The 72,089-nt window shown below is 42.0% G+C and overlaps 1 protein-coding gene across 2 annotated transcripts; it reads left to right on the forward strand.

Annotated features, from left to right (window-relative positions):
• Positions 1 to 3,716: 3,716 nt before the first annotated feature.
• Positions 3,717 to 38,783, forward strand: HS3ST1 (heparan sulfate-glucosamine 3-sulfotransferase 1). Of its 2 annotated transcripts, none has more exons than XM_010357597.2 (2): positions 3,717 to 4,778; positions 34,428 to 35,741. In XM_010357597.2, the coding sequence occupies exon 2, from the start codon at positions 34,536 to 34,538 to the stop codon at positions 35,457 to 35,459; it is 924 nt and encodes a 307-aa protein (XP_010355899.2). In that variant the 5' UTR covers positions 3,717 to 4,778; positions 34,428 to 34,535; the 3' UTR covers positions 35,460 to 35,741. The 2 variants fall into 2 exon arrangements, with proteins under 2 accessions (XP_010355899.2, XP_030779607.1); XM_030923747.1 differs by having other exon boundaries at positions 3,844 to 4,053; positions 34,428 to 38,783.
• The last annotated feature ends 33,306 nt before the right edge of the window (positions 38,784 to 72,089 follow it).

Here is a 72,089-nt window from a genome sequence, read left to right on the forward strand (position 1 = left end):
CAAGGGGACCACTTCAAGCCTGCAATACTGCAATTTTTGTAGCACTGATGTGTGTAATTTTGGCTAGAGTTTAACACAGGATAACAAATAAAAACAGTATTTTATTTGTCTGTAGTTGTTTATCTAACACAATAGACTATAAGCTTTTTTCTGAAATTGTATTTAATGTGATACTTTACCTAAATTAACTAAGCATTCCTCCTCTGCAGTATCATCTGCACAGGGCCAAAGTCTCCATTAGAAGGCTTAGGCACATTGCCCAGAGCTTATGGTGCCTTGAAGGCTTCCCAAAAATGATTTAATTTATTTTAAAAATCAGAAAAATATAAACTTTTAGGTTAAAGGAGATATTTAAATAAAGAAGAAAATGTATTCACCTGTATGCTAATGCAATCATAAAATATAATCTTAACTTGGCAAGGCAGGGAGCGGGATTCATAAAGGAAAATATCATAAAAGTCATAACTGGACCTTGTAACCACATATGCCAAGATGTGTCAAAGTTGGTGTTATAAAGTAGATAATCTTGAAAATCCTGTTTTTGGAAGAAAAAAATAGTCAGTCCATTTGTCATAGATGGATGGATTGTCATTACATACACAGAGACAAAATTGGGAGTTGGGATGGAGTGGTGGGGGAGGCAGGAGATGGGTGAGCTGAGTTGGAAGGAACAATGATCCTCCGTGTTTTATGACTGTGACCCTCATTTCCTCTCTCACTAGCAGACTGCTCTAGCTAATTAGCAAATCAAAAGAAATAGAAACAATTCTAGACCTCAGCACAATCAAATTAGTGGAGTTATTTGAGGATATCATTTTCACACAGTGCAATCATGCTCTCTTTGTTTTGGTCAAACGAGTGAAAATTATCTTTCAAACCCGACGCCCTTCCCTCTACCCAACTGGCTCTGTGGATAGTGGCATTTCCTATCTGCTCTCATAAGTTTTACAGATGATCTTTTTCTATTAAGACAGGAATGTACAATGTACAATTAAACAATGCCCAACAAGCTTCCCTTTTAAAAATACATTTGACTTTTAAGGTGATTCAGCAGTAAGAGCCATTAGTACATCATCTAAATCAGGACTTGGAAAGTTTATTAAAATTGGATTTTTAACCTGATCCCAATTTCCTTTGCAGATAAAGAATCCCACTGGAGTCTTTAATATTCATGCTATTAACCTGAAAGATTCGAACAACCATGATGGGAAGAGAGGCTATACAGGGCTGCCCACTAGACTAGGGTTACAAATAAAACCCCATTGAGTCTGGGCAGGTAGACTACTGTGGATTCTGGACAGCTTCAAAAGGAGCAAATTCTCTCTTTTTCTCCTCTCCCTTTTACCTGACCTCCCCTCTCCTATTACATGTTTTGGTGGAAAGAGAAAAACTACAAAAATAGCAAACATAAGCACATTACTCAATTACATAGAGCACTGGACTAGGGGTCTAGTTTTTACCGGAAGGGTAGTTTCCTCCTCTAGTGCTCTAATGAACTCCCTCAATTATAAAATAGGTAAGTCTGGGCTAATAAACTCTAAGATTGGTTGAGAAGATGCACTTTGGAGTCAGGTGAGAACTATTTGAATATCAATTCTACCACTTATTAGTATGTCACCTTGAATGAGTCACTAAACTCTTCTAAAGCTCCGTTTCCCCATTATAAAATGAATAAAAGGTGCAGCTCATATGATTCGTTTTGCATAGTACCTGGCACTGTAAGCCTTAGATACACGTTAGCAGATGTTATTACTGATCATTGCCCAAACGCATAGGTCAGTTGCTTTTGTTTCTATTTCATGCCTTTTCACTCCTTGAGCCTTTATCTTCTTCAGAACAATTTACAACTGTATTAACTGATGCCTGTGAGTTTCTGTAAAGATAGGCTATGAATGTTAGCCTTGTTTTTCTTTGAGATAAGATTTTATGCTGTCTTAGGGCAATGTAGATGTCTTAATTTTTCATTTCTCCCTTGGTAACTGGCATAGTGTTATACACATACCAGGTGCTCAATAAAGACTTGGAGATCGTAAAATATCAGCAGTACAGAGATCTTCCATGAAAACCCTCTCATTTTTCAGTTGTTGGCACAGAGAAGAAGAATGTTGGGCCACACATCTATGACTGACAGCCACTTCGCCAGTCCACTACCACCGTGTCTTCCAGGAGCCTCTCTTCTCATGCCTCTGGCTTTGAAACAGAAATGTGTTTGACTTAAACCCTGACTCCTCGAGGGAAGTTCCATTTACAAACTTTTTTTTTTTTTTTTTTTTTGAGAGCATAGTATATTTCAGATACCATACAGGATTCTGGGATTCAGATACCATGCAGGATTCATCATTAAATCATGATACCCAAGCTCAAGGCATTTATAATCTATCAGGGAAGACAGATCCCTAAATAGGTGTTTCAATAATGGGCTTGTGTTGTTACAGGAGAGCTAAGCTCTGGTACTATATGAACTTCTGGATAGGAAACCTAACTCATGACCAGAAGACTTCAGGAAGAGCTATTTAGGAGCAGTGGCAAATGCCTGGACTCACACATAAAGCTAAGTAAGAACAAAATAGCCAGTTGATAGTTTTATTTATCTGCATGTAAGAACATTGATTATTGAACAATGAACAATTGCTCAGATTTTAAAAGAAATGAGGAAAAGTAAAATGCTAGTCCTCAAATGCCTGTCACTTCACACATGTGCCCTGCAGTCATTTCCTGCAAATGGAAACTTCTAACAAAAACTCTGGGCTGGAGACCTGGGGTTCCAGTTTCTTTCAAGGTCTTGTGGTAGGGAACTAAGTAGGTCAGTAACCTGCCTTTGGCTTCCAGGGCGCAAACAGAATCATTGCTAACCCCCTTTGTGTCTCACAATGGGTAATGAAATTCATACTATGGCACCAAAGCACTTTGAACTCTTTAGAAAAAGTAATCATATCAACTTAGAGCATCAAACCGCTCCGTATTTTGAAGGACTCATGATCTGCACTGTGCTTGGCTGCTGGTGGAAGCTTAAAGACACCAGTAATTGGTAGAGCTTTATCTTAGACTTCCATTTGACCCTCACAACCTCATACATAATGGGGGAGAAAAGCACTTCTTTTAAATCTAATGTTAGTTGAAATGCTAAGGCTTTCAAAGTGGGGCTTTAAAGTCACTTTTTAGAAATTGTATATATATTTTTTAACCTAAAATAGACATGCCAACATTATTCTGACTGAAAGAAGTAGACAAGGTCATTCAACTCCTAAAAGCTTATTTTCCAAAAGCACAGTTAGGTCTCAGCTTTCGGGGTGCTTCTGGCTTTATCAAAAAGACAGAAAATACTGGTCACTGTGTTGTTTTCTCAAAGTGCCGAGGGTAATCTGTGTATGAGTTAAGGGGCCAATTTCCTATAGGAACCTTCTCTTAGATGGGAGAACAGTTTTAAATTAAACAATGTTGGTGAAATATATTTAAAGGTAAATCACAAATTCCAAGTCTTCCAAATATTTATTTACTAATATGTAAGACACAGAAACTATAGAAATCTCATTTAAAGGAAGTTACTTTGATGTACATTTGCTTTTTGGGGGGTATGATTGCTGTTTGCCCTTGAGGGCAATTTGCTTTGGCTCAGGTAAGCAGGCAAGCCCATTTCTCCAAGGCGATTCCAACTCCACGCCCCTCAAAACCTTAAATCTTAAATTGAGTTATTTGGTGCAGGTCGGTTCTCCCACAGAACCTCCCAGCTTCCGGAACAGAGGGGCGGGGCAGAAAGACTGCTTTTTATTTCAGAGCTGACGTTTGCAATCCTAGTGCACTAGCAAAAAAAAAAAAAAAAAAAAAAAAAAAAAAAAAGCTGAATTTTCCGCGCTCTCCTGGCAAATTGGCGTCCGCTCTCTGACGCGAAACCAAAGGAGGAGTGTTCAATGGCGACAGGGCGCTCTTTGAAGCCGGCTCCTCTCGGGGATTCCGGCCCAGGCCGCCGCCGCGGTCCCAGTCCCGCTGCAGAGCGAATTGGAGAGGATGGAACCTCCTGCTTCCCGCAGGGCGGAAGGAGCGCCAGCGCCTAAGGTGGGTCACCTGCCGGGAAGGGAACACTGGTGGTGCAGACGCACGTGAGAGGACCACAGGTCCCGGGTACAAGTGCCGAGCTGGCGACTTAGGGAAGAGGTAGGCTCGATCTCAGATCAAGCAGGCGTGAGGGAGTAGACCGGACGTCCCAGGTTTGCAGTGACGGCGGAATCACCCATCCCAGTCGCCTCACCTTCCTGGAGCGCTGGTCCTTTCCCTTGGACTGAAACCCGAGGGGCCGCCGCACCGGGTGGGTGAGACCGACTACTCCGGGACCCGCCGCTGGAGCTGCGTGCCAGGCGGGGCTGTGCGGAGCAGCTGTGCACAGAGCTGTGCACCAGGCACCTAGCGGGCCGGACTCGGGGTGGCACCCAAGCGGGCCGGACAGCAGTGGGCGCTCGCGATCCTCCTCTGCCCAACGCGCTCTCCCTCCGGGCCCGGCCTCCTCAGTCCCCTCCTTCTGCTCCTGCTCCTCCTCCTGCTCCTCCCCTCCTCGGGATTGAGCACCAAAACGCCCGCCTGCAAGGTCCTAGGCGCGCTGGCATCCAGGAGTCGCTGCCACCACCACCGGGTCTCAGTGGGTGCCTGCGCCTTCTCCCCGCCCGCCTGCCCCGGGCCGTTCAGAAACTTGCTCCACCCGCCGCGGGTGCTCGGCAGTACTGCCCATGGCCCAGCCTAGGAGCCTATTTAGGGCTCGGGACGGGCTGGACAGAGGCGCGGCTCAGGTGAGTGCGGCGCGCGCGGGGTGGGAGAGTGGCAGGACGCAGGTGTGGGGTGCTCCGAGGCGCCCTAGTCTGGCGTTCTGGACTTCGGGCAAGTGCAGAACCCAAGAAGAATCCGGGCTGGAGCAGGTGGAGTGGATGCAGAGGGAACCAGGAAGAAGAGGCTGGGGATTTTCCCATCCTCCTCACCTCTTGCCCTAGCACCTCCGCTCTGGAAGTCCCGAGGGACCGGTTGATCTGTAAGGACAAGGATCCAGATTTCTGACTCTTACTGGGTTAGGTGTTTTTCCCCCCAGCAGAGTCGGGAGGTTCGCTCCTGCCAGCTGCTTGGCAACCGCAGGTTCAACATAGGACCCTGTGGGGCAGCGAGAGCGCATCACTCAACGGAGCCTGGGTACCACCTGGGGCCAGAAACTGGGGCGATGACACAGCCCGCAAAAGTAACTCGGTCGAGGGAGCGTTTGGGGGTGGAGAAGCCTTGGTCTGGTTTGCCTTTGCTTTTGGTTGGAGATAGGCATCTCCCAAGGGAGAAATTGAGGCGACAGCCCTGACAATAAGTAAACCTGTCATCCCCAATGCTAATTACGTGAGGGTCTTTTTTTTTCTTGTTACTTTTTACTGATATTTTTCCCCCTCGTGGGTTTCTATTTCCGGGCCCTTTGGCAGCGGATAGAGGTAAGGGATGGCGGGGCGCGAACCTGCGGTTGAAGCGCCTAGCCCCCAGATCCCAAGAAGGGTTTTATTCTCGGAACTTGACCTCGTCAGGTGCGCTCTACCAGCCAGGGGGCGGACCGCGCGCTGCTCCTCCTTCTGGCCCCAGCCCGTCCCGGGAAGCGGAGGACAGACCCAGAACGTAGGCGGATGATGGGAAGAAGAAGCTAGAGCCAAAGCCGGGTGCCGGCGCGGGATGGGGTGTGCTGGACTCCTGCAGTTATTTGCCGGCGCTATAGCTCTTCCATCTCTTTCCCTCCCCTGGGAGCCAGCGATTCATCGCACACTCAGGGGGCTCTCTTGGGCCGGGGGTTGCATCCTTCTCTCTTCCTCCTCCTTTGCAGAGCCAGTGGTACCCTTGCCTCGCCTTGCACGAGTCTCGCTCCTCCCTTCCCCACAACGTTATCATGAGCTATTTTTATCTACAACTTATGCCAAGATGCTTTTGGGGGGATTCTAGGGAGGCCACTCCAAATCCACTGTCTTTGCGCTGCGCTCCGAGAAGCAGTCTCTCGCTAGCATGGAGCAGCCTCAAGGAGTGGAGGGGAGGGGAGCCGAGAACGAAGGAGCCAGTCCGCCCTCTTCTCCTCCCTCAGCCCTAGCCCCGGAGGGAAACCCCGCCACCACCAGTTCGGTTGCGCCTTCCGCCACTAGCCCAGGAAGAGGGTCCCCAGACGAGTCCCCACGCTCTCGCTCTCAGGCACTGGGTGCTCGGGGACTGCTGAGGCAGCAGCCTGGCACAGGCAGGATCCTTCATTTCCACCCGTGCGTTCTCGCTTTGCAGGCAAATCTCATTTTATGTTGTTGAAATGCTTCCACCCAAGGGTTAATTCCAGGAATTCCATCTTAAAAAAAAAAAAAAAAGGAGGGAGAAATAACCCAACTTCTTCTGCCTCCCTGCATTTCTAAAGCAAAGCGCATCCTTTGGCGTTCGGATTTTTTTCTTGCTTTCTGCATTCCTGGTAATATTGGGTAACACTGGCCGCGATTAGAATACGATTTACCTACTAAAATTCCAAGAAACGCGCGCTTGGCTGCAAATCCCTGCCTTACCCTTCCCTTTGTGTATCCAGCGCTTAGATTTTCCCCCACAGGATTGCAGAAATAACATTGAAATGGACCATTGTGTTACATAAGGTTTTCTCCAGCGTTAAGCGGAGAAAGAACAGCTTCTAAAAGAGTCTCTCCAGGTTTTGGTTAGCCCAACTAACTCTTTCAGCTGAGTTTGACAGGGATGGACAACTTCATGACTAAGCACTCTTAAGTGGAAGCAGTTCATTACAGCAGCATAGATGAAGATTCCTTAGTGAGGTTTATTAAGCTGTGCTTCTAGACTGTGGATCCTCTGTGAAGCCACAGGGTGTACAATGCTCTGTAGTTTTAAGATGGGAGATTTTTGTTCTGAGAAGCTGGTGAGAAAGTGGCACCTTGAGATGGCATCGGAAAAAGCAAAGGGTTCTTTACTTTCCCGTCATTATGCCTAGGATGAAACCTCAAGTCCTCCCAGGGTTCCCCCAAAAGTTGGAGCATGTGCTTTTCTTATTAAAATAAGAAATTATTTTACTGGAAAAATCCGGGGGGTGGTGTCTCTGAAGGGAAAAGCCACATGGAAGCTTTTCTGGCCTTGAATTGAAACTTGATGTTGACTAGGAAGGGGCTGGAAAGATGGCCTGGGTGGTGTAAATTGTTTCAATCGTGCACAGTGCCTTTCGAGACCATGGCATCTACCCACGATGGCATATCCCCAACGTGGTTGCTAAATCGTGTCTGTCTATGGGAGCTAAGGTTTGGAGGAAGGAACGGTAAGATGTATTGGGTGTCCCGATGAAATTGAGCCTGTCCCCTGGGTCAGTGCTCAGGCACCAGGTTTCGGGGCCTGGATCTAAGCCTGGGTCCCTGTGTTAGAGACAGTTGTTGCAGGAGGAGTGGTAACATTTTAGCAGCTTCCAGGGAAATGCAGTAACTTTCCAGCTAGTGTTGGAAAAAATCAGTGCTAGTCCCCATTTTTTTTCCCTCAACCTGACTACTTGACCTAGTGCTTTCAATTGAGGCTACTCTTTTCTTACGGCAGAAGGCAAGAGAGTGCTAGCTGGATTTAAAGTCAACTTCTTGCCCCATGACCTTGGGCCACAATTTCTCCCTCCCTGAGCCTAAGTTTCTTCCTCTGCAAAATAGTGATGAAAAGGTTATTATAAGGTGAGAAAATGTATACGAAATGCATCTTGCCTATTATAGGACACTTGTGCAATTGTAAAAGGTAAAAAGTACAAAAAAAAAGTTTTATCGTAGATCTATTTTAATGTTCATTTTAATCATAGTTTGCATATGTCTGAGTAAATTACATATGCTAAACATTAAGTGGGAGAGATTTCATATAATTGGCCAGTCTCTTCTTGTGATCACTCCACCTGAATGCTACAAGCAGCAGGCCTCACTGTTTCTCAGAATGATTCCTTTCTTGTTTACAGGATCACAGTCAATTTTTAGAGTTTTTTTCCTTTTAACATAATACACATTACCTGTCTTAAGAAAATCTATTTGAAGAGAAGGCCCTGATGTTAATTAATCAAAAAAAGGAGAAAAGTCACAAATGGGGAGTGACTCCATTGGGGAAAAGTAAAACATGACCAGTGTCACCAGACGACCTGGGCTCCCATCGTCTGAATCTTTCATCAGTATAATGCACTGACTCCCCATCGCATTTTAGATGTTGTTCCAAACTATCTCCAGAACCTAACTCAGTGCCTGCCTGGCACTTAGAGATTCAATAAGTATGTTTGGAATAATTGAATGAATGATTGGACTGAATCTTCACAGCAACCCTGGAGAGCAGATGGTGTCATTTCTATTTTAAGGATTTGGAATCTGCCGATCGGAAAACTTAATTAATTTTCTAAAGGTACAAAGGATTCCAGACTAGAATTCAGGCCTGTCTGTTCTTATTCCACTCTGCAGTCGTGCCTGTAGTGCCCCCTCTCTTCAGACTCACTTAAAATCATTCTAAGCAGTGGGAACCAAACATCCTATTTAGGAGACACAACCTTCCCTTCATAGAAGGATTTTTTTTGGTGGGAGATGGGCCTCTTTCTCCTTGTCCATATCTCCCAGCCCTGAACTAGGGCTTAGTTGAATGATCCCACCTGGGGCCTGGAATCTTGAAAGACGAGCCAAAGGACACAGGGACACTGGAGTGTTTGTTTACCACCTTGGGTCATGGATCAAGTGGCATCGGCAGCAGTAGGCATGTCCCAAGCTGTGGTCCCAGAGGTGCCTTTTCTGCAACACCATCTTGACCTGCCCCTGGTGCCCGGGTTCCTTTCATTCCTTGTCATTTTCCAATCCTGGCTTTTCAGCTTCTCGGCAATTCCTAGAGGCAACCCACAGTCTTCAAGTGAATTCCCTTTCTCCCTGACTTAGCCAGAATTGCAACCTGCTGATGTACAGCTTCTCCCCATTCATCTTCAGGCCTGTCTCCAGCATGAAGCATCTTTAGCTTCCTCTACCCTTGGGGAATGAAGTCTATAGCTTTTTCGGATCGTTAGAATAATATCTACTGGGCCGTAGTTTGTCAATAGTTATGTGCTACTACAAGAGGTCTAGAAAAATGAATACATTATTCTTCCAAGCAATAGCCTGAACATAACAGAAATAGATCCCAGTAGGCATCTTTCTTTTTCTCTAATAGATGCTTTTTGGTAGTTTTCCAGCAGGGGTCGCAAACTCTAATGCCTTCAGCCAGGCAAGTAACAGCTTGAGTGGAACAGGACTTGGGCCCTGTGCCTGGGTAAATGGGGGTTGTAGCCCAGATCCAGCACAGGGGTTGCAGGCGGGACTTCAGGTCTGCTCTTGCCAGATCTGGTTATGTTTTTTTTTTTTTTTTTTCAAGATAGACTGTCAATTCACAGTTTTATGTGAAATCTACTCACTTTCAAGTGCCAGCAGCTAATTCAATATTCCTCAATAACACCATGTGGGCCAAACCAAACATTTCTGTGTGTAAGCCTTATATCTGTCACACAGGCCTCCAATGTATGGCCTCCCAGTTTCCAGGGATATAAGGGCAATTTGGAATATGAAATTCAGGAGAGTATGTTATTCAGAATATCGAGGCAAGAGTGTAGGGGCATGGAATGCAGACGGTGCTCTGGTTAGTTACTGTTTACATTTACAGAGTGAACCTCTGTTCAGGGATGTTCCTTCTTCCTATCTCTGTGACCGGTTACAGCAATCACATTTACTCCTTTAACACATGTTTATTGAGTTCCAGCCATGTACCGCGCATTGTTCTGCTCACTGGTGACACAGTAAGGAACAAAACAGATGGAAGTCCTAGTCCTTGTGCTTATCTTCCAGCGGAGGAGACAGACAAAAAGCAAGACAGATAAGCAGAATCTCTCCTAGTTATATAGTGATGTGCTAAGGATTAAAAAATAAATAAAAACTCGGGGAAAGTGATAGGAAATATCAGGATACAGGGGAGGAAACTTAGGCTGTTAGCCAGGGAGCTTGCAGTTCAGTCTCTGGCTCAACATAACCCAAAGTTAAGTTTGATTATTCAACATAAATATTTTCTATGTGGGAGTTTGATTGTATCCTGGGACTATCATCTGGTGCGTAGTTTTGGATATTAGGCTATACTCTCAATTTTAATAAAATTGACTATTGAGCACGTTTATTGTCTGCCATGTACCTGGCATTGCATTACGTATTAGAGTACATTGATGATCAAAACCAATCAAAGAGTACTCTGCAAGGAAATTACAGAACAGCATGAAATACATTAAACATGATCTCAAATGATTAGGCAACTAAAGTGATTGAGGACTGTGGTAAGGATGCCTTAACTGTTGAGTTTTCATACTCAGAACTCTGACGTTCAGCAACCTTTTTTTTTTTTTTTTTGACGGCGTCTCACTCTTGTCGCCTAGGCTAGAGTGCAGTGGCGTGATCCCAGCTCACTGCAACCTCTGCCTCCTGGGTTCAAGGGATTCTCCTCCCTCAGCCTCCCGAGCACCTTTTTAATTGATCTTTTATTTTGTTTCGGGAACAGTTTACGTCTGTGCTTCTTAACTTACTTTAAGCCTGCCCCCATCGTCCATGGAAATTTTTTTGAGGCTTCAATTTCTTTATCCGGCAATGATATTTTTATTATAAAATTTCATTTTGCATTATGAAAAGTGTTTAGTTTTTAAAATGTGTTCCAAGTGTAAAATGTGTTTGTGCTCTTTGAGACTGTGGTGCACCTTCTCCCAAATCTGCCCCCACCTTTGCTATTGATTGTTGTTCACAAGGCAGTTGTGCAGGAGATTAAAAAAAAGTTCTTGTCATTGATGAATCCGCCATTGAGTATGGGAGTCGGGTAAATAACCGAGTCTCTGCCTGTCTCATGAGATGGACCATCTCAAGAATATTTCCCTTTCATCACCCTGTTTCTTTCTTTCATAGCGATAATTTCCTCAGTAACATAATTGGGTAGCAAGTATGTTTATCTGGAGTCACCTTGTTACTTGATTAGCTTATTTGCTTACTTTCTCACACTCTCCCACCAGAACGTGTGCTCCAGGAGAGCAGGGGCCTGGAAGTATATGTTTGCTCCAGCTTCTAGAACAGTATATTGCTCAGAAAAGAAGAAACAGGCAGCATTTCTGTCTGGGGGAGTTAGGAAACGCTTCATGGTGGAAGAAATATTTAAGAAACGAGAGAGACATGGTGAGAACAGCCAAAGACGAATGATAAAACGTAGTCAAAATTGCATAGCCCTCAAGCCTTTGTTGAAAACTCGTTTGTCTATTTTAGGGATTCCCAATACGGTCAGTCCAGCTGAATAACTGGCATATTAATACAAGCCCTTTGCTGAATAGATCCTGGTCTGCTTGTGCAAAAGCACTCTGGCATGAAAAGAATGTGGTAGATAATTCCTTACTTTCACATAATGTGACAATACCCACCACCTACTTTATCTCTCGTACCTAGTCCTGCGAGGGCTGCAGGGGAGCTCTTACCATCTTCATTTGCTATTGAAGGAAACTGAAGTCCAGGAATGAAGAAACTTTTCTTAGAGATGCCCGGAGTAAAGGGGGCAGACTCTCGATCCAGGGACAAGATTCTCTGCGTGCTATGAGCAGTTGGCTCAAGGTGGAGATTCGTTAAATCCCTGGAGAACTGAGTAGCCCACATTTTCTATAAGCAAAGAAATACATTTAGATGTGAAATAGTCACATCTCCTTTCATCCCTCAAGAACTTCTATTTCAGCATTTTAGGTCTTGTCGAATTTCCCCTAGAATTCCTGCAGATGAAGTACTTGTACACCCTGCAGTAGGTTGTTTTATGTAAATGTCTTCATTCTTTGGTTTAGGAAGGTAAATCAAAGTTCTGTATCAGCAGTTAAAATACAGTGAGAGAAAGGTGACTTCAGATGCAGCTGAAATGAAAAGACATGCTTGCCTAGCTGTGCTCCGAAAAGCCCATACTTGTGTGGCAGGGAATGAGAGTGGGCTGGGAGCCTCCTCTGGAAAACTGGCTTGCACTTTACTTGAATTACTTCTAAAACCAGATCTTTCCCAGTGTCCTGGGTAGGAAGGAGGGGGAGGGTGTTGGTTACAGATTTCTGAGATTAGATTTTGAAGCTATTTTTGTGGTTGAAAGAGCATGACTTTGGAAGTCATTTATGTTTGAATTTCTGGCCTTGTTCGTACTGGTTGTGTCACTCTGAGTAATAGACAATTTTTCTGGGCCTCAGTTTTTTTCCATACTCCCAGGAGGATTGAGGGAGATGGCCAATATGTAGTGCCTAGCACAATGCTCAATGTGTTTTGTCTTGTGTAGATTTGCCAGATTTAGCAAATACAAATACGGAACACCTAATTCAATTTGAATTTAAGACAGACAACAAATAATGTTTTAGTATAGTATGTCTCAGATACTAAAAAGTAAGAAATGTGTCACGTTTATCTAAAATTTCAATTTAACTGGACATCCTGTATTTTATTAGCATCCCTATTCTCCTAGTAGAAGTTCTGAAAGATTCTTTTCTGACAGTTCTTGTGCCATAGGAAGATAAAGAAAGCAGTGTAGTCTTCAAGGTGAAATGACTTGTCCAGGGAGTACGGTCCAAGGCGAAAGAGAAGGGCTGTTTTCCTTGGTGAACCAAGCAACAGAACAATCAAACCAAAGCAAGCTTATTTCTTTGCTTAAGGACCAAAAGAAGTGTCGACCAAAACAGAACTCTGGGCATTGAAGAAGTGAGCCCAATTCTTGCCTATGTCACCAAAGCACAAGCCAGATTATTCTCAACACCCTTCAAGAAGAAGGTATTTCAACCCTGTGAGGCCACCAGAGTGCTGTTCATTCCGCTAAGATAGAACCTGATTAAATACTAACATTGCTCCAAGCTCGTTACTGTAGGGCTGGAATTAGAAACACTAGCCTCACACAGGGTTCCACTGAGTACACTGAAGGGATCCTTTGTGCTTTGAAAACTCACACCTGAAATTGCTCCTGCAATAAAAGCTAATAAAACTGTTAGAGAGCTTTTCAGACTCACTCCCCACAAATAGATGAACACAGATTATAAATTGAGTCTGAGATCTCTCCTGACTCCATGCTGTTCTGAGGAGGGCTGTGAAAATGTTGCATTTCCGTTTCAGGCGATAGTCTAATGGGGAACTAAAGTAACAAGAGTTTTGTTGCATGTGGACTTTCCAAAGCAGAGTTTCATGCTTTCTTTAGTAGTGAGGTATTGCTTATGCTAAAATAACCGGTTCCTCTTGTGTGTAATATCAGTGACTCCTCGTTTAACCTGAACTTCTTACTAGCAGGATGTTTACGTGAAATACGGGCCAGAAAGAAGGTAGAACAGCATTATGATTAGTGTGAAGGCTTAACCAGCTAGAGAGATCTGGTTAGAATCTGCTATGCTACTTTGCAGCCATGCCGTAAGAGGCGAGCTACTTTACAGCTCAACGTCTCAGGCTCCACCTCTGCAAAACAGGCTTAATTAAAATTATAGCACAGATTTTATTTCATGTGCATTAAATTAATAAGTTATGTCATGCACTTATACAATGTCTGGTTCACAGTAAGAATTTTTTTTTTTTTTTTTAACGATGCCATTAATGATGAGGGAAAGCAAGGAAGGCCTCTGGATTGCAAACTCAATGTTCTATCACAAAGACCACAGACTAATCTGTTTTTTCAAATTATATTTTTAATGGGTTAAACGTGCCCCTACCATATATGTTTTCTTACTAGAAGGCCCCTACTTTTTCTTTTTTCAAAATTCGATTGTATTTTATTTTACTTTAAGTTCCAGGATACAAGTGCGGAACACGTAGGTTTGTTACATAGGTAAATGTGTGCCATGGTGTTTTGCTCCACCCATCAACCCGTCATCTAGGTTTCAAGCCCTGCATGCATTAGCTATTTGTCCTAATGCTCTTCCCCCCATCTCCTGCACCCCCAACTGGCCCCGGTGTGTGTTGTTCCCCTCCCTACGTCCATGTGTTCCCCTTGTTCAACTCCCACTTACGAGTGAGAACATGTGGCGTCACAAACTAAATTTTATGCGTCATATTCATGGGACAGCATCTCAGTCTTTTGCCCTTTGTTTCTTTAGTCTTAATTTATATCATGCAAGTAAGCACTGTTATTCATTTTCTAGGCCGACAAATGAGATGCAGCAATGTAGCAAAATATGGAAGCAACAGTGAGAGGAAGATACAGGAAAAGTACAGGGAGAGGAAGAGAAGTGGGGAGATGAGATGGACGGAGGGTGAGAGAAAGGAAGAGATACAAGACAAGAGAACAGAAAAATCGTGAAAAGCAGAAAAAAGGATTTGAAGAGCATAGAAGTCCAGTGACATTTTGTGACAGGGTGGTCTTCAGCAGCCCCTGAGTAAACCCCAGTGCAGCCAGGCCACTGAGAGTGGCACATGCCACTCCCTCTCCCTGCCTCAGCAGAGCTGCTCAGAGCCCCAACACAATGCCTCATGACCTTGAGGAAAAGACATAGAAACTGTAGGGTTCCAACCAGAAAGCATATGGAGCGTGATAGGAACAGTGAGCCATGTACCTTCTCCCCAGTCTGTTTCTATGACAGCCGAGCATCACAGATGAAAACTGAAGACAAGGGACCTGAGTGCCATCTTGTGGAGGGACAAGCCATGGTGCCCCTGTTGGTCCTCTCACTGTGTGTGGGTTTGGTTTGCTTTTAATGGCTTGCATGGTGTATCCTGGCCTTCCTCCTGTCCCTAAGCCCCACCTCCTGCACCGTGGGAACTGAGCCTTTCTGGGGTGATGAGTACATTGACACCAGTCATTCTGTGATGCAGGATCATTCTTGGGGCCAGAGCTCCATTCGCAGTTTGAAATTCATGGTGGCTCTGGGCACAAGAGACTTTTCCCTGATCCAGAAGGTAGTATTTGAAGCATTTGACGATGGGGAAGTGACTTGGCATCATTGAACTTTGGTCGCCTTATCTGTCAAATGGAATTATATTTCCTTATGGACTTTTGTTGTGGGAACTACATTTCATGATGTATGCAAAGCACCCATGAGAGAGCTTGATATGTAGTTAAGTGTCTATAATGTGGCACTTAATAGTAATGATTATTTTTCTTGCTGGTAAGCCTGATTTTGATTGAAAAGCAGATTACAAATGTCATCATCGATCTAGCTGCTTATTGCCTTCCAGTCCACCTCTGCCTTCTGGCCGATCCTCCCCTCCAGGTGGCTAAAGTGCCACAGTGTCCCAAAGCAGCCAATCTCATCACTCTGCTCTAAAGTAGGAGGAGAGCAAGGTGCAGGGGGGCTGCGAGGAGGGGGGCTCTCTTTTAATCACAGAGGAAAATCTTTCTCAAACGCCAGAACATTTTCCCCTTGTGTCCTCTTGACCAAAAGCTAAGTCACAGGCTTATAGGTAAAATAATTACAGCATAGGAAACTGAGGCAGGAAGACATTTGAAGCAATGTAAAAGGAAAATGAATCGACTATGGTAACTCTGAATTGATCCTTCTTGCCTTTGGGCAACAATTACACTTCTGTTCATATATTACCATTGGAGATTGATCCTGCTTAGCTTCATCACTTCTCTTTTACTGCGGTCTTCAGCTAAAACACAAATCTTATATCTTTCTGGCTTCTGTTTTGTTTTTCCTTCCCAGCTCTGTCATTTTTACAGCCATTTGCAATCTGCAATATTTCTCTATGTTAATCTCTCTCGCTAACCTGTGAAATCTTTGTAAAACACAAATACAATCAGGTTATTGCCCAGTTCTGTAATTCAGAAAGTTCCATGGATTTCCATTATTCATAATATTAACGTTTAACTGCAGGACTTTTAGATGCAAGAAGAGGTCAAGTCCCAGCCACATCGCTTCATCACAGTATCACCTTGGGCAGGTGAATAATCTCTAAACTTCAGGTATTCTTCCATGATTATTATGAATTTTTCATACACTCATTATTAACATTTAATTTGTTCTAATAGACAAAATTGTAGGAGGATGGGGACTTTGTCTAGAGCTCCCCACTCCAAAAATCTGTCTCTAATCTGAACCAATGCCTGGCAGACAGTGGTCACCCAGGAAATAATTGTGGAGTGAAAAACCATGCAACCTAATGACCTCCATTTCGTAGAATAGCCAGGATTAAATACGATAATGCATTTACTTATTATTTTAATTATAATGCATTTGATTAACTTAGAATGTTTAATACACATAGTGGGTGCTTGAAAGCTAGCTCTCCTTTTAGTTTTTTTTTTTTTTTTTTTTTTAAGTAATAAAAGTATTGCTGAAATTCAAGTTCTGCAGGATGGTTCTCACATTCTAATTTATTAAGCCTCATCATTAGCCACTCTCTGTTCTGTACACGTACCTCATCATCTGACCTCAGGACCACCCTTTGTTCCCAGATACATCAGGAATGTGAGCATTCACAGCCCTGCACATGCTGTTTCCTATGCCTGGAACTTCTGTACATTCTCCCTTTTCTTATCAGGTTCAGACTGTATCATTCTTTACGGGCTGTCTAGCTCTGTCCCAATACACTGCTCCCTCTCCACGGTAAATCACGGCCTGTGTGCCTTTTGCCTTGGATCTCTCCCTTCCAGGTACTTGATGGAACGTGCTTTCCTTCCTAGTTGGAGTTCAACAGGGCCATGCAAAAGCGAGGGGAACTGATATGTGGTCACCTGGCCTGAAGCTTTAAGAGCCAGCCCATGCTTTGTGCCAGATCTCCTCCCCGCCGGCCTGGTGACTGGCACTACTCCAGAGAGTACCTGCTTCGTCTTTCTGCCTCTCTGAGAGACAGAGCGGTGTCCTGCCACCAACCCTCGTGGGACAAACAGCCAAAGGGAGGAGGGACAGAGATGTAGGTGCTGATCTCAGGCTAACCTGGCATACCCTGAACGAGGCACCACCTCTCCAGTCCTGGAGCTCTCCGACTTGTGCAGGTGGCATTGTTGTCATTGCTGATTGACTTGGCTGCATCCCTCAGGAGACAGCTCCCAGACAGCAGGACAGAACCCCGGTCGTGCCCCTTCATGCCCCTTCACACCTCTTGTCCAGAGTATAAGTCCTCGATCCCTGAGTGAAATATGGATTTATGTATGGATTTACATGGTGAGAGGGGATGAAAGGAGAGGTCTTTGGTCATGGTTGTTAGGAAGTGAAAGTACCATTATGATAAACAGAATTATCAGTCTTTGAGGGGAGGCAGATCTTTTCGCTCAGATTGCCTGAGTTCAGATTGGCAGCTGTCTTTTGTCATCTCATGAAGGGTTTAAAGTGACCTGAAAAAATGTCACCTGGGTAAGGTCAATGCTACCTGCACTCTGCCCTTTCCCTGGACTTTCTCATAGGAGTTCTTATGTGCATCAGCCCTTCCCCAACCAGGAAAGCACCTGTTCTAGGAATGGTTTACACTTTCACTCGTACTGGAGCAGCCTGCTCCTGCTGGCTTCTCACCCCTACACAAGTCTCCTTAGCTGCACATGTTTCCGCAGAAGCACTCTCTCTGCAGTGTCATTGGGTCATTTGGTGACACAGACCACCAGGCCCTATTCATTTAGCCAAACCCGTATTTGGTTTAAGATTGTCATCACCTGCTACTTTTTCTTACTTTAATTCTTAAGGTTCTCTGCTAAAGGCAGCACAAAGGCTAATTACCTTATAATAGTTGTCCTTTAAAAACACTAGATTAAGAGCCACTTTATGCTTTTTATTCTGCTTTTCCTTTGTCACCTTTGTCATCTGTCTCTGCGTAGCTATCAATAGAGCAGAGTTTTTGTGCTTTCACTGGAGAATGTTTCTTTCCTACTCATCAATTTTCAGAATGTTGTTTCTTTCTTTACTTATGACAATTATTTAAGCAGACAAAAATAGTTGTCGTTAAACCTAAATTATTACTAATATTTTTCTTTCTCTTTTCTCTTCAAGTTAGTATCATTGAACTATTATTGATTGAGTGAATACTATTGAGCAGTTATTTACTGTGAGTCTATCACGTGTCAGGTGGGCTAAAATGTTTTTTCTGTAATATTTTACTTAGCTCCACCTAAGAAAACAGGCAAGACAGGGAAATTAGGCCCAGAGTGAAAAATAGCTTCTTCAAGGGCATGTAACTAACCCAGAATGTAAATCCAAGATAATTTAAACATGATTCTTTGATCTTTCTGCCCCATCCATTTGTTTCTCTATTTCCCTATTTACATACTTTAGCATGGACATTAGTTCAAAGTGTTGAACTTTGTTTTTGTCCTCACCAGACGCCTGAACTTTCCTCAGGTGCCTTCTTCCAATATGCTCCGAATATTAGCATATTCCAAATTTCCTAATCCCAACCTCCTTAACGTTGATGAAATAGCGTCTATTCCACAGTTTCCTTCATCTCCTTGAAATGGCAGTGTTTGCTTCCATATCCATCTTTCCCCCTTACACAGTGAGTTCCCTGGGATGGGACCTAATTTTCTTCCTGTATTTCTGGGCTTGGTTACCTATGACCCGAGCAAATAATATCGAACCCTCGGCAGCGTCTGAATTTGCTAATCTTACATTGTGGGAGTGAAGAAAGGAGATAATAACTGTAGAAAGAAATCCTGGATCCTAACTTAGTGACTCACAGTATTAAAATTCTCTCTCTATGAATCTAAGCATTGGAGGAAAAACTGTGAAAAACCAATCCAGAGATTTCAACACAATTTCCAAGACTTTATTTAACATGAACTACTGTTCTTTGGCCAAGCCTACTCATCTTCCTTGGCAGGTTGAACACTAATGAATCTGTTGAATTAGATTTGATATCAATCTGCAATACAAAGCCAGGCCTGAGTGTTCACACTAGCTAGTGGGGGAAGTAAATATGGTTGTTAAAGTAGAAAAGCAATGGGACTGATTTGACCAAGGCAGCCGCAATCCATTTTATTCTTTAGATGCCTCTGAAAACTCATCGTTATGGTAGCATGCTATGGGCTAGAACATTTCAGGACTTCTAGGCATTGCTTCCTTCATTAATGTACTGATGACCTTGAGAAGGTTGTGAGAAGCAGGAAGTCTTGAAAACTTAGTTCATCATTGGAACAATCACACACATGTGTATATGTATACACACACACACACAGAAAAAGACACAGCAATTATATGCCACAGGCCCCTCTTGAAAGGAGATGGAACCAGGACTTGATGAGTGAACCTTGCTGAGGTCCCGTCAAATGTAATGAAGATGACAGAATAAAGATCCCCATAGCCAAGGCTCTCTTGCCTGCAGCTATACCGCTCTGCAAGTGCCTGACTGTAGAAGCTAAGCATGGTCAGGCCTGGTTAGTACTTGGGATGGGAGACTGCTCAGGAAGATCCATGGTTTTATGCTTTAAAAAAAAAGAAAGGAAAGAAGCCTATCTCATGCAGCCTCCTGCTTGTCCTTCATTTCTCCTCCCAATATCTTTGCTTTTCCTTCTTTCTCATTAAGAGTTAGAGGAAGAGGCCGGGCGCGATGGCTCAAGCCTGTAATCCCAGCACTTTGGGAGGCCGAGGCGGGCGGATCACGAGGTCAGGAGATCGAGACCATCCTGGCTAACACGGTGAAACCCCGTCTCTACTAAAAATACAAAAACTAGCCGGGCGACGAGGCGGGCGCCTGTAGTCCCAGCTACTCCGGAGGCTGAGGCAGGAGAATGGCGGGAACCCGGGAGGCGGAGCTTGCAGTGAGCTGAGATCCGGCCACTGCACTCCAGTCCGGGCGACAGAGCGAGACTCCGCCTCAAAAAAAAAAAAAAGAGTTAGAGGAAGAAATGCAGTTATTAACAGGTGATAACTCTTGTTCACATGGTTTTTGTTTTTATTTTGAAACACAAAGCAATCTATTTCTAATTGTAGTTCTGCTATCATTCTTATCTCATAACACATGAATAAGACCAAAATGGTTTTCATGTACATCTCTCAGTCCATTGTCTATGAGCCTCTGTGTTCTTCCCACAAGCATCCTGTCCTTAGCTCTCTCACAGCCCTAACCCTAATGTGATCATGGCTGTTTGTGTTTTGTTTTGTACCTTCTCTCTCTATTGTTCCCTCTCCACACACTACACCCTGCATGGTCCCAAGCTGTTTGAGGGAAGAGACAGAGTGGGTGTCAACTGTGTCTCTAATTTCTTAGTGCCTGATGCACCGTACACTTATTTAGGCCTTGACTCTGAATTGCGGATACTCTCACACCCTGATACTTTACAAAGTTTGCTTCTCCATTTGCTGAGGAAGAGGCTGAGTGTCATACGTGGCACAAACCGGGGAACTAGACCCCTGTGGCAGCTCTCAGTCCTCGGCTCTTGTCCTAAGCAATTCTACTCACTCCCAATCGTCCATACCGCATTTAAGCCAGCAGAAGCCTTAGGGCAAACTGCCCTCCTCCAGCCTAAAAGGTGATTAAGCTGCCTGTTTGGTGTGGGGATAAGGGAAATCTTATCCCACCACATGCCCCAGGTTGAAAGGATTCTCTTCTAATGGTTATTGTCAGTGATCAACTTTTTATAGAATACTTATCTTAGTTAATTAGGGCTACTATGACCAAGCACCATAGGCTGGATGGCTTATGAACAGAAACAGACTTCTTACGGTACTGCAGGCTGGAAGTCTGAGGCCAGGATGTCAGCATGCTTGGGTTCTGGTGAGAGCCCTCTTCTGGGTCGCAGCCCCTGCTGAATTCTCCTTGTATCCCCACATGGCAGAAAGAAAATGAGCCAGATTTCTGGCCTCTTATAAGGGCGCTAATCCCATTCATGAAGTCTTCACCTTCATGACCGAATTACCTCCCAAGGGCCTCACCTCCAATACCATCATGACGGGGATTTGATTTTAACATACTAATTTTGTAAGGACACGAACATTCAGTCCACATGAGTACAATGCTTTCTTATTTGCCTTGTTTCATTCTAGTAATGGTTAAGCATTCTTCATAGATTATTTCTCAGTCTAACTGATCCACCTCTCAGTCAGGTCCTAGGTTCAATGAATAGTCATTGAGTGAGTGCTAAGTATGATCTGAGTAGAATCAGAGCAGCAAGTGCAGTTCGAGAGGACCTACCCGAGGAAAGAGCCTCTTTTCCACTAAAGGCTGTATTCTTCCCCCTCCCCATCAAAAAGACCTCAGCAGCTTAGAAGTTTGATATATGGTGCTACCTTTAACCTATAAAATGTTAGACTGATGCCCACACTGGTGACAAAACTTTGTGGTTAGCTTTTAACAATAATCACTGTGGCTAGGAATTTTGGATTCCATAGCCCTTGAAAAATCCTCTTGAAATTTTGGATTCCAAGAGAGCTAAGCTCTCTTGGGGTGATCAACCCATATGTTTCTCAGTCCTCTAAAGCATTCATGTTTTAGATTGATCTTATATGATCTTAGAATTTGCGACCCAATCGTTTTACTCTGTAAACAAGGCTTAGAGTATCCCTGTGTCTTGCTCACCGTCACATGGAAGTCAAGAGAGAACCAGGGACTAGACCCCAGCTCCTATTTGCCAATTCAGCACCCTCTTTACCCTGGTGCTTTGGCCCTTTCAAGCAAAGAAGACTTCATGGATATGCATATTATGTGTCTGAATTATTGATGACCTGAATTGAAGTTTTAGCATCTATTGGGATATGGAAGTCTGACAGTGACAAAAATGGAAATTTGGTGGGAGTTTTCTACGCCAGCCCCGCTCTTTAACAGTTTACACAGTCACATCTCCTTTGATCCCCGTGACAATCCCATGAGGTTGGTGCTGTGACTATCCCCACATTTCAGATGGGAAGAGGCATATAGAGGTCACATGGCTTGATCTTGGTCATATGGAGTCAGTATGGGTGCAGCCAGGACTCCAACCCAGGCCCTTAATCACCAGCCTCCCCACTCTGAATTCCTGTGCTTCATCTTGATGATTCCTGAACTTCTCCTTCTGGCATTACTTTATTTAAGTAACCATAAATAACATTTTAAAAGTATAAAATGTAAATCATTTTGCATCAACATTCAGAAAGAACGAATGACCAGGCCACTGATGGTTTAACTTGACATACACCACGGCATTCAATCTGAAGATAGTGTAATTATAATATGAGATAACAAGAAATTACAGAGAGGGCTGTGTGGAGTGCACGATCTAGGTGTTGTTTCTCTGGATAGATTACATGGCGTTTAAATATTTCAAGATTAGCAAGATGATAAAACAGGCGTCTCCTGTTTAAAGTAAAGCTTGAGTCAGAAGCAAATGAGATACTAATTTATTTGTAGAACCTGAAGCATCAGTATAATGAAATATTTAACTTGAATGACACTTTAAAAAAATTTCAAGCAAGGGACAAATGGAAATCACAGTGGTGTGTATATGTAGGTGGGCCAGAGGAAATAACCATGTACCATTGCTTTATTCAGTGCTATCATATGAACTGCAACAGTTTTTTCAGAAAAGGAAAAATGTGGTCAATATAAAATCAAACCCACTAAGGAATACTACTTGTATTATTTCTATGCCAGTTTTCCCTTTGAGCTCTTTCAGGCATGGATGCCGCTTTGTCATTGCTCTACCCCTGATGTTTTTCATGGTGCCTGGCAATACGAAGCACTCTCTTAAATGTTTTGTTTTTAAATGATCATGATAAACCAAGACCACACATATCTAAAAAGAAAGATAATAAAAAGCTCCTGGGCCAACTGACCAAAAGTTTCCAAGTTACGCCATTAACTTTTCTCAAGTCAGAGCCTGTACATAGTGAAGTGACATTGCTGAGATTTAAGTTCAGGACTGTATGCTTCGTCCTAATGCCAGGACTATTTTTCCTCTCCTCTTTTTCTGTTTTTTATTTTTTATTTTATTTTTTTTCTGGAGATGGAGTCTCACTCTGTCGCCCAGGCTGGAGTGCAATGGCGTGATCTTGGCTCACTGCAACCTCTCCCTCCCTGGTTCAAGCAATTCTCCTGCCTCAGCCTCCTGAGTAGCTGGGATTACAGGTGTGCACCACCACGCCTGGCTAATTTTTGTATTTTTAGTAGAGATGGGATTTCACCATGTTGGTCAGGCTGACCTTGAACTCCTGACCTCATGATCCACCCGCCTCAGCCTCCCAAAAGTGCTGGAATTACAAGCATGAGACACCACTCACGGCCTCCCCTACCCTCTTTCTAAATTTCTAGGTAGAGGACTGAAGCTTCTCAAGCTGTGGGTCCTGTAGCCTCATCCACACCAGCACCTGCCATGGCCCATGCTCCCCATCACAAACCTTAGCATAGGCTAAGGTTTTCCTTGTACCCCATTTAGCTTTGTCTCCTACTGCCCTGAATGAATGCTCCCATGGGACTTTCTTCTGAGCATGGCCAAGTTTTCTCCAAGATTGTGTTCAAACATGGCCTTTGCTGTGAGGTCCTTCCAGGCCCTCCCTGACCCTCTGCCAGCTCCCATCTCTCTCCTCTGGGCTCTTGAGTTTCCACGGATGGATCTATATCTACTCTGAAGTCTAGTCATTCATTCTTTCCACGTGCATCTTCCACATTATAAGGTGCTCCTTGAAGACAAGGACGGGATTGTTTCAGTGTCCCCAGGAACTCAGTAAAATTTTAGAAACATCGTAGATGCCTTGTAAGAGCTTGAGTGATCACCTATGGGCAAAGCATAGACCTTAGGCATTGCTCTCTGCAGACTTGCCATTCAGTCTTTTTTATTTTTATTTTTTTCCTTTTCTTCACTTTACTTGGCAAGTTATATCCATTTATGAGATTCCTAAAAATCAGCACTTTTCACATAAATATCCATAGTTGAGTTTTGAAAAATGTGAAGATCAGACCACTCTGGTCCCTGGTCTCTGACAATATCTGCCAGAGTTGGCAGCACCTGCTTCTTTAGCCAAATCACACACACAGCTGCTTGCCACCATCTCCCACCAGCCAGCTGGCTTCACACATAGATGTCACCTGCCTAAACCTGGAAGCATTTGAGTGCTGCCCCTGGAAAGACACACAGTGGAGGAAGTCCCAGCCAACCTGTTTTGTTTTACTAATTCTTCTGAGGACCATGTACTAGTCAGGTAGAGCTGCTATCATCAAATATCATGCAATGGATGGTTTAAACAATAGACATTTATTTCCCACAGCTTTGGAAGCTGGAAGCTCAAGATCAAGGTGTCAGTAGAAGTGGTTCTTCATGAAACCCCATTCCTGGCTTGCAGAGGGCCACATTTTGGCTGTGCCTTCACATGGTGGAGAGAATGAGAGAGAGAGAGAGAGAGAGCTCTGTTTTATCTTCCTCTTCTTATCAGGACACCAATCTTGCCAGGATCAGCCCTGCCCTTACAACCTTATCTAAACCTAATCATCCAAACCCTCCACCTCCAAATACCATCACACTGAGGGTTAGGGTCTCAACCTATGAATTTGGGGAGGACAAAAACATTCAATCCATAACAACCTGGCTCAAGGAATGAGACAAATAATCTCTCCCTATTTGCCCATTTCAGGGGAAACAATTTACTTCGGTTTGTATAAATTTATTTTCAGCTGTGAATGATTCCAATCTTCCTTGCCCCCTCAAAAAAGGACAGATTTTGGAGGGCACATAACCTCCATGTGTATGGAGGTTAGTAAGATGCAAATTGGGAGACCCATGTTTCTGAGTCAGTTCAGTCCCTGCAGGCCTGACCTTGGGGTTCTTGTTCTCTGCTTACCTCAGTTTCTCTATCTGCAAAATGATGCAACAGAATAAGATGATGGCACGTGGCTGTTTTGCCTCTGATGCTTTGTGTGTCTTTCCTGACCATTTCTGGGTTAACACAAAAGATTTGTGGGTACTAACCATCTGCAGGGTGATCAATGACCATCCACTCCATCCAGGGGAGCTTCTTTAGCTAAGATGGCACCTCTCAGAGGCTCAGTCACCCCTGGAGTAGGGGCTGAAGCCATGCACCCCAGCATGGGCCCAAGACAGCCCAGTTCCTGTCTCCTGTCTGTTATGGGGCCCCTCTTCCACTCAGTTGCACTGAGTAATAGGAGAAGCCCTGTCTGTCCGCCCTCCTGTCACAGAGCTCTGCTGCGCAGTGCCTGAGCCACTGTGTTTCTGCTTCTAATGAAGGATTTATTTAGGTCACTGCTGCCTTCTGCGCACAGCAATGCAGATTAAACATGTTGAGAAGTAACTCCTCCTCTTCCTTCACTGGAGGCCTGCCTCACCACTGCACACACCTGGCTTCTCATCATTCATTCAGGAGCCCTTTATGAAGGACCCATGGCCACTGCGTGCCCTTCCACAGAGAACTGAATTATTTCTATGTGTCACTGTCCTTTCTTCTTTGAGCCTCTGTCTGGTTGAGTCACTGCAGTACTTTGCATCATGAACAAATGTGTTTGACTAATTATCATCCCAGGATCCCATTTATAACACCCAGGATTTTTCTTTTTAAGGGACAAAAATAACTACCATGATTTGAGAGCTTACCACAGGCCAGACAGTATGGCAATACCCTAAGCATGCCACATGTACTATTTTATTTAATCCTCACAGTAAATATGTAGGGCCCGTGCATTCAATCTCAAGCTCCGAGTTTCAGGGCTGTCTTGCAGATTTCAAGTTACAGAGCTAAGATTTGAGACTGGATTTTTGGCTGTAAATCCTGTTAATTCCCAGCGTCTTCCCTCCATCTCCTGCCTCCCAAAATACAAACTCGGCAGCCAAAATAATCGCTGTCTATTTTGTCTACCACAATTGTTTTCAATCCTGGAATTAAAAATATACTACCCCAACAACAGTAGGAAACAAAACAAATAGAAAACAAAAGACCTTGCCCATCTCTGCCCTGGGCCAAGAGTATCAGAATCTGAATTGGCACCCACATTCTAACCTCACAGGATCCTAGCCATTCCAAAGACTATCGAGGGTTAGATCAGCTCCTCTGGAAATTTATGAGGAATACAGAATCCCGGGCCTCTGCTCAGGCCTCTTACATTAGAATCTGCATTCGTAACTGGCTTTCCAAGTGACATGCGTGCATACGCATGTTTGAAAAGCACTTTGCCTGATGATTGTAACTTGCAGCCACAAGTCTCTCCCAGGAGGAAATCTTTAGTTACCTCTCATGCGAACTTTTTATCCAGATCCTTGGGCCCTAATCCTTCACCTGATCTGGGGAATAATGTTGTGTGCGTTGACTTCAGACTACCTATGGGACAGGTTGCATTTATCATTCTCATTTTATCAAGGAGCACTTAGAGGTTCACAAATAGCACTGAGATGGGAATCCTTCTCCTGGTGAGCACACTATGCTACCTTCCTTGGCTTGCCAAGGCATCTCCTTCCTTCGATTTCAGAGAATTCAATTTATTGTCCAGTCAAACTTTTGTAAATATGGCACCTCTCAGACATGCAGAGAATTCAAGGATGCATAGAAGTCTAGAGGAGGAGATATTCGAATAGTCCTCCTCTTTTTCCAGGAAACAATGGGGCCAATTACTCTAACTTATCCCCCACTGCAGAGTTAATTGGTCCAAGAAAGCTTATTAACACTATGTGGCCTGACTTATGATCCTTTCTACCCTAAACTCTTTTCACCCCATCCCACCTCACAGCAATTACCATAAGGAAATCCAAACAAAAGTGAATGTCAACATTCGTTGAAGATTGACATGTATAGGCAATTTCAAGAAAATAAATATTTATGTAGGTCTTGAAATATCACTGTCCTCTCGTAGACTGACAGGCACAAACTGAATCTATTTCCAATTTCACTGTTTCCAAAATGACCTGCCAAAGATGAAAATCTGACACCACTGCGAGGTGCTCTTCAGTAGCTGTGCAAAGATGAAAGTGAAGACATTTTTCATTCTTAACAATGAAAAAATAATCTTATACTTTTGATTGCCCAGAAGTTTGGTAGATTAAAAAAAAAATGACAGTTCTGTTGTTCAACCTATCTTTTTTATGTTTCAGTGCGTTCCAGAAAATTAAATCACTCAACACCATGGGATTCTTGGAAAGAAGCAGTTCTTGCATAACAGTATAATAAATCTCACACTTCTTCTATCTCATTGTGGTTTTAAGTAAGCTCTCCCTCGCCTGGAATGCACTCCCCACTGCCCAAGGGAAAGCATCACCATTCAAAGGGGACAAAGGCACACCATGGACTTTGAGGATGGCCAGTGGAATATTTTAGTTTGATATTACCAGGTTCTGTGACCTTGAGGAGGTAATTTAACCTTAACAGCATGTTTCCATTTCTGTCATGGCAGATATGAATATGAAAGGCAGGCCATTAATATTTGTTGAATGACTGTGTGCCAGACACTGTGCCATGTATTTGGCATGGGTCATCGTATTTAATTATGATGACACCCCTATCAAGAAGATTTAAGCTCATACTTACAGAGGGGAACGTGGAGCCTCAGAGAGGTTAGACATTGACTGAGGTCAGTTAGCAATAAGAATTCTAGCCTGGATCTACCTGATGGCAAAATCTTCTTTGTTCATCTACTACTCTCCACCACATTTTTATTGCTTAAAAATATAAAATAAAATGAGAGCAACCACCTCTTGTATTGTTGCAAATATTGGAAGAAATAATTTATACTCAAGTGCTTACCACCTGGCACCCAGTGAGTGCTCAGCAGGTAATCTCTTCCCTTCTAACCCTTTTGTTAAATCCTATAAGTGACTTGTGGTTGTATGTTTTGATCGTCCCTGCTACCCTAAAGGAGATTCCTGCCTGTGACAGTGTGTCATCATCTCTTGTTGAGGGGCTGTGAAGGTGTCCTGCAGACCGACAGATGGCAGGCATCACTGTTCCAGATTCATTAAATGTACCCCTTGTGAAATATCCTAGTTATTTCATTTCATCTATGAATATGTTCCAGTAGTGGGACTGAGAGAATATATTATAGTTAATTACATTTGAAATCTAGGTCATGATGTGAATTATGTAATAAGGAGACATAAGGAGAAAATGAAAATATTTTTGAAGGGTTGTTTCATAGCTTCCCCTCCTTTTTTAATCCAAATATTTTCTAGGCTCTCAGGTGATGTCGCCCAATCACGATTAGAAATGCTGAGTCCCCCTTTCAACTTCTGGTTTCTGCTTGACTCTCTAGAGACAGAAGTTGCAAACCCTTAAAGTTTCTCTTGCTACTGTGTTAAAATATGTTCCCAGTACCTTCCAGCTATTTGCCTGTCTACTGCATTTGACAAGTTCATTCGGCAAACAAAATGTCTAGAATGTGCTATAGACCAGAAATCATGCCAGGCCCTAGAGGATAGAGTAGAACAAGGCAAGACCTCCATTTGCAGGAAAGGCCTCCTTGGAAAGGAGTTTGGATTTAATTCCAAGTGCAAGGGAAGCCTCCATCTGGAAGATTCTGTGTACTCTCCGTTGGGTTTCCCATGCCTGGCATGTGGCTACTGTCTTCACAGTGGGACTTGAGGAAGTTCACTGTTGCTGATAGGAAGGACTTTAATCTTCTCAGTTCATGAAACTCAGGCCTTGGGTTTTCACTGTAGTACCCAGAAAACAGCTTCCCTGATAGAGGGAAGTAAACAGAGAGGTAGCTGGATCTCCCTTTGGGACCTATTAACCCATCTATAAAAGGAAGGCGGAGGTTCATTGTGCCCATCTTAGCAAGTCTCAGGTTTCATAGAAATTCCGTCCTTCATCAAAGAATTGGTGCAAGGCACAAACATTCAACAGGACCAAAGAAGTCGAGCCAAGTTCATTAACAACTTACTCACTAACTCCAGACATTGCCAAGAAAAGTGAAAGGGACAGTGAAGTACCTGGCTTTGTCTGTGTAGACTGACTTTGAATCCTTTCACCTCCTCTAACTTTCTAGACACACGACTTCATTTCTCTGAACCTCACTTTTTAAAATAATAACATGACTTACCTTGAGGACTTGCAGTGAGGATTACAGCAAGCCCTGCATGGAAAGTTGCCAGCCTAGTGCCTGCTGAGTAGCAATTGCTGCAGATGGGAGCTGTGATCTTTGCTTTTGCCAAGGTCGTGGCCTCTGCTCCAGGTGCTATGGAGAATTCTGTATCCATGCCCATGTCAGCCAGGGGCTTCAACTGTCAAAAGTTCCCATTTGTTTACTTTTATCTGGTTTGTTTCTTGAGGGAGAAGATCAAATTTGCCTTTGTGCTGTGTGCAGGTTCAAACCTGTCTTCCTGGTTCTTCTCCTGTTCAGGAAGCTCCTAATTTGTGAATGGGTAGGGGATCTTGCTTTCAGGAGAGTGTGTTCCACACTTAAAGAGTTCTCAGATTAAGAATTGCAAATGTGCCCAGTGCTCTCTGTCTCTGTGCTCTCTAACTCAGTTGCCACCAGTCATATGTGTCCTTGATATGTGCTACACGGGTAAATATATACACACTTGGATTTCGAAGACTGGGTAGAAAAAATGCAAAATCCCTCATTAATTTTATGTAGTGATTAGGCCAGGTATGGTGGCTCACGCCTGTAATCCAAGCACTTTGAGAGACTGAGACAGGTGGATCACTTGAGGTCAGGAATTCGAGGCCAGTCAAACCCCATCTCTACTAAAATTATAGTACAAAAATTAGCCAGGTGTGGTGGCACACACCTGTGGTCCCAGCTACTTGGGAGGCTGAGGCACAAGAACCACTTGAACCCAGTATGCAGAGGTTACAGTGAGCTGAAATCATGCCACTGCACTCCAGCTTGGGCAACAGAGGAAGACTCTGTCTCAAAAAAAAGAAATTACATAGGTGATTATATGTTACAGTGATAACATTTTAGATATATTAAGCTATGTGAAATATATGTTTTAAAATGTGACCCTTGGAAAATGTCTGAATGCATATGTGATACAAAATATATTTATATTGGACAGTCCTGACACACATTGTTTCATTTCCGTCTCAAAGTAATCATTTGAAGCAGGTGGAATTTTTACCATTTTACAGATGAGGCAACTGAAGCTAAGAGAGGTTAAGTCACTTTGACCAGGGTCCAAACTGGAGACAAGAATCGTGACTCCAGAGCATGTGCAATTCATTTGGACCCTTCTACTGACCAGAACAAATCAGCAAGTTTGACCCTGTACTGCACGTACCCTGTGTGTCAGCTGACACTGGAAGGTGGTGGTCAGGGAGTTGTCATTGCTGGGTAGATTTTGTTGGGTTTTTCTTCTTTGGATTCCCCAAAACATTGTCATTATTTTACATTACAAGCACTTACTCGAAAGACAGTAATAACAGCAACTAGACTACAGAACTGGAATTCAGGAGCCAGAAGTCCTAGGAACAGATTTACTATGTGACACTGGGCAAGCCATCTTGGGGTGTGAAAGGCAGGGACTAAGTGACCCCCTTCTTCCCTGATGTTTATAATTTCACTGTCAAGATCAAGGTGGCCCACAGGAATGGCTTATAGGTTCACGTGAGCTTGAGAATCTTTTTGTTTCTGAGAGTATTACAAAAAGGACCAAAAATCCTTTCTGTGCCCCTAGGAAGCCCAAATTACAAAACCACAAGAGGAAGTTGGCTCCTAATGCCCATGGTGTGCATGTAATATAAAACAGGTTATACTATGTTTAGATATTAATATATGTGTGCATACATTTACACACACATATATATACTTATACACATTTTAACATATATACATAAAAGATACACATGGGGTATATTTCTAAACATGATATATATGCTATATATAGTATGTGTGTATGTATATGTGTGTGTATATACTTGCATATGTGTATATAAGATGTTAGCTAATTTCTTTCTCTATAAGCCTCAAATATTTTTGAATGAAAAAGCTCTAGACATAAGTAAATACATTTTTAGAAAGGATTAAAGTACAAACAAGGAACTTTTAAGCTACTTAACTTACCAATATGTAGTTGTTTTCTTTCATGAAGGACAAACTATATTTAGTTTCTTCTCTACTGTCTGCTGATAATTCCCCTTCAGGAAAGAAACCTCAGATGCACACTACACTAACCAGGATGCCTCAGGTTGGAGTGGAAGGAGCATAAACAGTCAGATAATATGAATTTCAGATCTGGCCTCGGCCTCTACACTTAGGTATCAAATCATATGGATGTGTTGTTCCCTGAGTCTGAACATGGAACTATAAGATGGGGATAGCAGGCCAGGCGCAGTGGCTCACGCCTGTAATCCCAGCACTTTGGGAGGCTGAGGCAGGTGGATCATGAGGTCAGGAGATTGAGACCATCCTGGCTAACACAATGGAACCCCATCTCTACTAAAAATACAAAAAAAAAAAAAAAAAAAAAAAAAAAAAAAAAATTAGCTGGGCGTGGTGGCGGGTGCCTGTAGTCCCAGCTACTCAGGAGGCTGAGGCAGGAGAATGGCGTGAACCCGGGAGGCAGAGCTTGCAGTGAGCCGAGATCACGCCACTTCACTCCAGCCTGGGTGAGAGAGTGAGACTCTGTCTCAAAAAAAAAAAAAAAAAAAAAAAAAAGATGGGGATAGCAGTGAGCAACACACAGCATAGGTCTCTAAAGGGTAGTAGTTTGTCCGCCTCTCACTTGACCAACCTGTTATACCTGCACACACACACACATGCATACACACACATACAGACACACCCAAACATGCACATACAATTGCATACATTCTCATATCTCAAATATCTAAGAGCCAAGCACAACTAGTACATTTGGTCGAACAACATGGATGACTTGAGAAGGAAATGAAATTCAACCGAAACACCCTGAAATCATCAGCTGACTAAAGCAATTGGCCCGTTACATTGAGCTCACCCATCAGTAGAACCAACCTGAAACATCATTGTTCGTGGCTATCCTTTCGAAAGCATTCTTGATTTTTTCTTAAAAAGTTACATCACTGATCCCTCAGGTCCCTTCTCCAGTGCACTGTGGTTCTCTAAAGCCTTCCATCTGTTTGATTACTTGCTCTTTAACATGTTTTTCTAAACAGATAACACAATATCTGAGAAAGGTAGATCAGCTGGTTGATCATAAAAATGGATGTCCTGGAATTTGTTCTTCCTTTATTCATTCTGGACAAGTTTTAAACTAATGAAGTAAATTTTGAAATTACTGTACAAAAGATGATGGGTCCTCTTGATGGAGAGCATTTTTACTAGCTTTGTAAATCCCGCAGTCCCCAAGCCAGGCCTGTCTCTTATCCTTCCCTTACTGTGTTTTAACAGAGATGACTCAAGTGAGAGCATCCAGTCTCCTCTTTAGAGGACAATGTGACACACAGACTGAGTATCAGCTCCTTGAAAACATAAACCATGAACGGGTCTGTCCTGTGGAACCCCACAACATCTAGGCCAGCAGTTCCTGTGTCCTTTACTGCCTAAATGTTATAAATCTTTTTTTTTTTTTTTTTTTTTTTTTTTTTTTTTTTTTGAGGCGGAGTCTCGCTCTGTCGCCCGGGCTGGAATGCAGTGGCCGGATCTCAGCTCACTGCAAGCTCCGCCTCCCGGGTTTACGCCATTCTCCTGCCTCAGCCTCCTGAGTAGCTGGGACTACAGGCGCCTGCCACCTCGCCCGGCTAGTTTTTTGTATTTTTAGTAGAGACAAGGTTTCACCATGTTAGCCAGGATGGTCTCGATCTCCTGACCTCGTGATCCGCCCGTCTCGGCCTCCCAAAGTGCTGGGATTACAGGCTTGAGCCACCGCGCCCGGCCACGTTATAAATCTTAAACAGGTAAAGAGGAGAAGTTTTGTGGAAAAGAGGTGGTTTGTGGCTAAAGAACCCTGAGTTTAGAGTTTTCAATTTGGGCTCTGAATTTTGAAATAGACTAATAGAATTGTGTCCTTAGACAAGGCTAGCCTCTATAAAATGGTGGTGACAGGCCAGGCGCGGTGGCTCATTCCTGTAATCCCAGCACTTTGGGAGGCCGAGGTGGGCAGATCACTGGAGGTTGGGAGTTCAAGACCAGGTTGACCAGCATGGAGAAACCCGATCTCTACTAAATATACAAAATTGGCCGGACGTGGTGGCACATGCCTGTAATCTCAGCTACTCAGGAGTCTGAGGCAGAAGAATTACTTGAACCCCGGAGGCGGAGGTTGCAGTGAACTGAGATCACACCGTTGCACTCCAGCCTGAGCAACAAGAGCAAAACCCCATCTAAAAAAAAAGAAAGAAAGAAAGAAAGAAAGAAAGAAAGAAAGAAAGAAAGAAAGAAAGAAAGAAAGAAAGAAAGAAAGAAAGAAAGAAAGAAAGAAAAATGGTGGTGACATCAGCCCTGCCTTCCTACCTTACAATGTAGGATTGTAGAGACAATAGCTGAGCAGAGTATGAGACCACATTATCAATAGTAAAGCTTTGGACACATGAAGGCTTTTTTGTACGTTGTAGTAATTTCACTTGTTTATCCCTCCAGGCCTACTTCAAATGCTTCCACCACTGTGAAACCATCCCCAATTATTTTAGGCAAAATGAATGAACATGTGTCTTCGTAGTACCCTACCTAAATTACAATCATAACATATATCACCCTGATGCCTATAATCAGGCTGCATCAATTAACTTTTGCCAATTTCCTGCTGCAATACAAACCACTCCAAAACTCAGTGGCTTAAAACCACAATCATGTATCTTCGCTCATGAGATGGGATGGCTGTGTGTGTCTCTCATCCTTCCCCTGGGACCATGGGCTAGCCAGGGCATATTCTTCTCATGGCAAAGGCAAGAGTGAAAGAGGGTGAGCCAAAACACACAAGGCCTCTTGCAGCCAGACTGGAGACTGATATGTTGTCACATCTGCTCATATGCTAGTGGCAAGGCCAATTCAAGGGTTGGACACAGGGTGAAGAATTGGGACTAATCATGAAGTCTTTCATAGTAATTTACATGCTTTGTTAGATGACAGCCCCTGGCTGGAAGAGTAGGGGCAGGAACAAAGCCTGCTTCTATATCACCTACCCCTCTGCCAGGGACTGGTGAGTAGTAGATATTTTATTGATTTTTGCTGAGTTCCAAAGGGTCTTCCCAACCCTTTCCTTTATAGTAAGGGTTAGCACGCTCTGTGGGGGGCCAAACCTGGCCTGGTTGTATGCAGCCAAACAGCTAAACATATAAATGATTGCAAAAAATAATAATAGTAAAAAGGAAAATAATATTTAATGACACGTGAAAATTACATGAAATTCACTCAGTGCCCATAAATAGAGTGTTCTTGGAACACAACCACACCCATTCCCTTGTGTGTTGTCTATGGCTGTATTCCATCTATAATAGCACGGTTGAAGTTGGAGTTGGCATAAAGTATGTCCCTTAAAGCCTAAAATACTTACTCTCTGACCTTTTGCAGAAAATGTTTGCCATCTGCTCCCCTATAGGATAAGAAACTGAGAGTCCCGGGGGGGGGGGGGGGGTGAATATAGCCCTCACTGCAGAGTGGCTACAGAGTTATTAGTTGAATTATCCCTGCATTTGTTATATGTTAATATCTTCCCTTCTTGTTCCCTAGTAATTGAAGGCCTGAAACTCCCATGTGCCACTGACTAGGAGGCTTCCGTGCTGCGGCGCTTCATGACCCAGCGACGCGCGGCCCAGTGAAGCCACCGTGGTGTCCAGCATGGCCGCGCTGCTCCTGGGCGCGGTGCTGCTGGTGGCCCAGCCCCAGCTAGTGCCTTCCCGCCCCGCCGAGCTGGGCCAGCAGGAGCTTCTGCGGAAAGCGGTGACCCTCCAGGATGAGGTCCGCGATGGCGCGGCCCCGAACGGCTCTGCCCAGCAGCTGCCGCAGACCATCATCATCGGCGTGCGCAAGGGCGGCACGCGCGCACTGCTGGAGATGCTCAGCCTGCACCCCGATGTGGCGGCCGCGGAGAACGAGGTCCACTTCTTCGACTGGGAGGAGCACTACAGCCACGGCCTGGGCTGGTACCTCAGCCAGATGCCCTTCTCCTGGCCACACCAGCTCACGGTGGAAAAGACCCCCGCGTACTTCACGTCGCCCAAAGTGCCTGAGCGAGTCCACAGCATGAACCCGTCCATCCGGCTGCTGCTCATCCTGCGAGACCCGTCGGAGCGCGTGCTATCTGACTATACCCAAGTGTTCTACAACCACATGCAGAAGCGCAAGCCCTACCCGTCCATCGAGGAGTTCCTGGTGCGCGACGGCCGGCTCAACGTGGACTACAAGGCCCTCAACCGCAGCCTCTACCACGTGCACATGCAGAACTGGCTGCGCTTCTTCCCGCTGCGCCACATCCACATTGTGGACGGCGACCGCCTCATCAGGGACCCTTTCCCCGAGATCCAAAAGGTCGAGAGGTTCCTGAAGCTGTCGCCGCAGATCAATGCCTCGAACTTCTACTTTAACAAAACCAAGGGCTTTTACTGCCTGCGGGACAGCGGCCGGGACCGCTGCTTACATGAGTCCAAAGGCCGGGCGCACCCCCAAGTAGATCCCAAACTACTCAATAAACTGCACGAATATTTTCATGAGCCAAATAAGAAATTCTTCGAGCTTGTTGGCAGAACATTTGACTGGCACTGATTTGCAATAAGCTAAGCTCAGAAACTTTCCTACTGTAAGTTCTGGTGTACATCTGGGGGGAAAAAGAATTTTAAAAAAGCATTTAAGGTATAATTTATTTGTAAAATCCATAAAGTACTTCTGTACAGTATTAGATTCACAATTGCCATATATACTAGTTATATTTTTCTACTTGTTAAATGGAGGGCATTTTGTATTGTTTTTCATGGTTGTTAACATTGTGTAATATGTCTCTATATGAAGGAACTAAACTATTTCACTGAAAAAAAAAAGATTTTTCTGGAGACGCTATCTTTTTTTGAATATAATTAACTTGCCCCCAACTCAAAATAGCTGTCTGTGTTGCACTCATTGCAAAATCTAAATTCTTTTGTTACTTTAAAAAAACCATGTTTTTCACGGGTATTATAATCCTCTCTCTCCCCTTTCCTTTCTGCATTGCTCTTTTTAATTTTTAATGTCTCATTGTGATCATCAGATTTATTTTTACTTGGATTGTAAGATTTATCTCCTTGATGATTCTTTGCCATTTTTGGAGGTCACGGTTTTACCCATTCCCACGTGTAAACTTCAAGTAAACTAAGCAATATTCAGGATGGAGAAGCAGTTAGTGACTGACTAGAGGTCCCTTGGGATCCATCTTGACCTCAAAGAATATTTGCATACGCTTCTGATCTCAGCAGTGGTTGAAACCTACAATAAAGAGGATTAAACCCTTGGCCTTCAGAATGATCTTGGGCCTGGGTACTTTGCCCCAGGTGGCAATTGGCCTCCAGAAAGCCAATTAGAATAGAAAAGAGAAACTGCAAAATCTATGTGTGTCTTCATCCTGTAGGTTCTGTGAAAGGCTGACTAAAAGGGTAGTAGTCTTTGGCTTAGTCTGAAAGTGCTTACTTCCTTAAAGATACATTGGCATTATAGACATATATTCCATATGCACTGAGACATAAATATGTGTATGTTTCAAAATCAACTCTAAATTTGGAGTCCTGAATGTGAAAGAAAATGTAAACTCCCAAGGGTTGAAGTTAAAAAGAGAAAAGGGCAGAGTTGAGGGTAGCACCTAAGAGAGCCACTGTACCTGCCCCGAGAGGAGAGGCTGGAGTTCAGTTTTACTTCTGCCCCTGAGCAGCCAGGTTGTTGGAGATGGTCACATAAACCCATCTTATCCTCAGTTTTTTCATGCATTCTTCATGCAGTCAGCCTTTTACAAAATTAAACACATCAGATTTTAATAAAAATAAAACATTCATTACAATAAAAGAGAAAATACAAACAAGCAAAATAAACCGGTTTCCTGACATAGTTTATACCAAAGGAATATGACAGAAATGGACGTTATTAATCATCTCCTACACTTAAGAACTCATTGAAATTTCTCCAAGCAACCGCAGGATGCAGATATTATTATGGAAATTTCAAATAGGAGGAAATAGGCCCAGAGAACATGAGAAACTTGCCCAAGGTCACATTGACTATAAACTCAGGCTTAGAGGCTACTCAGTGTCAACGCACAAGTTATTTATGTATTTACTTTTTACCCAACTCTTTCTGAGCTCAAAAGGAAAAGCCCAGACTCAGAGCCGGTTCTTCCTGACCTGACTTGACATTTCTTCCCAGGTGCCAAGTATCTTCCATCCTAAGAGGTGTGTCCCAGCTACAGGAAGGGCAAGAAGAAGCCTGCATTTTTCTCAGCAGTGTTATCAGGGAAGTGAGTCACCTTGGTATATTTCAGCGGCTCCAGCCTGACCTGACCTCAGCGTGGCCTATGCCCCACGCCATATCATGCGCAGACAGCGGAGAGGATGCCTTCCTCTTTATAATCCATTAAAGTTGTTATTAAACCATCATCTCCCCCGGAGGAAGTAGCGGAAATATTTACAGCAGGCCCCTGATGGACGGGGTACTTCTCAATAGGCAGACAGCCTCCCTCTGCAGCGCATCGTTGGACCTTGCTTTTACCACACTCGTTGAAGAGCTGAAGAAATAAGAGGCCTCGGAAAGGTTAAGTAAAGTTTCCAAGCCCGTTCGGGAATATGGTGACTGAAAGGAAACTGCAATGAGAGTCTCTGACTCTGAAGAAGATGCTCTTTGCAAATGGCCTGTAAATTCCTGTGCCCTGACAGGGATGGTCTGGTTGAAGCGTGAACTGTTGTTGCAAGAGGTAGCGGGGAGGAGTGGAGGAAGACAGGACCGGCACATGGAACATAATCTGGCTGCTGGGACTGGCATAGTCAATGGAGGGGATGGTCTAGTGTAAAATGATTAGTGAATGTAAACCCAACGTTTTCATTTGGGGGTGCAGAGCTGTGGCTAAAGGAATGTTCAAATGAGTCTACCATGAGCAAGGGGTCAGAGGTCCTAGTGGCACTGTATGTTCATTCATTTTTGGTACAACCCCAGCCAGTCATTAAGAAGGTACACGGGGTAAGAAACCTTCACTCCAGATTTACCCAAGGTATTTATTAATAGATATCACCGAGCATTGTCAAATTCAAAGGAGGCTCTGTAGTAGACCCTGGCCTGTCCTGATAGGGCCAAAATGCAGTGACTCGGGAGCCTAATAGGCACCCAGTCCCTCCCAAACATGCCTCCTACCAATTCCATTAACAGAGACAGATGTCAGTGGAAGGTGTGGGGCTCCTATCCAGACCACTCCAGCCCAGGGGCAGCCTGGGGGATCTAGGTGGGTCCTTCCAGAGAGGCAGCTGAGAGCAACTGAACCAAGCCTCAGCTATTAGAATTGGAATATTTACACACTTGACACTCCAGAGTCAGAACCTTTTCCCTTTCCATTCCTCCTGGAATCAGATAGGGTTGAAATCTTTTTAACACCATTTGGTTATCAGCTCACAGCCTGAAGGTTTGCGAATTTAAGAAAAGTGACATGCCTCTGAGCATAGGGTGCTTTACTCCTTCTGTGCTGGGAGGCTTACCCAACTGAAAGGAGATGCAGGGTAGGGGAGGCCAATGCCTAGTGTGCCTGCTGCTTACAGGGGTGGAGTCACAGGTCACCATTATTCTTTAAAATTTTACTTTTTTGAGCCCCTACCATGTGCTCAACATGGTATTAATTCCTCAAGAATATAAAAAGAAAATACAACAGGAACTAGTAGACATCAACTGTTTGTTCTGGACTTTAATACAAATCCAGAGGGTCTTGGAGTACAAGGGGAAAGACATTTAGCTGTGTATAGACTGGGTGGGGCAATGTGTTCCATGGTTTGACATTCAGTTCAGCAACATTGCTGAGAGAAATCAACTAGCCCCCTTATAGAGAAGAGGAAACTGAGGTTTAAAAAGTGGTCCTGGCCGGGCACAGTGGCTCACGCCTGTAATCCCAGCACTTTGGGAGTCTGAGGTGGGTGAATCACGGGGTCAAGAGTTCAAGACCAGCCTGACCAACATGGTGAAACCCCATCTCTACTAAAAATACAAAAATTAGCCAAGCATGGTGGTGCGTGCCTGTAATCCCAGCTACTCAGGAGGCTGAGGCAGGAGAATCACTTGAACCTAGTAGGAGGAGGTTGCAGTGAGCCAAGATGACACCACTGCACTCCAGCCTGGATAACAGAGCAAGACTCCATCTCAAAAAAATAAAATAAAATAAAATAATAATAAAAAAATAAAAAGTGATCGTGACCTCATGTCACTTTTTTCAGGAGAAAGGATTCTTGCTCACTCCAGGGAAATAGTCCAGAAATGGGAAATGTTGACATCACGTATCACAAAAGAAGTTGAAAAATATCAGAGACCCTCTCCAGAATGTCATTTGTCAGAAATGTTAAGAAATAGAGAATCTTCCCAGAGGTCGCGTGGCAGGGCAGGTCACTTAACTTGTGGGCCACAGAAACCCTGACCTTCCTATGGGAAGCTTTCATGGAGGAATCGCCATAAAACTGGGGCATGAATGGCAGTGGTGTCACCAGAGCAGGGCACTCTGAACAAGGGAAACTTGAGACATGAAGACAGTGGTCATTGGGAGAGACCGGGGGTAGAGGGTAGAGGTAGGCAAGAGATTTGTCTAAGTGGCATGTCAAATGTGTTAAACTCAATGAGAAGCTACTGCTTTCCAAGGCTGGAGTGCTGGAAGCTTACTTAGCAGGCACCCTTGTGAATTTGGCTTCTGTGCAGGTGTATCTGTTGCATAAAAATAACTATCATTTGTTGCACACCTGCCATGTGCTTGGTATTTTAAATATATTGCTTCTAACCTATATAACAACTCTAAGAAGTAGAACATGGGCTATTAATTTTACAGAAAAATAAACTCAGAAATTAAAGGACTTGCCCATGTTGATAGAGCCATTGTTTCTTACAAACGAAATTTTGTCTTCGGTGTCTCTGCTCCTTTTCAGTCCATCTGTTTGTGGGTAAGTGGAGGAAGACATAAAGCATATGTATCTGTCTATTAGGCAGAGCTGTAAGGGAAATTATGGGCATCTAGGGTTTGGAGTCGGACAGTTAGGGTGACGCCAAGATCACCTTCAAGCAAAGCAGTGGCTGGGATTTGATGCAACAAGGATGTGAAAAAACATGCTCCTAACTGACAGCAGCTCATTTTGGAAGACTGAGCCTGAGTTAAAGGCCAGAGCAATGTAACAGGGTTCTCCAAACAGCACACAATGAGGGAAGGCCAAAGCTAAAGAGGACATCATCAGATTTAGCTGCTTCACTGAAGTATTTTGATGTAGAAAATGACCTTGGTGCTTTAGTTCTCCCTGATGTCAAGATCTTTATTCCATTTTGCCCAAATTTCCCAGTTAGATAACAGTAAAGAGAGACAGCCGGAAGACCTGGGTGTGCATCCCAGCTGTACCAATCAGTGGCCATGGGATCTTAGATTCAGATTCTGAGAACCTCCATTTCCTTCTCCATAAAAATGGGCAGATATATACTGTACTCTGTTTTGGGGAATACTCAAATTCAATGAGATAAAGTAGGTAAAAACTATAAACTCAGTGCATATGTTATTTAGTGGTTAAAAACATTTGGGACTTTAGGAGACAGACCAAAACTGGTTTTGAACCAGTCGGCAGAAATGCACTGCCTTTTTTCCTCCTCTGCTTCCCAGCTATGTGACTGTAGCTATTGCTGTTAATGCTTCATCCAGACCTCATTTACCACAGAAGTGCTCTCAACTGCGGCTGCCACAAAGATTGTCTTCTGGTGACTCGCCCTGACTATTTTCTGAAGGATTTCTCTTAGTTGGCAGGAGTTTCCTTACCTGAAGATGCCCGGGAAGTGTTGCCCACCCAACTCTCCTGCTTTCCTAGGGTTAGGGCATGACTAATGATTGACTGATCGATGTGGGATGGGGCATGGGGGGTAGTAGGGTAACAGTTCACCCTCATTGCCTCTGGGCAGGACAACCTCTGGTGCGACTCATGCTCAGAGCTCCTTGTGAGATCAGGCTGAGGCTAGACTTCTTCTGAAACCCTACTTTTACTTATTTCTTCTCAAACTTCATCCTTTTCCCACATTACCTTACCCATTTCTTCTGCTACCCTATTCTCAGTAAATGTGTTTCCCAAGAATACAGGAATCCCCCCTCAGGCTTTGCTTCTAGAGCATCAACTCTAAGGTTTTAAACTTGCATGCATGTTTTCTTCTCTCTGTATTTTAAACACATAATGTGATCAACACACAGAGTTATCAGAATTCTTCCAATTAAATGAGATACAGCAGAGAATGAGTCTATTTTATTGACTAGCAAATAGCAAAGTGTTAAATACAATAATGGATGAAATTGTTACCAAGTAGTAGGCTCTTTAATTAGCTTATCAGACTACCAAAATAGGATAATGCATCAATATCAAACTTAAATTCCAACTTCATAAAACAATTCTGGGCCCAACAAAGATGAAGGTATTACTCCATCTTATGTAGCAACATCTTGTGTTTCTATTGTTTGATAGATATTCCACTTAGAACTAACACATGGATGTCTCTTCCTTTTGATTGCAACCCTCTGGCACTTAACACTGTGCCTGGCACATGATAAGTAAGGAATATTGCTGCTTGTTTGTGGATTGAAGGGTAACTCTAGACTAGCTGTCAGTTTTATGTGAAAGCCCCTTCTACCACATCCCACCTTCATGATCTGGCCCACCTTCTGGAAGTACCCTTTCTGGCCCAGACACTGGTAGATACTTTATAATATGCTGTTTTATGTAATCTTCACAAACCTCAGGGGAAATAATCAATTCAAGCTTCCTGTGTTTGCTTACCATTAGATCCACAATAAATAGTAACAATACTTGACATAGGAGCTGTAAATATTTATTAATCAAAAAAATCACCCTAATACCCAAGCTCTTTTCACTATGCCTTACTATATGACCTCTTCTTGAATACTGAAACAATGAATAGTTCTCCAAGGTAACCCGTGATATCTCCAAATTGGCTATTGAAATTCATACTTACTGTACCTCGACCTACATTCTCTCGTGAATCTGAGTTCTACCACACAGTGCCATAATGAACAGGTCTAATACCACTTTCTCACGTTGGCCTACTGAAAAGAGCTCTGACCTTGGATTCTGAAGACCTGAATTTAGAAGTTTATCTCCCATCCTTTTTTACAGCTATGTGACCTTGGACAATTTCCTTAACTGCTCTGAACTTCCAGTACCTTTCCGTAAAATAGGGATAATGATACCTTCTTCACAGAGATTCTATGAACATTTTATGGAAAGTGGACAATGGACATATAAGAGATCACAATTTCATCAACTCTGCAAATATGTAAAAGTAAGTCTTTCTAATTCCTAGTTAGCTCTCATGACTGGTATCATCTTTGACAGAAAGTAAAGGAATAATACTCACGTGTTTATTAAAACCTAGGTATTATCTAATTTAACCTTCATATCAACCTATGAGATAAATGCTACTATTTCACTTATTTTATATATGGATGGGGAACCAATGCACAGAGACATTAAGCAATTTGCCCAAGGTTACATGTCTAGTAAATGGTAGAGCCAGATTTGTCTCCTGCGTATTCTCTTCATAACTAAAATGCTTTACCTCTAGGCTAAAATGCCTGTCAATGCAAAAGAGAATCTCTTCTCCAACATGTCTGTTCATAGAAAGAGCTAGAAAACAAAGAAGGCAAAGATAGAGATCAGAAACTTAATATAAATATCAGAAAAAAGGCTGTGGCAGGCAGAATTCTACAATGGCTCCCTTGGTTTCCACCTACCTATATACAAATCCTGCATAGAACCCTCGCCTTGAATATGAGCAGAAATTATAAATAAGATGAGGCATTTACTCTCTTGGTTAGAGTACTTTATATGGCAAAGGTGAAGGGCTATAAAGACATTGTGTTATGTAAGACTTCTCACACTGGGAAGATTCTTCTACTGGTTTTGAAGGCATCACCTGCCATGTTGCGAGAGTAGCAAGGGACTGCAGTGGCCAGTAGTAGCTGAGAGTGTCCCCAGCCAATATCCAACAAGAAAGCAAATATCTCAATACTCCGGTTTCAAAGACTAAATTTTTCCAACAACAAGTGAGCTTGGAAGATGGCCTCAAGCTCCGCATAAGAAAGTCATCTGTCTGAAATCTTGACTGCTGCTTGGAAAGGCTACAGCAGAGGTAGGATGTGCTTGAACTCCTGTCACAGGGAAATTGAGATAATAGGTGTATATTGGTTTAAGCTGCTAAGTTTGTAGTAATTTGTTAGGTAATAGGTAATTAATTCAAAGTGTAAGTCTATTATCTGGTCTATTCATCTTGCCTCATGCTCACTTTTCTATATGCTCCCTTGAAAACAAACAAAATGTATGGATTTTTGTTGCCCAAGGCATGCATTCCCATTGTATATTAACCAGAGCCTTATAGCAAGGTTATTCAGAGATGACAACTGTCAAATTTTTATTTATATTCTTTGAGATAAAACACACACACACACACACACACACACACATACACACAACTGCGGCTTCATCAGTTGATAGAGTTGAAAGGGAACTTACAGGTCATTTTAGCCAAACTTCTCTTTTTATAGAAGGATTTGAGGTCTGGAGGAGTAAAGTAATGTAGGTAGCAGCAGAATCCAAGGGAGAACTCAGAACTACTTTGTAATATCTATCACACTGTGTATCTGTTGTCTAATCCCTTGCTCTCCAAGTGAAGTTCTGTTGCTTCCTGTGGAAACCAATGCGCCACACAGTTCTCTGCATAAAGCAGATACCCAGCTGAGAGTTGATTGAAATTATGCTCCTCATTTAGTTGTGTTTTTGGTGCAGCAGGAAAAACAATAATGGCTAAACAGACCGGGTGTTCCAGTTACCTAAGGCTATGTAACAAACCACTCCAAAATTTAGTGTATAAAGTAACAATCTATTACCTCTTATGGTTCTATGGGTAAATTGGAAACATCTGGGAAAGTCTTGCTTGGGGGTTTACCTGGTTGTAGTCAGGTGGTGGCTAGGACTGTAGTCATCTGAAGACTAACCTCATCTGGATGGCCAAGATGGCTTCTTTAATCACATGTTGGGATGACTGCAACACCTCCATGTGGCCAACTTGGGATTCCTCACAGCACGGCCAACTTAGAGGTATTGGTGGAATTTTTATATGGTAGCTGGCTTTCCCTAGAATGTTCCAAGAAACCAAGGCAAAAGTTGCAAATGTTACGTAGTGAAACTATTGCCACATTTAATGTTTCAACAAGGCCAGCCCAAATTCAGTGTGGGAAAAGACCACATAAGAGGCAGAATAATAGGAGGAGTGGTTCACAGGGGGGTTCACAGAAGTAGTCTCTGTGGAGACTAGCTTCCATACCTGGTTGTTCCTCGACAATAAAATGGACAGAACACCTGCTTAATGGTTATGTGGTCATACTTAAAAAGGGAGATTAATATAAGTGTAAGCTTTCAGGATATTAGTGTCCATTACACAAATGTAAGTTATCATTATTATAAGTCCTTGGGCTTGCTATGTAATTTCAACTATTTTGACCTAAGGAATGTGGCCAGTTCACTCCTCTTTTGATCCTGTGTGATGCTGATTAAGTGATTTTGCATAGATCAATTTATTCTACAAGTAGAATCAGGCATGCACAGTATGTTGCTTCCCCTGAATTTTTTTATGGCTCAGCCAAACCACGTGAAGAAAAGATACACTTAGAACAAATTACAGGCTGGAGTCAGCTTGGAAAACTGTGTTATATGAAAGCACAAACCCTGACAGACCTGCAAAACCTCTTAGACAATTTGTCAGACATAAAAGACTGTTGCTGAGACATTTAACACTGGATATTAAAAGCTGTGCACAGCATTCAAAAGACAATATATGGCAGACTCTATTTCTACTTTCTTTAATTTGGAAGTTCTATCTTTAGTAGCAATTTACATTTTCCACACAATTAAAGACTGTGCCTAGTTCTGATCTGCACTTCAAGTATCCAATTCGACTGTGATTTACATTTTCTTCTCTGTTTATCTGTTTATTTTCCTCTCAGTCAGAAAACGAGGCTTTAAATTTTGGCATCATCACTTAAAATCTGGGTAATGATGGGCAAATTTGATTAACCATTTCAGAGGGTCAGTTGGCTGATATGTTAAATGGGAATATGATTTTGTTTCAGGAATTGTGGCTCTTGAAGGCTATGAGCACAGCCAGGCGTGCAGTAGATATTGAACACGTACATATTCACTGATCTTTTAATACACTTTTTGCTGGTGGATTCAAAGGGTCTGTAAATAGGAATTCACTTGTGACAATAGAACAGCCCTTCAGATATCATTGGACCACCATGAATGTCAAGGCCAATACATCTAAAAATCAATGGAATTTTATTGTGCCTCTAATGGTAACCATTTACATAAGTCCAAGCCATGGGCAAATGTGATATAGTGGCATAGTAAGAATTATGTACAAATGCTCCTTGACTTACAATGGAGTTATATCCCAATAAATCTGATTTATTGAAATATCTTGATAAGTTGAAAATATTGTAAATCAAAAATGCATTTAATATCCTAATCTATTGAACATCATAGATAAGCCTAGCCTACCTTAAACATGCATAGAACACTTACATTAACTTAAAGTTGGGCAAAATAATCTACCACAAAGCGTATTTTAGAATGAAATGTTGAATATCTCATGTCATTTATTGAATATTGTACTGAAAGTGAAAAACAGATTGGTTGTACTAGTAGCCACCACTAGCACATACAGCTGAAAGCACACTGGGCCTGAAATATGTTTGAAGCATTGAACTAAAATTAATTTTTGAATGATGGGGATGCTACAGCACCAGGGTCATCAATTTCTCTCTCTTCCAGTGAGGCTTAAGAAGAGCTGATAGAAGGCACTGGAACATGGATGCTTGTTTATGGGTCAGCAGCAATAGGATTTTTCAGGACTATGTCAAATGTCAGTTTACCCCAGTGAGCATGTGGCTGAATGGGAACTACTACTCGCTGCCACTGCTCAGCCTTGCTAGAGAGTATCTTACTGAATATCACTAGACCAGGAAGATTACCAAAATTCAAAATTGGAAATATGGTTTCTACTGAATTTGTATTGCTTCTGCTACTATCACAAAGTCAAAAAATAGTAAGCCAAATCATTGTAAGCTGAGAACCATCTCCATGTTGGTCTTCAACTTGTTCTTGACCTAGAGCTTCTAAAACCCTTGGAATTTCCTAAGGAATAAAAAGCAATAAAGCACAGAAAGGAGCCTTTTGTTATTCAGAACAGGCCCCTTTCAACCACACCTGAGTTAACATTGATGAGATGACTTTTCTAAAACTCCTGGATAACCACAGGATGGGAGGTGGTTGCCAGGGGAACCAACCACGTGATTAAAAGTTCTGAACTTTCAGCCCTAGCTCCCACACTCCCCCACTTCCGATCTCCATGAAGGAAGCGGGTGAAGAGGGACTGAATGAGTTGATCACCAGTGGTCAGTGATTTAGTCAGCCATACCTACTTAATGATGTGACCATAAAAACCCAAAAGGACAGAGTTCAGAGTTTCCAAGTTGATGAACATTTGGGGGTGCTGGGAGGATAGCAAGGGCAGAGAGGCCATGGACACTCTGCACTCCTTCATTCTGCATATTCCCATGGCAGAAGGTGGAAGGGCAAGGGACGGTGAGCGCAAGAGAGCAAAATATGCTGAACTCGCTTTTAAAAGAAACCCACTCTTGTAACAGCTATTTCGCTCCCTAGATAATGACATTAATCCATTCCTTCAGGCTGAGCTCTCACGACATGATCACCTCTTATGAGACCCCACCTTCCAACAGTGTTGCATTGGAGATTAAGTTTTCAACACATAAATTTGGGGGACATATTCAAGCCATAGCATTCCATTCTTGGTCCCCCAAATGTATGTTCTTACAGTGCAAAATTTATTCATTCTATCCCAATAGTCTCAAAAGTCTTAACTTGTTCCAGTCATCAACTGAAAAGTTCAAAGTCCAGAGTCTCATCTAAATCAAATATAAGTGACACTAAAGGCACAATTCATTGGAGGCAAATAATTTTTCAGTTGTGAGCCTCTGAAATTAACAAGGTACATGGTTCCAAAATACAATGGTGAAACAGGCACAGAATAGACACTCCCACTTCAAAAGGGAGAAATAGACAAGAAGAAAGGAGTAACTTGGCCCAAGTAAGTCCAAAACCCAACAGGGAAAACAACATTCAGTCTTCAATCTGGAGAATCATTTATTTTGACTCCATGTCCTGAATCCGGAGCACAAAGTGGGTTAGGAACTGGGTCCCCAAAGTGTCAGGCAGCCCCATGCCTATGGCTTTGCCGAGCACAATCCATCCAGAAGCTATCATGGGTTAAAATCTTGCACCTGCAACTGCACGGCTCCTGGAGCTACACTCCGGTGGCTTTACAGTTCTGGGGTCTCAAGGGCTGTTCCACTCTCATAGCACCATTAGGCTTTGCACTAGTGGGTGCTGTCTGTGGTGTCTACTCCTGTGACAGGTCTATGTCCCCAGACTGTCCAAGACATCCTTTGAAATTTAGACGGACGCCATCTTGGCCACACAGCTCTTGCATTTTGTCTGTCTGCGGAATTAGAATCGCATGAGTTCTCCCAAAGTTTATGGCTTGTAACTTTGGGAACAGTGGGTAAAGCCACACCTGGACTCACCTGAGCCACAGCTGGGGTGGCCGAGGGATGCTGCACCAGAATTCAGGGATCTCTGAATTTTAGATGTCACAGGGCAGCAGATTCTAAGGTTCCACGGGCATTTCTTTGAAAACCTTGCCCTCAAGTTTCTGGCTCACCTGGGATAGCTCTGAAATGCTTCCAAGAGCATTCTCTCATTGTCTGGTTAGATGGAAGCTGGCTTCCTTCTATCCATATTAATCACTTTAGCAAATGGTCACTTGGTCACACTCTTAGTGTTCTCTCCCAAGCATGTTTTTTTGTTTTGTTTTGTTTTTTGTTTGTGTCTTTCTTTCTTTTTTCTCTTCCTGACATGGCAGGCTAAGCTTTTCCAAGTCTTTTCATTCTGCTTCCTTTTTAGTTATAAATTTCCTCTTTGCATCACTTCTGACTTCTATCACTTCACTGTAAGCAGTTACAAGTAGCCAGGCAAGTCTTTCAATATCTTGCTTAGTAATTTCTTCTACCAAATATCCTATGAGGTTGGTGCAGATGTAATTGCGGTTTTGCCATTATATCCAATGGCAAAAACCAGCCTAATAGTTTATCACTCTTACTTAAATTGCACCTTCCATAAAGCCCTTGAAAATGGACACAGTTCAACCAAATCCTTTGTCAATTTATAACAAAGATAGGCTTTATTTCGGTTTCCAATAAATTATTCCTTGTTTCTCTCTCAGTCCTCATCAGAATGGCTTTTACTGCTCATATTTCTACCAACATTCTGATCATGACCACTTAAATAAACTTTAAGAAGATTCAGACTTTTCTTACAGCTATTCTCTTCTTCTGAGTCCTCCCCACAACAGCCCTTAATGCTCTATTTATGGCAATCTAGGCTTTTCCTAGCCTGCTTTCCTAAATTCTTCTAACCCGTGCACATTCCCCAGTTCCAAAGCTGCTTTCACATTTTCAGGTATTTGTTATAGCAACATCATCACTTGTTCAGTACCAATTTTCTGTCTGAGTCCATTTTATTTTGCTATAGCAGAATACCACGTACTGGGTAATTTATAATAAACAGAAATTTATTTGGCTTATGGTTCTGAGGACTGGGGAGTCCAAGAGCACTTGAGAGCCTTAGTGCCATGTCATCCCATGGAACAAGGCGTATGGGTGAGGGTGGGAGTGAGAGAACATGAGGGGGACAAACTCACTTTTCTAATAAATTTAGTCTTTGGTAACTAACCCACTCCCTTGATAATGACATTCATCCATTCATTAGGGCAAAGCCTTCATGACCTAATTACCTCTTGTTAGGCTCCAACCCCAATCATCGGAGATTGAGTTTCCAACATATTAATTTTTGAGATACGTTCAAACTATAACACATATCTCCCATTTGTCAGCTTCTGAGTTGTATCTCTTATAATACACTTGTAATCATACGTAAAGCGCTTCTCTGAGTTCTACACACTATTGTAGAAAATCATTAACCCTGAGAAAGGGGGTTACTGGAACCTCTGCAATTGTACTTGCCAAGTCAGAAGCAATGATGACACCCTAGATCTTGTTACTGACTTTTGAAGTGGGGGCAGTCTTGTGGGACTGAACGTTAGCCTATGGTGTCTGATACGATCCTGAGATCGTATGAGTTAAATGATTGAGTTAAATCATAGGACACCCAGCTGTTGTCTGCCAAGAATTTAAAAATTGTTTGGTGTGAGGGAGAAAAAAAGCACACATTTGATGACCAGAAGTGAAATAGTGGTGTGGAAGCTGAATAAGTATAAAGAAAAACGATTTGTTTTATCCTGTGTAACAAACACCATTTTTGAGATAATTATCAGGATTATAAAGATCATTTTGTTTTTCTGAAATATTCCAATGATGAAGCAGAAAAGGCTGATGATTTTCCTGTTCTTTCTTCTTACACACAGACAGATGCCGATTAAAGGTAATTTTCTTAAAAAACTTCTTCTACTAACTAGTAGAGAAATGTACTTTTTCTAAAGATGATTGTTAACTGTTTTTTAAGGATGTAAAATGGCTATTTTCAATTATCTATCAAATTTTTTTCATTTTTACCAAGGTGATTCCTTTAAAATTAAGTTTTTTCCCTCTCCAAAGGAAATAACCCTACTTATTATTATTATTTTTTCTAGAGAGGTGGAGGATGGCAAGTTTGAAAAGGAGAGAAAGAATTCTAAAGGTCAAGGAATATCTCAACTTTGCCCATCTATTTATTAAAATCCAATCTTACCCTTATTCACAATTGTCGAAATGTAGAAACAACCTATGTCCATCAACTGATGCATGAATAAACTAAATGTGACGTATTTATACAGCAGAATATTATTTAGGCAAGAAAATGTATGAAGTTCTGATAATGTCCTGCAGCAAGGATGAGCCTTGAAAATGTTATGTTAAGTGAAATAAAACAGACAAAAGAATAAATCTTGTATGATTCCACTTATGTGAAATATCTATAATGGGAAAATCCATAGACATGGAAAGTAGATTAGCAGATACCAGGGGCTGGTGGGTGGGCGATGAAGTGTTATTGCTTAACAGGTCTACAGTTTCTGTTTGGGTGTTGAAAACTTTTAAGAAATAATGGTGACAAATGCACAACATTTTGAAAGCAATTAATGGCTCTGAATCATATATATAATCATAAACATGAGATTAAAATGGCAAATGTATGTTATGTACATTTTACCATTATGTGAGTGTGTGTGTGTTTCTGTGTGTGTGTCCCAAAAGAGGGGAAAACATTCATCTTAGGTTCTATGTGAACTTTGAATTTAATTGCAAGCAAGTCAACTATGTTCTCGACTCATTTGTAGGATATGCATAAAATCTTCTATAAAAATGCTAAATCTATGCATCACTGTTGCAAGACAATTTCAGTTTCCAATGGCTGCATTATTTATCAGTTTACAGATGGGAAATAAACATGGTACTTAATGTGAAACAGGCCTAATTACACCCACATTTCATGTGCCTAACTTGTGACTTAGCTTCAAACCAAATAAGTCATTTACACTTATTAGTTAAACTACTGTACAAGCAGTTTTCAATTTCTCCTCTCCTGAGAAGTATGTTATTGCTTCTCTAAATCACGTTGTTCCCAATCTACCTGTGAAATGTTCAGCAACACAACCTCGGCGTGAATACATCATCAGTCAGCCATTTCCAGGGTGGAAATTAACCCCTTGCCCTCTCAGTTCTGTTAAACAAAAATTCCTGATCACGGGTTGAGCATAGCTGCCCAAACTGGAATAAGTACTAAATAGATGAGTTCCTTAGTAGTCGAAAGCAGATAGTATGCTTGAGCTGTAATAAAATTAACCAAAAGAATACATTAACAAGGGGTGGGTGTACCTTAAAATTCTTTTTGTTTTGTTTATCTCCATCAGGCACACAGGCTAATTGAGCAGGTATCACTTTGTCTTGTATGCCAACTTCCTGCTAGATAGTAAGTGAAAATGTTATATAATTGGAAACAAGACTGACTATATATTTAACGTTACCTAGAGTTAAGTGTATATATATGCAGTCTTACATGGAGAAAATTTGACAACTTAGAATCTGATTTGATTCCTTAAATAATAGTTCAGTTGTTTAAAGTAAGTCCTGGGCAACTCTGGGCATTCTCCTACTAGAGGCCAGTAAATAGGAAGTTCAAGGGATTTGGAGGCTGATCAAGAAATAGGTATGATCCTGAAAGGCTGTAACACACAGCAAGCCTTATGGGGCAGTACCTGGACAGGGCTGCATAACAGGAAAGTCCTTACAGCACGAGACCATCCAGTGGTTTGTGTGCCCAGGTGATGTTGCTGAACAGTAAGGCTGGGTCAGAAAGCTCCCAAGGGTAGCAGTTGCTTCTTCTGATGTAATTACAAGGCCCTACCTTATCAATGGGTAACGACTGTCTGGTGAGGTTTCCCGGAGTATGCAAAACAAACAGGCTACAAATGACTTGTTTGGGTTATACTTTAAATAACTGGATATGCAAAATATTTGACTTTGGATTGAGTGGAGTTTTGAGCTCAGGGGTCTCAGCTTTCTGCGAAGAAATAAACAACCCAGTAGCCAATACGTAGAGGCCGTCTTTGGCTCCCTTATATAGCCACAAGAAACTAGAGTGTCTACCTTACATAGGAATGGATTGTTCATCTTTGAGTGGACTTCTGTCAACTCAGCAGATCCATCGTATGGCTCCTATTAGTTTTCTATCACCACGGAAACACGTTACCACAACTTAGTGGCTTACACAAGACAAATGTATTATCTTACAGTTCTGAAATTTGGATGTGCAAACTCGATCTTGGTGAGCTAAAATCAAAGTGTTGTCAGGAATCTGTTCCTTCTGGAGGCGATGGGGAGACTGTTTCACAGTCTTTTCTAGGTTTTAGAGTCCATCCTCATTTCTTGGCTAGCGGTCTCACATCAAATCACCTTCCTTCAGACTCTGAACTACCTCTGCTTCCCTCAAGATTCTTGGGACCACATTGGGTTCACCCAGATAAGTTATCGCCCCATTTCAAGATTCTTACCTTTGTCATACCTGCAAAGTCCCTCTGCCATGTAAAGTAACACATTTACAGGTTCCAGGGATTAGGATGTGGACATCTGTGGTGACATTATTCAGCCCCCGCAAGGGGTACTGGGGAAGATACAGACTTCAGGTCTGTGAGGAGCCTCAGGTTCAGGACACAGAAAAAAGGAAGATCAGTGGATTCCCTTCAAGGCAGCCTCTAAACTGCACTGAGTGACATCTGGAAGACATCTGGAAGGGGGTATAGCTATTTTCAAACATACAGGTGGTGAGGATGAAATTTATGGTTTTAATAACTCAAGTTCTTCTAGCCCATGGAAGCATTCTGACTCTCAGCTCTGGAGCAGTTTAAGAAATGGAGCCAATCAAGTCAGGCTTGTCTTCCTCAGGTTTCTTCCTCTTTGAACCATACTGTTCTGTGTTCCCTTTTCAAAGTTTGGGCCTCTCTGTACCCTAAAATCCCAGTGACTGGCAGGTGGCTCAGATGCAGTTCTCGTCCTGGTGGAGCCTATGGCCCGGTTGGAAAGACATAAATATAAATGGAGACTCCATTTCCTTCCAGGACCCTGAGCATCTAGCCAAACTATTGGTTCTGCAGCCCATGCATTGACGCATAATTGCATGTCTAGCCGTTTCTTCTTCCAAGTAAAGTGCACAACCAGGTGCACTGCTCAATGTTCTATTCACTGGGAGGTTTTCCCTTTGCTACTGTCCTTCATGGATGTTCTGGAAAGAAGCTGTGGTGCTGCAGCTGTCCACATTTGGTGGTGTCTGCATATTATACAAAACCATCTGAAGCCAGATTCAACTGTTCTGTTCCTCTGTCAACTGATCATAGGGTACTATCCATGAAGCCACAGGTGCAGGTTAGAAGAGAGAAGGCAGGGTAGCCAGAGTAAGGACCATGGGCATTTGGGTCACTTCTTCATGTAATTTACTTATGCCTTCAGGACCTTCTTGGGCCTGAACCAGTATACAGAATTTCCTTTGGTGATGAAGTATTGTACTGCATGCCTAACCTTATGGCTTGGTAGGTCAGGTAACACCCAGTTCATGATAGGTAGCTCAGATACTTAGTGGCCCATGGTCAAGCATTCAGTTTCTACTAAGGCCTAATAGCTGGCAGAGAGCTGTCTCTCAAAAGGAGAGGAGTTTTCTGTGGATGATGGCAGAGCTTGCTCCAAAATCCTGAAGCCTATACTATTTGCCTATGGGGGCAACAAACATTTCCATCTGCTACTAACACTTCGAGCATAGGTTATTGTGAAACACACAATATGATTGAACTGTTATTCTATAATTTGGATCTGAGGGGTCCAAGGCTTGAGAATGTCACCTAACCTGATGGAAGTGAGCCAATGCCACAAGAAGGCTGAACACACAAACCTAGAGTCAGGGTTATGGGTTCAAATCTCAACTTCTCTTCTGTCTATCTAGAGTGGAAATGCCACTAGACAGATAGAAGAGAGTTTGACCCTGGACAAGTTCTTTGACTCCCAGTGCTTCGTTCCATCAGTGTTAGGATGGCGATGATAATGGCAATCTCTCACTGGATTATGGAGAGTTTAATAATTGAATGTATGGAAAACTCAAGAACTCTTCTTGTATGATTAGGTGATGAATAAATATTCATTATGATTGCTGCCTCATTTTAACTTAGCTCTCTACTCAAATACCTCCTCTGTATAAAGGTTTCCCTCACCACCTTATAACTTCTGATAACTTTTGATTTTCACTGTACTTGATTTTTCCTTATAGAACTGATCATTACTAGATATAGTAATAACATATACTTATAGATTAAATAATATTTTAAATGTTGCCTCATGTTTTAATTTTTTTTTTTTTTTTTTACCAAATGTAATTCATTTAAATCATTCTACAGATATTAACTGACCATCTACTAAGTGCCAGGAAAAGAAATTTAACAGTAACTAAAAGGTAAAAGTTTGTTCACTTTCTTTTCTGGTGTTGACTTACTGACCTTCACTACCAGGAGCCTGTCTCCATGAGGGTAGGCACGTTGTGTCTTCAGGTCATTCCTGAAAACTCAGAACCTAGAACAGTTGACTATCCCATGAAGTCAACACTTAGTGAATAAACAAATGAGTGAATGAAAAATATTTTTATCTGGCACATGGAAATTGTCACCAGGGAAGAAAAGAGGAGCAAACCTTGAAGCTCTTTAACACACAGAGAGCTGGGTAATGGAATGCATCCGAGATTTCCTCCTTATGATTCCGCAGGGTCTGCACTTTATGTCTATTCTTAGTGTGGAAAGTGAGAATCAGAGACAGCAAACAACTTCTTCAAGGACACACAGTTAGATGCAGAGTCAGAATTCTAATCCAGGTCTATTTGACCACCAGCTCTGCACTTTACTTACTATATCTGTGCAGAAGAGCATTGAGTTACAGACCAGTAATGAGAATAAATAGTGGAGGGTTGGTAAACACCTCAGTTACATAAGGAGCTTCTCTAGGCTGTGTGCATCACCCCACACTCCATCTAAAATAGATGTTGGAGATTTTAAACATCTAGGGTTTAGATACCTGAAAAAAATAAATCATTTTAGTGGTTTATGGAAAAAGGAAGGAAGAAGAAGAGAAACAGCAGCAGGAGGAGGTAGAGGAGGAGGAGAAGCCACAGGAAGGGGAAGAGGAGGGAGGAAGGGAGTGGAAAAGAAGAAGAGAAAAAAATGAGTAACCAGGCGGACATTTAATTGGCCTTTTGCTCACATCAGTATTTCATCCTTGGCCACCAATTGCACACTTGAAGTTGTTTACCTTCCTGGAGGGATTTCTCAGTCGTTCATTGTGAAGGATTCCTAGCCTCTCCTTAGCGGACAGCCAAGAGCCTCCTCTCAGCTGGGAGCCTTCCTCCCATTCACTGCAGTCTCCTGAACTGCTTCCAGAGCCCAGCTTCTCTGGCCGATGGCCAAGGACTCTAACAGGCACTGCTCTTTCAGCACAGAAACACAGAAACCAAGTGCCTTGGTACAAACAGAAGGCTGCATTCTTTGGCTGGGATCTGGGAGAGATAATTACCCCACAAGGTCTTCCTCTCATCTAAGCTGTTGTTTAGCTAAACAGCACAACAGGGTTTGTGGAAAGTCCTCACAAAGGTTCAGTTCATTCATTTGTTGAGCCTGTGATTAGTGACAGTGAGTCTCACCTCCCTGAGCTACAGATTTCCTTCTCTGAAAAGAGTCATAGAACTAGATTATCTTTAAATTTCTGGAAACTTCCAAAACATGATAATTTATCCTAGGTATGAAAGAGGAAAATGTAAGAAAAAGGGAAATTTTGTTCCTCCCTCTCTGCCCCCTTCCCTTCCCTTCCCTTCCCTTGTCTTCTCTTCCCTCCCTCCCTCCCTCTCTCCTTCCTTTCTTCTTTTTCTTCTCTCTCTCTCTAATGTATCAAGATTTTAAGTAAATAATTTCTGGATGAAATTAGTACCTTGAAATTTTGAAGTTGTCTTGGGTAGAAACCAGAAAGATATCCTCTAAAAAGCTGTGGACATTTTATTATGCTCTTTACATGGCGAAGCTTGAGGACTCCTTTGAGGTCACCTTTTTCTCTGTTCATTATTTACAAATCTCATTTCTTGAGACATCATAGAGGAATTCAGCGATGGGTTTGGTCATGGAAACCTATTTTCCGTTTTCCATTTTCCACGCTACACTTGTTAGTCGTTTTGGTGGTAGGAGTTGCTAAGTCAGTGAGTTAACCTTGTCTTGGCCTAGAGTTGGAGCCTGGTAAAAACTGGTGAAATTGATTTAGAATGTGTTCTGTGGTCTATACCTTATCATTGTAGAAATGGATAATCTTTTTTTTTTGACACAGAGTTTAGCTCTGTCACCCAGGCTATAGTACAGTGGTATGATTTCAGTTCACTGCAGCCTCAAACTCCTAGGCTCAAACCATCCTCCTGCTTCAGCCTCCTGAGCAGCTGGAACCACAGGCACACACTACCACACCCAGCTGGAGATGGTTTTTGAAAGTTCGTTTACTGATATTTACATACAGGAAAAAACACAAATGAAAGAGAAGTTGAAAACTCCGATTTCATTAGAGATATTGTGAAGTTCTGGGTAGAGAAAGACTTCTCTGGGGTCCAGTGAAAAAGTAGCTCCAAATGGGGCAGAGCCAGGGTCCACATCCCAGCCCCCTTCCTCCTCAGACTTGGAGACGGTGGGGGCAAGTGGCATGAGGGATAATTGTGCCAATGTCACCTGGATTCTTTGTTGATTTTGTGTGAGCTGGAAGTGTAAACCCTTTGGTATTTAGGGGTGCTGCTGTTGTAACACAGCCAAAGCTTTACCCGATTAACATAACCCACAGGACAAGGGCAATGAGTGGACTAATCGTAGGCACATGGTATTCTCTTTTTGCAAATGGAAGAAAGAATCAGAAGATGCTGATGAGAGGAAGGACACCCTGCAATCAAGTGAGAAGGGCTCAATGTCACTATCCGTTTGGGTTAAATGTCAGTGTGACCTTGCTTGGGCAGAATTCATGTCTTTGGTGTATTCCGTCTCCTTGAAGTTTAGCAATGATTCCTTAGAAGGAAATGGAGGCTGGGGTTTGAGCCCAGGACTGTCTCACACTAAAGCCAATGTTCTTCGGAGCACACAACGCTGACTCTATTTTTCCATTTTGCTCTGTTCTGGACTCTGTGCCTGCATATGCATCATTTTAATATATGTATAATTATATCATGTTATGTATTTTATTATCATTGCACTAGAGATAATGGACTTTCCCTACTAAAGACTTTGACATGTTCACAGCTTAAAAAACAACACAACAATGACTAGTGTTTGAAATGCTTCACAGTTGGTCCTTCTATAAAAATATTCTTTGGAGTTTGAAAATCCTTAAGCTCTTTTTCCATAGCTGTGGGGGTTGGTAGGACTGAAAGGATTTCAAATGTAGAGGAATTTTTATTTCCTTGGCAATCTCATAATTCAAACAACTTTAACTTTTAAATGTCACACTTGTGATGTACTATAGGTAGTCATTAATAAACATGAATGGGTTTTTGAGGTTCAGAAAAGTGGCAGTAAATAAAGGGATGAAACATTGACGCAGAGAGCAGGTGCATGCTATAGGGAGCTCCACTTTCCTTGCTGGCTGACATTTGCACAGAGTTAAGGTCAGCCATGTTGGCTGTGATCTTCACAGCCAGCAGGGGAGTTTTCTAAAAGTAAAAGGCTCCTGGTGTCATTCCCCACTTACACACCTTGATGGCTACCCATTGACAGAAGATCATTTTGCTTTTTTTGTTTCTTGGGTTTTATTTTCAATGTAGCATTCAAGGCCTGCTGTATGCCTGGCCAAACTTAACCTTTTCTGTCCTCTTTCCCTGCTCTTCTATATGTTGGGCTGCAGTTCAAGCCACAGGAGTACTAGACACACTAGCCTGCATTCCCAAACAGGCCATCCCTTTTCACATCTCTGTGCCTCACTCAAAACACTTTCCTCCTCTTGCTTCCCGGCAATGTCTTGAGTGACTTTCAGAGCCCACCTAACACATCACCTCTTGGGATTGACTTCCCCTGGTATTCCACAATAGAAGAACTCAGCACATCTGTGACATCCACCAAGCACTTGACTCTCATCTGTAGGGAAGACTTTACCATTCAGTGTCATTGTCCCTCCTGGGCCTGGGTCTACAACCAGGCACAGAGCCCAGCAGCTATGCCTTCACCACCTTGTTTTGTTGCATTTTACACAGCACTGGCTCATAGATGGTACTCAACAAATGTTTGTTGAAAGAATATTTAGATAGTTGATAGATAGATCATAGATATTGAGGTTCCTCTGCATTCCTTAATTTAATATTTTCTTTCTCTGCATTAAGCAGAAGATTCGCTTGTAAGTCCAGTGGTATACTGCAGGGCAATGGGAACAGTCTTCCTGGAGTGCAGGCAATGAGGGGTGCAGTGTTTGTGTAGAGTTTAAAAACAGTAATAAAAACAATTAAAAGTGGGTCTACTTTTTGTTTTTACCATGCACTCATAATGCTAATCAATGTCACTGGTAAAATATCCCCCTCTTTAGGCCATTCCTGCCCTCTACCCCTCCTGGTTAGGCCAGGGTCAGGATCTCTCATTATTTCCTCCCCTGTGCAGAATCCTTCTATCCTGTAACATGATTCTGTAGGGCTTCTCCTAGAGATCATTCATCCATTCATTCATTTAACACATGTTTATACAGTTTTTCATATACAGCAGCATTGCTAGACAAAAATGAGCACAAAAGTGGTACTCTTCCTATACCACTTTGGGGGTAGACAGAAAATAAAATGCATTTGGGGGAGACAGAAAATAAAACAAGTATGTATCACACGCACACAAATACACACACATACACATGCTTTGGGGTGGTAATTGTTTGAGAACAGTAGCCCAAGATGATGTGATCCTGATGCAGGAGGGGTGCCTTCAGAAGGGTTTTCAGTGGCAGCCATTGTGTCTGGGGTGGAGCAGAGTAAGCTGAGGTATGAGTGAAGAGAAGGGGCCAGAGATGTGAAGAGCCGGAATAATATTTGCAGCAGAGAGAAGAGCAAATGTGAGGACATGGGGTGGGACACAGGTATTATAGAATAACACCTGCCAAATACTCACATGGACAACAGGTATGTTTCTGCTGTCTTTTAAATCCCATACTTAGACATGTCTTTTCAGTTCAACTGTTGATATGGTTTGGCTGTGACCCCATCCAAATGTCATCTTGAACTGTAGCTCCCATAATTCCCATATGTTGTGGGAGGGACCCAGTGGGAGATAATTGAATCGTGGAGGTGGTTTCCCCCATGCTATTCTCATGGTAGTGAATGAGTCTCACAAGATCTGATAGTTTTGTAATGGGAAACCCTTTCGCTTGACTCTCATTCTCTCTTCCCTGCTGCCGTGTAAGATTTGCCTTTCACCTTCTGCATGATTGTGAGGCCTCCCCAGTCACATGGAACTGTGAGTCTATTAAACCTCTTTTTCTTTATTAATTACCCAGTCTCAGGTATGTCTTTATCAGCAGCATGAAAATGAACTGATAACACTTGTGCTTTCTGTAAGCTCTCCTGATTTTTTACCTGGAGACAGGGTGAAGCCCAGCAAAAAGATGGAATGTGTTTTATCCCAGTGCCTGCTTTGATGTGGCTGACTCTTGTTGGTGGTAATGCTGGGCATTTGGACACAGACAGAGGGTTCTCTGTCTCTCTTCTCAGTTGTCATCCCTGGTTCTCCATCACATGGTCCAGATGTGCAAATGATAGGACTCCAATAGCTCTCCATCCCCTCTCATCAGTATTTCATTATTAGAGTGTGGTTCATGTCATCTGGTGCCTTAATTCAACAGATAAAGCAACTGAAGCTCAGAGAAGCTGAGTTGCTGACATGGTGTCACATAGCTATGTAGTGGTAGTGCTTGAGTGAATAATATGTGTCACCCTTCTCTAATCACAAAGCATATGCTGAACATTGTGAAAGTCACTTTACACAGACCATCACTTCTCAACAGTCTTGGATGTTAGAGAAAAAAAAAGTGTGGTGAGGGAGCCTAATTAAGTGGCTTTTTATCAGACATTTCAATAAGATCTCCTTCTCCTTTCTGTGTCTCATGTTATCTCCAGATACATACTCTTTTCAAAATATGTAGGTCCATTTTTATAGGTGCTTTTGAAGACAATGCTATGGAGATGTTAGATTTTTTTGCTTCAATATTTTGCAAGCATCAGACCCATCTACATAACATCTGGCACAGCAGGCTACACTTTGTAACCATTAATACCCCAAGCCTGTGGGTCAGTAATCATTTGTGTAACTGATTCAGCATTGGCCAAGACCACAGACAGTGCCAGAGAGGGTGGAACTGGAACCTTAGTGAGATATGCTTATATGCTTTGATAACCATTAACTAGCTGCAAGCTGAAAATTCTCCTTCTGTGCCTGCTATGCTGTTTGTTCTCTTCAGTTTGAAAAGTAATAAATGAAAGGGCTGTATGGGCAACCTTAAGAAATGTATGACTAGAGTAAAAAGACTTTCACTGAGGCCCATTGTGCTAGAAGCAGGTGGGAAAAGTTTATATTCTCAAAGCTAAAATAATTACTAAGTGAAGATATGGATAATTACTCAGACACTCTAGGAGTATTTTATAAGTAATTGTGATATTCACCTATCAAATTTATTTATATATATGTATATGTATATTTTATAAATATGTAGGGTTTAACACTGATGAGGATCTATCAATTAGCACATAAACTTGAATCTCAAGTTCAAGTGGTGGAAATATTCAAGAAAGCAACTGAACCATATGTATCAACGTCCTTAATGGGGTGTTTTGGTGAATAATTCTAGTTCAAGAAATCTGTTTTTAGGAAATAACAATACCTGAAGGAAAGATGTGTGAACAAATATTTTATTAAATGATAGTGTAAAGTGATACTGAAAGCAATTGAGGTATCTATTAAAAACACATATGCTCTTATATGCTTTAAAATTATATATACAGTTGAGTCTTGAACAATGTGAGGATTGAAGGCACCAATCTCCAGTGCAGTCGAAAATCTGAGTATAACTTTTGACTCCCCAAAACCTTAACTAATAGCCTACTCTTGACCTGAAGCCTTACCAATAGCATAAACAGTTGATTGACATATATTTTGTATGTTGTATATATTATAGATTGTATAACAAGCTAGTGAAAAAAATATTAGAAGAAAATTGTAAGGATGAGAAACATTTTTACTATTTACTCAGTGGAGAAGTAGACCATCATAAAGGCCTTCATTCTGTTTGTCTTCACATTGAATCGGCTAAGGAGGAGGAAGAAGAGGAGGGGTTGGTGTTACTGCTTGAAGAGTGTCAGAGGCAGAAGAAACGAAGGAAGCAAAAGGTGAGACAGGAGAGACAGGAACCCTCAGTGTAACTTCACAGAAATACAACTTAATTTTGATTTGATATTTTACTTTTTCATTTCTCCATGAATGTTTCTGTACAGTCCCAGTCCTTCTTCTGCCGTTTGCTTTAGTGTCAGTGCCTGTATCACAGAAGGGTTCATGTCATAAAAAGAAAACAGAAGCAGTCTTGATTAACCAAAACTCTTCTTCCAGATTATCCACTGTCAATTTGTTTTCTGGCACTATTTTTTTTTTTTCCATCTTCTTCCTCACCATTGGGCACTGGTTTGGGAGCACTCAGGTCCATCGATTCATCTCTTGTTAGTTCCTCTGGTGTGTTGACTATTAGCTCCTGACTTTCTCCAAGATCCATATAGTGAAACCCTTCAAAACTGTCACCTCCCTTCCTTCGCCATATTCACAGTCTCTTTCATGACTTCCTGAACTGCCTCTGTCATAAATCTTGTGAAGTCAAGCACAACGTCTGGACACAGTTTTCCCAAGCAGGAATTTATTGTCTCGGGCTTTCATGACTTTTCTCATAGCAACGACAGTATAATTCTTCCAGACTTTCAGAATGTTCTGTGTCAAATTTCCCTTCCACAGTGTTGGCAACTCCTTCCATAGATCACTGTGTGTAATGAGCCTTAAAGGTTTGTATGGCCCTGGATCTAGAGGCTAAACTAGGGATGTTGTGTTTGGAGGCAAATAGATCACTTTGGCACCACTGTCAGTGTTTAACTCAGGAACTTTCAGATGGTCAAAGGCATTGTCCAATTTCAAAAGAACTTTTGACAGTCCTTTACTAGCAAGGTATTTCCTGACTTTAGAAACAAAGCATAGAAGGAACCAGTCCAGAAAAAGGGTTCTTGTTGTCCGGGCCTTACAGTTACACAACTAAAAGACTGTTGGCACTTCATATGGGTCCCATAGTATTTCCAAGATTTATGGTATTGCATAAAACACAATGAAAAATATGCAAGAATCATGAAAGATCACTTTTTACTGTGATTTGCAATTTACCAGAGAGACAAACTGCTCAGGGGATATGATTAGTGTGTAACTCAGCATTTTAAGATGATACTGGTAACACATGAGCTTGCCTTAATTGCAACAGGAGGTGGCTTCAAAATTATTACGATGGTACAGTATTACTACTGTTAATTGTATGCAGTTATAACTTAATACTGCATCTTCATATTTGTTTGCCTTTCTCTTGATTGCAAATGGTGCCATGTTTTGTCTGTGTGTGCATATATTTTGTGAATTTTTAACTTTTCATAGTAGACATATATTATAGTAGTAAATGATAAAATAGACTAGTATTTGCACATATTTATGTTGCATGACGTAGTTAACCTTTCTTAATTGTTTTCAGTATTTCCAGGCGATGCAATTGGTCTGTGAGTTTTTTCAAATTGTCACTTCAAATCCCACCCAAAATTTCCGATATATTTATTGAAAAAGATCTATGTATAAGCGGACCACCACAGTTGAAATCCATGCAGCTCAAGGCTTCACTGTCTTGCTTGAATGTTTTGCAAGCATCAGGCCCATCTGGCATAGTGTCTAGAACAAATCTTGATCCAGAGAAAATGCTCTACAACTATTAATATTTTAAGCCTCTGGGTTGAAATATCATTAATCATTTGTGTAAGTGATTGAACATTAGCGACGACCACAGACAATATCAGAAAGGTTGAAATTGGAACATTAACAGGGTTTGCACTGATGACGACATTTTGCTGGCCCAGGTGTGCTTATGTAGAAATTCTTACACATTTCATGGTACTAGAGATTGATAGTTGTTTAAATGTTTTGATACCTATGGTTAATTTCTGAGAATAAAACCCAAAGGAGGAATATGAAAACAAAGAAGCAACAACAGAAAGTCTTACTTCCAAGGATATACATTGTTAACATTAATAATAGTCAAGCTTATAAACAAATCAAATATCAAGTTTTGTTTTATGTAACATAACTTACATAACAATTCAAATTATAAGACAAGGTTAAGTAACTTGTGGCATAGAAACACAATGGTGTATTGTATAGTCTTTATAAGCACATGGAGTTTTTTTCTTTCCAGAAAGCTGCATAAAATATTGGAGAGTATTTTAACATTAGTTGAAAAATATAGGACAAAAAGGATACAATTATAACACGTAAAAATATTATTCTCTGTACTAAGACAATATGTTATTCAAAACACGGTTAACTGGGTGGGTTTTTCTGGTGAGGCTGCAGATTTCTTTTTTTCTTTTTCCATCCTGCCTTCTCTTCCACTCCCCACACAGGTTCTTTGTCAGTCATTAGAAATGAAAATGTAATAACATTAAAGATGTGTAGTGTGTCTTTAGGGGAAATAAGCAACAGTCAATTAAGAACACATAAAGGCTATCAGTGCTTTATCAATACCCCATTCAACACGCTCATAGAGAGCAGCTAGCATTACAAAGGAATTCACAGAGAGAGTGTGCTCTCCTAAGACGTGACGAGGACTGAAAATAAAAATAGATTATTAAAAGACTTAGAAAAATTTTTGAATGAGAGGTGCACAAAAGATTGTTGAGCTCAGCTAGATATTTAGAAACAAACACTTAGCTGTTGAATTTGATTTTCCACAAAAATGCCTCTCAAAATCATTGTCACAAAAGCGTCAGACTGGAAAATAGCAGTGTCCAGATTTTTGGGTTTCTATTAAGTTCTGCCCTGTGGATTCGAAAAGCTGTTACTTGAAGAAATGGGTAAGACCACCTCTGTATGACTCCAAGGGCTGCATCACCTCTCTAAGGAATATATTTTTATTAATTTAAAGCAGTCTGTGGCAGTGAGGATACCAACAGAAATACAACAAATTTAAATTGAAATAATTTGGAATGAGCTCATTAAAGAACTAACTACAAAAGTATGATTGGGCTATAGTAGAACCACAGAGCATATTATGAAAAGCTGGGCTAATAAAAGAAACAGTGGGAAAGACAGTTACCAGTACTCAGTAGTTTGAGAGTGGTAACTTCAATCAGAGCTACACCTGGGGCCCATGGAAATAAGTAGCCTGATTTCCCCCTCCTACCTGCCAATATCCTGGTGGATGCTGGCTAAATCCATGGGTCAAACTCAACTGGAAGCAAAAATGCAGTCCTGTCTATCAAGTGATGGGCATTTGGGTTGATTCTGTCTTTGCTATTGTGAACAGTGCTGCAATGAACATACGCAAGCATGTATCTTTATAATAGAATGATTTCTATTTTGGGGGGTGTATACCCAGTAAGAGGATTGCTGGGTCAAATGGTATTTCTGCTTATAGATCTTTGAGGAATTGCCACACCATCTTCCACAATGGTTGAACTAATTTACACTCCCACCAACAGTGTAAAAGCATTCCTTTTTCTCCACAACCTCACCAGCGCCTGTTGTTTCTGAACTTTTTAATAATTGCCATTCGGACTGGTATGAGATGGTATCTCATTGTGGTTTTTATTTGTATTTCTCTAATGGTCAGTGATGGACACATGGTGGGGAACAATACACACTGGGGCCTCTCGGGGGTTGCGGGGGAGGGAGAGCATCAGGAAGAATAGCTAATGGATGCTGGGCTTGATACCTAGATGATGGGTTAATCTGTGCAGCAAACCACCATGGCACACGTTACCTTTGTAACAAACCTGTATATCCTGCACATGTGTCCTGAAACTTAAAATAAAAATTGAAGAAAAAAATAAAAATAATGTAGTCCATAGAAATCAGCCTCCTGGAGGAAAACACAGGGTGATGAAGAAGGATCCAGAGAGCCAGACAGAAAGTGGCCTGAATACAGCCCAAACAAGGAGGAGCCAACCCCACAAACCAGTATGTTTTTCATCATTACCATTGGTGAAAAGAGACTGAAGGATCATTTCTTTGGGAAAGCTAAACCTTATTAATTTGTTTTCATGGGGCTGATAAAGACATACCCAAGACTGGGCAATTTACAAAAGAAAGAAGTTTAATTGGACTTTCAGTTCCATGTAGCTGGGGAAACCTCACAATCATGGCAGAAGGCAAGGAGGAGCAAGTCAGGTTTTACATGGATGGCAGCAGGCAGAGAGAGAGAGCTTGGCAGGAGAACTCTCTCTTCTTAAAACCATCAGATCTTGTGAAACTTATTCACTATCATGATAACAGCACAGGAAAGACTTGTCCCTATAATTCAATTACCTCTCACCAGATCCCTCCCACAACATGTGAGAATTCAAGATGAGATTTGGGTGGGGATACAGCCAAACCATATAAACAGAGCATGGTGTTTGGACCAGATGGCTTAACATTTTCCAGTTACTTCTAAAACTTTGTAATTCTAAGGTACCTCAACTAAACTAGAGACAAATAAATAACCAATGCAATTATAATTGCATATTATGGTCACAAACTCAAGTCAGGAAAATTGAGCTCTTTATCCCCTTTATAGAGCAATAACCTTTTCTAGCATCCACAATGATTATCTCTGGAACACTTTTACAAAGCAATAAAACCAATGGTATATTTAATTGAAGTATGGGTGTTGATGATCAACAAGCACAACCTGGGATGAATATGTAATGAGAGCGCTTTTCATGTGGCACCCAAAGACCAGGATGTATCAGAAATACATTTCAATAAGAACTAACATACATTAAGTGCTCATATGTGCCAGGCATGAGCCATGAACTTTGTATTAACTCATTTAATCTGGACAAGAAGCTCTTTAAACTACATGCTTTTGTTGCTCTTTCTTTACCTATGCAGGGAAGCAGCCAGGGAAATGTGCTACTCAGATCTCTTACAATAGGAGGCATATTTTGCTTGTAGTCTTACATGCTGACCCTTGAAATCCATTACCATGATTGTTGAAACCACACTTCCTGAAGACTGCCCCCAGACCAGTTACTGAGCACAACAGGGCACTTCGTTCCCAGTCTAGATAGAGGCAGGACTGCTTGAATGGCTTTGGCTCAAGATCTTGAGCTCTATCAGCCTGGCCAGATCTTTCTTGAAACTGTGCTGCAGTCAAAAATCCTTCCTACTCAAGACTTTTTCTTTCTCTCTCTTCTTTCGCAGTTGTCAGACCCTTATAGAGATCTGACAGTTCCCCCACCCTTCCCTCCCTGCTATAGACTGAATTGTGTACCTCCCCTCCCCAACCCATATTAAAAGGTTGAACCCCTAATGGGCAGTGTGATTGTAGTTGGAGATAGAGTCTTTATGAGATAATGAAGGTTAAATGAGCTCATAAGAGTGTGACCTTAATGGGGTAGGACTGTGGCCTCTCTTTATCTCTCTTTCTCTTTACCATGTGAAGACTTGGTGAGAAGGTAGGCGTTTGCAAGCTAGGAAGAGAGTTCTCACCAGAAACTAAATTGGCTGGCACCTTGATTTTGGATTTCCCAGTTTCCAGAAGTGTGAGAAAATAAATTTCTGTTGTTTAAGCCACCTGGTCTATGGTATTTAGTATGGTACCAAAAGCTGACTAAAACACTCTTCTAATAAATGTCTTATGTGTTTAATCATATCTTGGCACTGGTTCTCAGTGGACCTGAACCAAATGCATGCACCATCATAAGTCCTAGGTGTTCACCTAAATTCACCAACCTTGGGGGTGGCAAAGCTGAGGTGCAAACTCAGGCAATGGAAATCAGGAGTCTCCATCTGCTTCCTCTCTAAGCTGTGTTGCCTCTTGAGTTATTCAGGAGCTTAACTTGCCTAGGAACACTTTTTTTTTGGAACACCTTCTCTCCCCATTTAAGCAAAGCATTTCAGCCTTTATCGTGTTTTTTTTCCCCTGACTTGAAATCAGACAGCTGTTGTATCTTGAGACTTCTTCACTAGAGCAAAACTTGCCTCTGGTCTTTTATTTAATTCCGTGTGGTGGGGCAAGGGTTTAGACGCCTCCTCACTGTCACTCACCTGGACAGATGAGTTAGACAGATGTGTATGTAAATGGGCTCCAGCAGTTATCAGCTGTGAGACCTCAGATGCCTTGATGGCCTTGAGCCTTTGTTTAATTATGTGAAAGAGTGAGAATTAGCCATTCCTGAGTCATGAGTCACTTGGAGGACTGAGTGAGTTCATATTTAAGGACGGAGGACATGAGCTGGTACATAAAGGTCATAAATAATATATCCCACTCCTATCTGGGTACCTCTTTTGATTTATTTGAATCCGTTGCTCGTAAGTTTGTTTCCCAGAAGTGAATGGAGCTACTCTCACTTGCAATGGTACTTTTTCTACTCCTTGCCTGAGATTTCCGAAGAACAGACGGGAAATTCCATTCAGAAGCTTTGCCTGGTTTGACATTTCCCCATATGTTCCTGTGGGTCAAGATGAAATGTTCTGATGTCCTAGCTTGGTTATCTAGATCCCGGAATTACTCATGAACTTCATCTTCAGTTGCTGCCACTGCCTACGTCTGAAGCTGCCTGAAGGGGAGAAGAATGAGTCAAGGAGGTCTTTCTTTGGCACTACAATTTGATCTTCAAGAAAGCATACTTCATTCTCAACTATTTCTAATTGTTCTTTGCTTAAACCCATCATGGAAAGTTAAAGAACAAGTTTCTGTTGTTGTTGTTGTTGTTGTTGTTGTTGCCATGTTTAAAATTGAATAATAAAGGCAGGGCTCTAGTCTCAGAACAGAATGGCCTTTACCTTGAAGTGCGTAAAATTTGGTTCTGCTGCTAATGAGCTGTGTCCCTTTAGACAATTTTCTTAATTGCTCTATGTTTGATTTCTTCAATTGGAATCAAGAATGATTTTCCTTTCTTGGGATTTATTGTGAAGATTAAATGAAATCATGAAGGTAAAGGTCTACATTGCTGACGTGTAGAAGTACCTAAATAAATGGTCATGTGTGAGCCTGATATTCTAATTAAGTTGCTGCCCTCACCATCTCGGCTGTGTTCCACATTATAAGTCCTCAATGATCTTCAGGGTTTTCAAAATCTTCTAGTAGAAAATTTCCATCGATTTATTTATTTCTAAGGACGTATAGATGACCCATGGGAAGCTGGCAGTCCCACCTATGACTAATATCATTGGTAGACCTTGTTATAGGGGTGTTATTTTGTTGTTTTGTTTTGTATTTTTGTTTAAAGATTTTTAAATTGTTTCCATTGAATCTATGTTCTGATGATAAATCATATTTCAGGCCATGTGATACCCCTCTGGCTCTGTTGATTTCCTTGCCTATTTGATCTTTAAACGACTCCTTTGAAGTATGCCAGAACACCTGGAAAGTGTCATTGAATAGTCCCTTGGCTATCACCTGCATTATACAATCCATCCAACAAGTACTATTTCCTGTTGCTATAAATTCTGGAAGTATTACACTATACTCTTAAGAACAATGAATCTTATTGTTTTCTTAAAGGGAGTATTGTTGAATATTTTGTTATTCCTAAAAACCCTTCTTTTAAATTATTGTTCTCCACTTCACTTTCTTTCTTTCTTTCTTTCTTTTTTTTTTTTCTTTTTTGTGAGACGGAGTTTTACTCTTGTTGCCCAGGCTGGAGTGCAGTGGTGTGATCCTGACTCACTGCAACCTCCACCTCCCGAGTTCAGGCGATTCTTCTGCCTCAGCCTCCTGAGTAGCTGGGATTACAGGCACCCGCCACCACAGCTGGCTAATTTTTTGTATTTTTAGTAGAGATGGGGTTTCACCATGTTGGACAGGCTTGTCTCGAACTCCTACCTCAGGTGATCCACACACCTCGGACTCCCAAAATGTTGTGATTACAGATGTGAGCCACCAGGCCCGGCTCCACTTCCCTTCTTAATGGGCCTTTGGGAATGACAAGCTCTGATGTTAACAAGTACATGGACACAATGCACCACAATTTCTTGATAATGCTAAACTTCTGTGGGTTCAGGGGGGCAATCTTGGACTAGGTGACTGCATCTCACAGTGAGATGGGCCCATGGCTGAGGTAAAAGGTGCTGTGAAGTAGCACAGCAATTGATTGCTTTCCTGAACCATAAGTTTGTGCTAATGGCTTACGTACTATAATATGGCATTATAGTAGTCATGAGAAGAGGAGCAGCCTGGAATAGAGTAGATGTGTTTCCATTCAGGAAGAAGGTCTATCTGGATACTGCATACTACAGTATGCCATTTTATACTTCTTTTCTGCATGTCTCCCACTGAAAAGATAAACTAAAAGTTAAGTAAAATTAATTTTGGGATCCTGAGAAGAAACCACAAGTGTCAGCTCACACCTATGTCTTTCTGACATCCCCCATCCCAGAGTGGACCCCAGGACATCCTATTCAGAATCAGACTTATTCCTGTGTCTAAGCTATTTCTGCTCAAGGCAAGCAATATGTGAGCAGACTCAGCCCCCTACTCATGTGGGAGTCTAGCAGCGTAGTAATGAGCCTGCAATTCTGGCTTCATCACTTGGTAACCATTTGAACTTGGGCAAGTTACATAGCTTCTGCTGTAGTCCATGTTCTTCCCAAAATTTATATGTTGATACCCAATCCTCATTATCGTGGTATTGGGAAGTAAGACGTTTTGCCAATGATTAGGTCATGAGGGTGGAGCCTGCATGAACAGGATTAGTGCCCTCATCACAGAGGTTCCAAATAGATCCCTCTCTTTTCTGCCATGTGAGGTAACAGTGAGAAGACGGCCATCTATGAACCAGAAGGTAAACTCTCAGTGAACCTGAAACCTGTTGACCATTTGGCCTTGGACTTCCTGGCCTCCAATACTGCGATACATAAATTTTTGATATTTAAACCACCCAGTATCATGTGGTGTTATAACAACCTAAATGAACAAAGACAACTTCTCTGTGCCTCAGTTTTCTCAGCAGTACAATGAGAATGATAATACCCATTTCAATGGTTTATTTTGAGGGGTAACTAGGGTATGACATGTGAAGTGCCTGCCCATAATAAGCCCTCAATAAATTTAACCTATCGCTATTATGACATTTGTTCCTCTCCCCAGATAGACCCTCTTCCCGAGTGGAAACACATTTACTCTATTCCAGGCTGCACCTGTTCTCATGCAAAGCACAATCACTGATATCCAGAGTCAGACTACACGGGGTCATGCTTAGTCTCACAGCATCTTAGTGACTTAAGAAATCAATTTCATCTCCAACTTACCTTTCTCATCTGTAAAAGGGGGTCTAATGTCATTAGAGGTGTTGTAAAGAATAGAGCAGCTAATTCATGTTAAATGTTTAACACAACCCGGCCAGGCGCGGTGGCTCACGCCTGGAATCCTAGCACTTTGGGAGGCCGAGACAGGCAGAACACGAGGTCAGGAGATCGAGACCATCCTGGCTAACACGGTGAAACTTCATTTCTACTAAAAATACAAAACAATTAGCCAGGCGTGGTGGCAGGCACCTGTAGTCCCAGCTACTTGAGAGGCTGAGGCAGGAGAACGGCATGAACCCGGGAGATGGAACTTGCAGTGAGCCAAGATCACTCCACTGCACTCCAGCCTGGGCAACAGGGAGAGACTTTGTCTCAAAAAAAAAAAAAAAAAAAAAAAGAAAGAAAAAAAAAAAAACAAAAAACAAAACAAAAAAAACTGTGCACATATACTTAAAAGTTCTGAAAGAACCATGTATTGGGTCTGCTCATTTAAGAATCCCATCTGTGTCCACCAGCTGATGTTAATTATTTTACTCCTACAGCAACTTACTAATTCATTCACTAAAGTTGTTTTTTGTTGTTGTTTCTGTTTTTGCTTTTTACAGGTCACTGTTCTGAGAAGTGAGGCCCTCACTTTTTTTTTTTTTTTAATGGTGGCGAGTGTTTTTCTTCAAACAAAGTTTCATGGCAGGCATCACTACTTCTGTTCTGACTGCTTTCCATAGAACATCAAAATTCATCTAAGGGCATTCAATACATTTAAATGTTAAAAAATGGAACTCTACCAAATAAATATTCATAAAGTGCAATTTACATAATGAAAATCTGTGCTTAGTGAATACATATAAAATAAAACCTCATTGAACAGGTACAGAATTTAACCAAGTTATAAAATTCATTAACCAGTGAACATACTCATCCATTAACAAATTAATCATCTTTCTCTACTTTGAAAATGAATTCATATCTGAATGGCTAATTATACAGATCCTTCCTCACTGAAGACATTAATATAGCAACATTGAACGTGGAGGGAAATAAAGTGGTAGCTAATATATTTTTATTTTTTTTTGTTTAACAGCATAATATGCTGAGTCTTCAGTGAAGACCCCAACATAAATTGTGCAATAGGTGAAAGATGCAATCTTTTAATTTTGTTTTGTTTTTCTATTTTTGTGCGTTTTTAACATTTTATAAATGTCAGTGAACATGTTTAATTTTCACAAGAATCCCAGTGGGGGTAGGAATCATTAATCCATTTTACAGATGAGGACCCTAAACTTAGAGAGGTTTTATTGGTTTAAGCAGGATTGAGTATCACAAGTAGACCTCAGAGCAAGGGCTTCATTGCAAGGGCTGTCTGATTCAGAAGTCTGTTTTCTTCACCTACACCCTGGCGAACAGTAATATTTACCATGGTAACAGCCATAACTGATACATGTTAGCTGAACTTTAAAAACAAATTCCTCTTTCAGGTGTTTGCTACATTCACACACTTGCTGCCCAAATCTGCTACTTGTGATTCCGTTATTGGCAATTTTACTGTCCTCATCTCATGAGCAAGAATATGGTACTTAGCCCTCAGCAAAGCACTAATATGAACAAGGTTTTATCACACTAGAATTTCTTTAAGTTACAGTTAAGGGAAGCCCAGAGGCCATTTTCCTTAATACTAGCTAGAGTCAATCAAGTTCGTTTCCTTGGAGAGAAGCAATGCATTCATTTAAGGAAACTGAAGGAGACTGTGGGTCATAGAAATTCAGAGCTTAGTATATCACATATTCTCTCCCCTTGTTTCCTCAGAGCTCAGGAAACACACACCCTCTTTCTTATCATTTTTCTTGGCTGTTTTGAGTAACCTGGGGTAAAGAACAGGGTTTAAAGCTGAAATAACACCTGCTGTGAGATGAATTATGTCTTCCCCAAATTCATGTTTCAAAGTTC

Source organism: Rhinopithecus roxellana, chromosome 2, assembly GCF_007565055.1.
Source record: "Rhinopithecus roxellana isolate Shanxi Qingling chromosome 2, ASM756505v1, whole genome shotgun sequence".
Lineage (NCBI taxonomy): Eukaryota > Metazoa > Chordata > Mammalia > Primates > Cercopithecidae > Rhinopithecus > Rhinopithecus roxellana.

What these genes read in the sequence shown, in the direction of transcription:
- HS3ST1 (XM_010357597.2), top strand. Translation starts at nt 34,536, where the DNA reads ATGGCCGCGCTGCTCCTGGGCGCGGTGCTGCTGGTGGCCCAGCCCCAG.